The sequence below is a fragment of the Puntigrus tetrazona genome, chromosome 19, assembly GCF_018831695.1.
Source record: "Puntigrus tetrazona isolate hp1 chromosome 19, ASM1883169v1, whole genome shotgun sequence".
In the NCBI taxonomy this organism is placed as follows: domain Eukaryota; kingdom Metazoa; phylum Chordata; class Actinopteri; order Cypriniformes; family Cyprinidae; genus Puntigrus; species Puntigrus tetrazona.
Window position 1 is genome coordinate 2,289,621 of NC_056717.1, and position 60,948 is coordinate 2,350,568.

The 60,948-nt window shown below is 40.1% G+C and overlaps 3 protein-coding genes, 1 long non-coding RNA gene and 4 other non-coding genes across 10 annotated transcripts; 4 read left to right on the top strand and 4 right to left on the bottom strand.

The window, feature by feature from the left end:
- Nucleotides 1–21,649: 21,649 nt before the first annotated feature.
- ctps1a (CTP synthase 1a) lies at nt 21,650–28,413 on the top strand. The gene is given in 19 exon segments (XM_043218231.1): nt 21,650–21,805; nt 22,657–22,837; nt 23,132–23,302; nt 23,531–23,631; nt 23,718–23,793; nt 23,796–23,833; nt 23,931–24,014; nt 24,865–24,945; nt 25,167–25,318; nt 25,841–25,973; nt 26,318–26,406; nt 26,511–26,605; nt 26,687–26,749; nt 26,840–26,883; nt 26,986–27,082; nt 27,159–27,214; nt 27,691–27,787; nt 27,892–28,036; nt 28,222–28,413. Coding segments are annotated over 18 exon segments (1,773 nt in total). The 5' UTR covers nt 21,650–21,805; nt 22,657–22,671; the 3' UTR covers nt 28,307–28,413.
- A 123-nt stretch (nt 28,414–28,536) lies between these two features.
- Nucleotides 28,537–30,463, bottom strand: LOC122324052. 2 transcript variants are annotated; one of them, XR_006247097.1, is made up of 7 exons: nt 30,397–30,463; nt 29,871–29,924; nt 29,463–29,547; nt 29,238–29,283; nt 29,012–29,048; nt 28,809–28,845; nt 28,537–28,639 (listed from the first exon to the last, which is right to left on the bottom strand). It is a non-coding gene; the product is annotated as an uncharacterized LOC122324052 (long non-coding RNA). The 2 variants fall into 2 exon arrangements; XR_006247098.1 differs by having other exon boundaries at nt 30,335–30,417.
- Nucleotides 28,907–28,977, bottom strand: LOC122324257. Its single transcript, XR_006247127.1, has one exon. It is a non-coding gene; the product is annotated as a small nucleolar RNA SNORD99 (small nucleolar RNA).
- LOC122324258 lies at nt 29,352–29,428 on the bottom strand. Its single transcript, XR_006247128.1, has one exon. It is a non-coding gene; the product is annotated as a small nucleolar RNA SNORD103/SNORD85 (small nucleolar RNA).
- Nucleotides 29,616–29,753, bottom strand: LOC122324259. The gene has a single exon (XR_006247129.1). It is a non-coding gene; the product is annotated as a small nucleolar RNA SNORA16B/SNORA16A family (small nucleolar RNA).
- Nucleotides 30,464–32,780: 2,317 nt separating the features above from the next.
- On the top strand, nt 32,781–38,261 carry rab42a (RAB42, member RAS oncogene family a). Its single transcript, XM_043218444.1, has 2 exons — nt 32,781–33,309; nt 35,166–38,261. The coding sequence occupies exons 1-2, from the start codon at nt 33,095–33,097 to the stop codon at nt 35,590–35,592; spliced, it is 642 nt and encodes a 213-aa protein (XP_043074379.1). The 5' UTR covers nt 32,781–33,094; the 3' UTR covers nt 35,593–38,261.
- A 2,259-nt stretch (nt 38,262–40,520) lies between these two features.
- Nucleotides 40,521–40,656, top strand: LOC122324256. The gene has a single exon (XR_006247126.1). It is a non-coding gene; the product is annotated as a U11 spliceosomal RNA (small nuclear RNA).
- Nucleotides 40,657–42,112: 1,456 nt separating this feature from the next.
- gmeb1 (glucocorticoid modulatory element binding protein 1) lies at nt 42,113–51,503 on the top strand. 2 transcript variants are annotated; one of them, XM_043218125.1, is made up of 10 exons: nt 42,113–42,576; nt 44,620–44,818; nt 44,930–44,985; nt 45,197–45,318; nt 45,401–45,504; nt 45,987–46,135; nt 46,862–46,993; nt 47,095–47,232; nt 48,107–48,229; nt 49,610–51,503. In XM_043218125.1, the coding sequence occupies exons 2-10, from the start codon at nt 44,688–44,690 to the stop codon at nt 50,404–50,406; spliced, it is 1,752 nt and encodes a 583-aa protein (XP_043074060.1). In that variant the 5' UTR covers nt 42,113–42,576; nt 44,620–44,687; the 3' UTR covers nt 50,407–51,503. The 2 variants fall into 2 exon arrangements, with proteins under 2 accessions (XP_043074060.1, XP_043074058.1); XM_043218123.1 differs by having other exon boundaries at nt 44,667–44,818.
- The last annotated feature ends 9,445 nt before the right edge of the window (nt 51,504–60,948 follow it).

Sequence of the window (60,948 nt, forward strand, 5' to 3'; positions counted from 1 at the left end):
TATCATGTTGGTTCAGGCTCACATTACTGCGTTTTTATTACATTGCTTCAGGCAAGTATTGCAGCGGTTCAGAATTCAAATGTTCAGTGAGTGTTGCTAAAATGTTAAAGGTGCCTTAGAATGGAAAACTGTATTTTCCTTGGCATATTTAGAATCCTGTACATGGAAATGACATTCCCTGATCCTCAAACAACGTTGTTTCCTCCTTCTTATGTATATCTTGTGAAAAAAAACCCACTGAAAAATAAGTGAATCAGAACATGAAGTCGAGATCACTACATCCCCAATATTTGCATAACGTATACCCACCTGTGCTCCAGACCAGCTACCAGCCGAATCATCAGACGTATCATGAGGTATCATGAAGAAACAAGCAGGACAATAGCGAAAATGGCAGATCATATAAATAAAGTGTTGGATGTAAAGTGCAGGGATGGGTGGGTGAATGTATTGGAAAAGGATACTCTATCATGATGTTGGTAAATAACATTGACCTACACATCCACCGATGAAACCATCCTATTTTAACTTAGTTACAATACAGGTTTAAGCTGTTTTATTGAATTATATCTGGGATTCGTACTGGAACGCTTCACCTCACATGCAAAGTCGTACTGCATGAGCTACCGAGCAAACCCCATACATCCGAAAACACATGTGATGCTGCATGTGTGACACTAACATCCAAAAAGTATTCGTTTTTTAGGTCTCACAGCATGTTAAAATTGTTCTTTTCTTGACGGAAACCGTAGACCTGTATAACAAAATTGTCTAAAAAAGGCCTCTACTGAAGAATTCTACTGCCTCTAGTGTTCAGTTCAACCGGAATCAGAAGTGATTTGTACATATAGGTATGATTTTTGACTTTTGCAGAAATGTAGGTAGAGGCACATGGGTAGCAGAGTGGGTAATGAGCTGTTGCTGAGAGCACTTTGAATTGAACCATGCCTTCATTTTCCATAATGCAGCCCGGCTCCTCTGAGAGTCAGAGTGTAATTTTCATACGCTGGCAGAAGCTGTATTGTCCATGGGTCTTTCATGTAAATGAGCCATTTGATTTTATCTCTCTTTTCTGCTCCAGAGGTGTGTCACTCTGTTTGACTACACTGACTGTCTCTATTGTCTCTCTCCATCTTCTCTTTGTTTCCAAATCCACAAGGAAAGTTGGCTGTACACAATGTGGGCACTTCTCTTTTTCTCTCATAGGGGCTATTGTGTTTCTGTTTTTAGGAGGAGGAGACCAGAGAGGAAGGGAGGAGGTGCACAAACACACACACACACACACCGATCTACAAACATAATCACTGACAGTGGACACATTGCTAAAGTGTAGCGTCTCCCTCAGAGCCCCCAATGATCAAAACACTTCCTCATATTGTGGGCAACAGGAAGTAAGCAAAACCTAGGTTTCCAAACTTTATAACCAATTGACAAAAAAGACCAAAAAGAGATTACAATACAACTAATATGTGACGTTCATATAAGTTTAGTAAATTTACCACCTGAATGAATGGAATTGCGTGAATGGATTAATGACAAAGAGGAAGGAAGATATTTTGGATATTTTGAGAATCAGTGTTACAAATGATTCCAGCTACGTCAGCATTTAGAGATTAGAAACACGAAAACATGTTTTTTTGAGCTGAAGTGACCTCAGCTTCCCATCCCCCACTCAGAGTATTCACACGCGCAAAAACACACCTTGGAACGTCCTCAGAAATGCTACACTCACCTAAACACGTGCGCACAGCTACCAGCCCCGTCCATGAATCATTAACCATCTGCTGGTTAGAGAGAGAGAGACAGCTCTGTCCTTGGAGCGGGACGGCCCATAGGATCGTGACTCTAATTGAGGCAGCTGGGGGGCAGATTGTAAAGGACCCAAAAGGCTGTTCAGCTGGAGGAAACCACAGAGCAGCTGCAGAGAGAACGAGAGAACGAGAGTTAGCAAAGAGCACAGACAGCCAGAGACAGAGAACTATTATTCTTTTAATTGATTAATAGTTTCTCCGAGTGGATAAGTCTTTCTGAAACAGGGTGTTTCAATCTTTCTCAAATTTCATCATGAAGTGTATCCTTAGCCTTAAGCATAAAATCAATGATATTAAAAATGTGCACTGATATTGATTTATATCAATAATTTGTGTGTGTGCGTATATATATATATATATATATATATATATATATATATATATATATATATATATATATATATATATATATATAAAGTAAAAGTAAAAGTTTGGATTTTTGTTTTTTTTTTCAATAAAAGATCAAAAGGATTAACAAAAAAAGCCTTCTTTGATCATAGTTACCAAGGGTCCTGATATTTTTGGCCGTGACTGTATACATATATATATGACATGAACGTTTTTTTTCTCAAATACACATTGGACACAATTATTGATATTCTATGGTCAGATGAAACTTTTTAGCAGCAAACCCATATGTACAATTAAATATACTGCTGTATATTGGATTTTGTGAGTTCCCATCTTGTTTGAACACACGGCATCATGGATGCTATCAAATATCAACAGTTAAAAAACTAATAAGTGACTGACTCTGTTAGAAATCTTATAATATGCCATGTTTGGATCTTTCAAGTGTACAATAATCCAAACACAATCCTGAAATATTGGTTACTAAGCACAAACTTCTGGCCTTTCCAATTTCAATAGTCCACTTTAGACATTCTATTAAAAGTAAGTAACAAAATCGTAATGTAACGTAATTGTAAACTACAAAAACTGTTGTAGCTGTGCCCTGTTGACAGATGATGAGTGGTGAACTCATAAGAAACAATGCATTCAGATTTAAAAGTGTGTTTCTGGTCTAGTGTGTGACAGTCTCTTCACAACACTTGGTTTTTCTAATGTTAGAATGTTATTATTTCTGAATCTTAGCACACCAAATTAGTTAATGAGGTGGTGGACACAGGACTACAATCCCCAGCATGCATCACAGTAAGAATAAACAGGTTCAATTACCAATCTATCGTTCAATGTTCAAGGCTGACATCAACTCAAGGTTGGCCCAATTTCTTTTCTTGATGCATGTTGAAGGTCTTATTGTAAAATACTATTATGTGTATTTTATGTTTCTAAAAGACATTTTGACATCATATTTGTTCATTAATTATCATTAGTCATTGCAGGTAATCATAACTTAAACCTGTTCATGCAACCAGCAGCACACAGCAACAATGTGTCTTGTTCGCTGTCATTTTCAATTAAAAGCTGTTGACTTCCAGTGAAACTGACCAGTGGTGAAGGCATGTAGGCTTGTCTAGCAATGCAACATAAATGAAAAAAGGGTTAACTTTATTCAAATGAGCTGTGATTTTCAGGAGCAACCAAAGGGAATGAAATAAATAAAGGCCATGTGATCCACATCCTGTCATCTTCAGTAGCACGTTAACAAGACGATCAAGTTAATAACATCAGTCAGTGTATACAGTTGTTTAAACTAAGAGTTTTCATATTAAATCAAGACTATTCCCCTTAAATAAATAGCTCTATGTTTGTCTTCTCCTTTGTGAGCAAACAGAGCTCTCTTCAGCCAGAAGTACCTCTGGAAATCGACCTTATCCAACCCCAGCTCTCACACCAGCCAGCGGTCTTCACTATGTGGGCACCGAATGATTCTGTGAATCCAGATAGCCTGAGGCTTGTGCTCTGGCCACAACAAGGTACTGTTGCCACAGTAGCATAGAGCGTGCATTGTTTCCCTTTTTTATGCACTACTTTCATGTAAATACACTCTTTTTTTAAAGTAAACTGATTCAGTGTAATGACACCCATCAATGTCATTCATAACGTTGCTAGAGAACCAGTAGAACTCCCACCAGCGTCACCGAACAACTTCACTGGCAGTGAAAATGAGGCTTTATTTGCTCCTTGATGCATTTAACTTATGAGATTTAAGCTGATCGCTTTGAATACCTCCAATCCGGTATGCAATGATCTTTGTAGTTGGTAGTGTCTCAGAAAATCGTCTATGGGTAGACGGAAGAAAAAACAACAACATTTAAGTGCAAATAAAAAAAGCGAAACACCAAATGTTCTCTTTAGGTGAACGATCTGGACTGCAGGGAGGCCAATTCAGTCATGCTGTTTTAATAGGTCCAGTATGTGGTTTAGTTTTGTCCTGCTGAAATATACAAGACCTTCCATGAAATAGACGTCATCTGGAGGGGAGCATATGTTGCTCTAAAACCTTTATTTACCTTTCAGGATTCATAGTGCCTTTCAAAACATGAAGCTGTCCATACCGTACGCGCTCATGCTCCCCCATACCATCAGAGATACTGCTTTTGAACTGAATGCTGATAACATAATAGAAGATTTTCTCCTCTTTAGCTCGGAGGACACAACGTCCATTATTTCCAACAAGAATGTCGTCTTACCATAAAACGCTTTTTCACTACGAAACATTTTAAATTAGCCTTGGCCCACAATACACTTCTGGACCATATTCACATATAACTTCCTTTTGCATGATAAAGCTTTAGTTGGCATCTGCATACTGTGTTTTCCGACAGCGGTTTCTTTTCACACACTCTTTCACAGATCGAAGAGCCACTGACGGGAAATCTCTGCCTCTTTAAATCATCCCTTTTATAATTAATCACGTTACAGACCTAATGCCAGTTAGCTTAATTAGTTGCTAGATGTTCTCCCAGCTGAATATTTTCAAAGTTTCTTGCCTTTTCAGGCCTTTTTTTGCCCCCGTGCCAACTATTTTGAGACCTGTAGCAGGCATTTGTTATTGTCTCTATGTTCTTGGTGAATACTTTATTTGAAAGCCTTCATTATTCAAACGTAAAAAACGTTGCAAAAAGCATGTCATGCTTTTAATCACAATAAATAGGCAAGTAAACACCTTTGTCAATATTTCTGACAAAACTGCACAGATGTACACAGATTTCATGTATGAACTACGTGACATTTGGAAATTTTCCATCCATTCTGAGTGGTTGAACCCACCCCCACCAGTCACGAGGAACGTGTAAGCAAACCCAGTTGCAGCAGCATTGCTAATATCACACTTCAATGTTCAGTATAGCACAAAATAATCAGCCAAAACACTGCTTTTGCATTTGACATAAGCAGATTGGCCACAGTAACACTCCTACTGTGTGTGAGGTCATCAGCTGTGCTGTGCTTCGTGTGAACAATAGCAGTAAAAATAACCGCACTTCTTTGCAGATAATTAAAATTGCATGTAAATGAGAGTGATGTTTGCTTGCGTTATTCGTCTTATTGCAATTACGTCCTTAAGCTGATTATTGGAAATAATTGCATCATTGGTGCAGGGTATTTTGGCTTATTTTCTGTGCATGCTGTCCGTGCATTTAACCTGCAATCTTCTTAAATGTGCTACTGACCGTCTTCTTGTTTTCAGTTATTTTTCACAGTGTCTCTTTGTTTTTTGTCCTGTGGCATTGTGAGGAATGGGTCTATCAGATTAAAGCAGTGATGCAACAGAGATGTAACAGTAGACTGGGTGAAGAAGGAAAGAAAGGGTAAAACATTGTGCGTGTGTGTGTGTGTGTGTGTGTGTGTAATAGCATATAGAGTAAGGCCAGTGCAAGCTGTCACACTTTTGACTTGAAGAGGCAGCCTGCAGTCTGGAAACACAACACTCACTGGATAAAAGATCTATTGTGAGCTGCAGCAGTCTGTAGGAGACAAAGCAGCATTGTCTCTCTCTCTCTCTCTCTCTCAGTCACACACACGCACACACACTCAGTCTAAGATGTGGTCCATCATTACAATGCTAAAGAACCGAAGAACAACAGGAGGTGAGGTGTAGAGAGCTGCAGTGGAGTAAAGTGAAAGAATGAATCAGACGTTTAAACAGAGAATACAAGAGACTAACCTTCCGCATTTCTCTATTCATGCTCCATAGCCATTGGCTATTCTGAGTGTTCTCCCAGCACGCTCTCTGATGTAGCCCAAATTTCACAGCCAGGATTCCCAATGGCATTACACAAGAAAAGGCTGGAGCTCCAGAAGTAACCAGAGGCTCATTTCATCAGTTAGGAAACATGCATGTCCCTGGATAAATCTAATAATAAAATAAAGACAGGAGCTGGGTGGCATGACAGAGTATAAATGTTTGATAGGGATTCTGCTAGAGTGTTTAAACCACAGTAAACGCAGCTTATTTATGAGGTATAAGGCCTCACAGAAAATAACTAGCATTGCATCATCAGACATAGATAGCACACTCTGGCATATAAAGTATAAAGAATTGACTAAACTTAGATCGCAATATAGAAATGTTTTCATACTGACTGTGCCGGGATACCGGGATAAGATCAAAAATAACTGCATGGGTTACTTTGCTGAGTTCTGAGTTTGTTTGGATTTATTAAGCAATTGATAAATGATCCCCCAAAATGTAACATTTTTTGTATTAGGTATATACTATATAGGTTAGTTCTGTCGATCAATAAAAAAATAATAATAGTAATAATAATTAATTGCACACTTTTAGGAAATTAATCACAATTAATCCCATCTCTCAGTATTTAAATATACTTTTATATTGTAATAAGTTCACATTCGATATTTAAATTAATGTGCAAACAACATGTTTTTCATATTTTATATTTACATTACCAAGTAATAAAAGTAAATAAAAGTTACTGATAAAAGTTCCTCTTTTTTATTTTATTCTTGATAAACAGTTAGTTATTAGGTTGGTATTGGCTGCTATTTCTTAAAAAAACACATTTCAGAGTTTTTCCTAAAGTAACTCATACATATTACATGCATGCACATTTTTAAGGCAGCTTTAATTGCCTTTTTGGTTACTTCATGCCGTAACGGCATTGCATGAACATATAGTTGCTTTTACAATTTAATATGAAATGCCGTCTACATGATACAGCACGATACATGATAGTGGCTAACCCTAATTGCCGAGTTAACATGCCAATTTTGACAGCAATAATAAAGGTACAATGCATTGAGTGCACCATAATCGATGCAGGGCCGCAGATCCCCATCCCCTGTTGTAAGGCTTCTTGAACGTACTCCTCCAGCGTCTTTCTCCAGGTTTGACAGTGGGTAGATGTGTCCTTTGGGTGGTTTGGTCGCAGTCCCATGGCCGTTGACGTGGAAGGTGAGTGGCTGCGAGAAATAGAAGTGACATGCAGTGAGTCGGGGCTTTCCAGAGGGGTGGAGGTTGGTTCAGACAGAGATCGGGACAGGCATCCTGTTAGACGTTCTTGCAAACACTCCAAACTCCACTTGAGAATCTCCCAGTACTTACGGGTGATGGCTGGCTGATGTTTAGAGAGCCAGGGGCATCACAAGATAATGTCCACGACAGCTTTCTTCCAACACCAGAAGCGAGAGACGTTCGTTGTGGAAATACGACCTCTGGCATGTGTTGATGCACCAGCTTTCCCTGGACAGGGGTGATGTGGTAGGTAGTGTTGTTTTTGTAGCAGGGAATTTTGAAATCAGCAAGACAGTGGGAGGAGATGAAATTCCCAAGGATTTTGACTGAGGATGATCACTTTTAACAATACTGATTGTATCAAAGCACTGAACTAGAATCACTAGATATTAAGTGTCCCCAACTATGCAAGCCAGAGGCAACAGTGGCAAAGAACCAAAACCCCATTCGTGGCAGAATGGAATCCAGGATCATTTGGGGGCCAGCTCTTCTCTAGCCGAACGACCTGCACTCGTTTGTAAAAGCGCGTAATGTGAATGAATTTGTCAATAGCGCTGTCTAAAAATTCCAGTACCATTCCAAAAAGTTTGAAGCATCTTGAGACAGCAGAATGCAATTCTGTAACCACTGGGTGTACTTCTGCATGTTGATTGGGATCAACAAGTGGGTAGCTTGCTTTAGGGAGAGCCTCTGTTTAAGGATAATGCAACTTGAATGACTTGAATATGTTTTAGTCAGCAGGTAAGTACTTTTTTAGTAGTTCTAAACTCATTCAGAAATTACCATTCAGTTATTTATTTACCACAAAAAAATAATAACAACCACAAGTTTTACCATCACAGGTATGAGATGCTGACCGGATCGGTGAATCATTTGAGCGTGTAGTCATACAAGACAGTGACGGGAAAATATGAGTGTCCTAAATATGAGTGTTATTAACACTTGTGCTATTTACAGTTTCACACACAGTCTATCTTTCCACTCCCACGCACAAATGCATTTGCACACATATTCCCGGGATGCAACAGCAAGACCTGGCACGCTCAGGCTTCTGGGCTCAATCCACTTACGTAATATTCCTCCGTGCTGGAAAACAAGCGCCATCTGCACCTCAAGCGATTCTCCCGATTACTCTTTTGATGGCTTCTGAGTGTGCATGAATTTCCCTGAGATGGTCAAACACTAGTCACTCAAAAAAGAAAGCTTCGGTCCCTACTTAACCAATGCAAAAGATCTGCATCCCTCCCCTGTCCCAGCATGCATCATTAGCAGCTGATTGATTAGAGCTCTTATTGGCTGGGTTCTGCTCACCTGCTGTTCCAGCCTTAATGGGGTGATGATGGAGAATAACACACACACACACACACACACACACAGACACACACAGTCCTCTAACATAGAAAGTGGTGCTCAACGGAAGGCTCTACTAATAGTTCGAATTGTTAAAATATGTTAAGATATAACATTGAAAAACAATTATGCCATACATACTTCTGAAGAGAATAATTTCAGTTTAATTTCAGCTTAAAAATTACAAACCTTATGGCAAACTGTGCAATATTGAGATTTGCATGCAAATGTTTGGACATCGGTTTATTCCAGTGGTAATGAGGAAAATAGGAAATAAATCCTATAAACCTGGTAAAGAGTGCGTAAACCAATATGTTTGACATTCAATATCAATATCATATCAATATCAAGTTTTTGACATTCATTTGATAGTTATTTATTTATTATATTTGTATTTTTTTTTACCTCACCGTTCAATCTTTGCAGCATCAGTTGCCCACTGGGTCAGCCTTATTAAATTACACTATATCATTCGCAATTCTTCACAGTTCATTTATTCAGACGTGCTCCTTTAAATTACATAATGGAGTGAAGCCCAGGTGGAGACAACCCTTATTTGCCTACATTTGCTTGTGTTTAAATGGGTGTTGTGGAAGGATGTAGTCAGCCTTTTCCGACCAGGTCTGACTGAAGAACCTGCACGGAATTCCCTTTCCAGTGATAATTTGCCTGCCACCGTGCCACGCTCCTGGGTTTCCTCAAGAGATGAATGAAAATGTAGCCAAATGTTTTTTAGCGGAAGCCCAATCCGAAAAGACACCTGGGAAAATATTAAATATTAAAGATTCTGAGAGATGCGAAATCTGTTGATCGAGGTCCACTGTTCACTGCTCACTCCAAAACGGTTCAAACCAGCTCTCTGCGTGCGGCGGAGCGCGGGTTTGATTTCTGAGGGGGTCGTGACCCTGTCTGGCTGCGTTCTGGTGCTGCCACCGCAAGCTGCTGCATCTCCTGTGATGACAACAGAGCCGCTGTCTCTCCCAGCTGCTGCGCTCTCTATCAAAAGACGGAAACCAGAGGCGCTAAACGGCCTGCTTTTTAGATGATATTAAACCAAAATGAGAGAACTGTATTCTCAAGTATACAAGTATACGATTGTATCAGTGCCCCTTAAGGTCTGTGTGTTTTTATTTATGCATTTGTTCTGCGAAACAAAGGTTAAACGTGTTCAGAAATGAAAGATATCCAGAGATTTCGTGTTATTTAACAAAACTTTAATCTGTAAACTTGGGTTAAAATGTTCTCTCTGGTACCTCACCAGCGAGAAAACATCTACACCACTCTTGCCAACGTAGTCCGTAGTTACAATAACAATTTGTTTTGACTTCATCTCGTGGTTATTTTTAGAGTAGGAGGGCTATTTCCCCCATATTACACCATAATTCTGTCAGGACCGCGATCTGCAAAATGATAGATATTAGCATAAAGTTTGGTTAGGGCGGAACGGTTGTATTCTGTGCGAAATCTCCCTGCTGATCCACATTATTAACAGAACAGAACAAGCAGATGTACTTAATGATATTTAAGCGTATAATAATTCAAGATATAGGAGTCTGATTTAGCGAGGAATATCAGAAAGCCAAGTCTTGTGCGAAAGGAGGCGTTGGGGACGGAGGAGGCTAATTTGCTCCTGAGCAATAATTATGAATAATGAATAATAAAGAACTTGTGCTGCAACGGGTGTCGTATTCCTACAGGTAGCTGAGACTCACTTCAAGCTGCCAGAACTAATGCTAACGCTTCCTTTACTAAATGGTTAGTTCCAGTCCACAATTACGATTGGCTAACAGCTACACACAACAAAGCAGGGCTATGACCACTTCACCCAGGCACAAACGACCAATCAAAACTGTTCCATGCATTACGTCTTTGAGTAAAAGTGTACTTAATGAATGGCATATTTCAGCTTTCATTTCGTCATTCCGTCAAATAACTCTTCTCATCTGGGAGATATATTGATTTGAGTACGCGTCTGGGTGGAAGCCCACTCTGAGTGTTTATTATTCAGTTCAGGTGTCACAATGCGCCCATGAATCAGCCTGAAAGATGGACATTTTCTAATGCTGAGCAGAAAGGATATCTGAGAAAATTTATGCCAAAAATGAAAAGACAGCGAACGAAAATGCTTACTACTCTGTTGTTATTTGAGCGCCATTTTTGGCAACAGAATATTCTCTTGCCATTTACTCTCGTTACCACTTTTTTGCAGACGAATATGAATAACATTAGTACTTTTTTTTACACGTTGTATATTGGCTGCGAGCAACTCGAGCCCGCCCATGTAACTTTACTGATGTTATGACTTCAAAACAATATTAATACGCTGGGAGATCTGAAAACTGATGCTTTTTACGTTAACGTCACATATCCAGCTTCATATGGGTTTTCATAAATAGTTCATATCTGCGTAATAGGAAGTCGAAATGCCAAAAATGCCTCAACAAATGCGTTTTTATATCGGTTTTGCATTTGTTGACACTGTCGGTTAGGTTTAGGCTTGATTTGGTGCATATTTCCATCATGATAGAGTAAGCGTTAGTGACTGTGCACGGATATTTCAATTTCAATCTATTGCTTTATTGCATTTACATATTCAGTTCTTTTTGTGATTATTGTGGTAATGCTGTATACCAAGATTAAAGCTTCAGCGATTATCACAACATTAAAATTTGATCCAGCCAGATGCCTAGCAGTGACTTATTTAAAGCGCATCTCGAGTACCTTATTGCTTATTTGTGATGCTTGCCACCGAACACCCGCTTGTCTACTTTTAGCAAAACGCTCTTAAGCGCTTGACATATTCGCTCATCTCGAGTTTACATTTCTGTTGACGCCAGATCGCTTTCTTTAGCGACGTCAGAACAGTCACAATATTTACTGAGGAATGTGTCTTCAGGTGGAATAATTGGTTTCATGGGAGCTTTTCCTATTGAGCTTGATCTAGCTTGTCTCTTTCGACGAAATCAGCATTCGTCAGACATTCACACTCCGTCGCTTTCCAGGTTATTAAACATCAAAGCGTACTAAAATTACATGTAAATAACTGTAGTGTTTGTGGTTCACTGAGCTTCTTTATGTACCGGCCATAAAAGACATATCCCAGAGCAGCCGTTACTGTCGCTGCGTTATAGGACAACAGTACGAGAATGAATGAGGTATTTACTGATGGTTCAATGCATATCGCTTTACAACCTCAGAGCTGTACGATATGAGGCCGAGACAATTGCACATGACGGAGGCCTGTCTTTTACGAGGAAATTAATCACTTTTTGCGATCTGTTCATTTGCAAGTACCGTTCGATGAAATAATTAGCTAGAATGAATAACACTAGACATAAGTCCGTTTAAGAAAACAGAATTGCTAGAACACGTAAAGGTTTCCAAAACTACATATGTGAGAGAAGACCATTTATTACAAACCCGCTCCACGGCTTTTCCCTCAGTTAATTCCTAATTAGCGGTTTAATAGTAGTTTATCATGACGCTTTGCGATTGGTCATTGGTACAAGTGTCTGCACGCATCACTTAATTTATATGAAATAAAAAAAAATAGTGCTTATGGAGAAAAATACATATGCTCATTTTTGTTTTAAAAGCTTTACTGGGTAAATTATCACAGTATATATTTAGTTTGTTGACATACTGCACAAATATTTATAATATCACTTTACGCCAATTTTTCATACAGAGATAGTCCGTTCTACTTTTTCTAATTATGCTCCATATGTATGATTAAACTCGTTTATTTCATATTCTCGTCAAGTGTTCCTTCACGCTAAACCACACCGTGACACTATCGCTATGTTTCATTGTGTGGTGATGTGTATTGTTGTCCTTTCCACTTCCCATCGCTATCAGTCGGTAAATAATATTTTCTAAACAATATTCACTTTAGTCGAAGGTTTCAGGTGGTTTGGTCTGGTTTTGGTTCACCTGGTTTAAAATAGCGATTTGGTTGTTAACTGGACGCTAGTGATTATGATGCATGAAACACAAAAAGTCACGTGTAATCCAAGCAGCTTTCTGTTGGTCATTAAAGTTTGCTAATATTTCATATAGCTTGCTTTTTTTTCTGCAAATCTCACAGTTGTGGGGATGCTGCTGCGATTCTTGTGTTCACTGTAACAGCGACTTTGATGTTTTATTTCTACAAATCTATCTTACAGAGATTATTTTTACCATGGGAGCCATTGAGCTCTGTAGGCGTTTGATGAAGCTCATCAGTTAGATAAGAGGGAGACCAAATTAAAAGTGAATAAAACATGAATAAACGTATTTTCCTCAGGCTTTCGGCTGTGGCGACGAGAGAAGAGTGACAGTAACGTTCAGAGAGCAGGACAGATGATTATGTTTCCTGTTTTGTCAGTTCGACTCCGAACAGCTGTGTCTTCACTTTAATCATATTTCACCTGCAATCAGCGACGCGAAGAGAGAAAGAGAGAGAGCTGAAGAAAGAAGGAGGAGAGTTGCATTCACCAGGGATGAGCTCAATCAAGCTGCTAAGGATCAAACCCAATCATGCCACGTAATTAGCATAATGAACTGAAAAACAGCGCGAGGAGAGGAAAGTGTGATAAAAGAACCAAAATCTTCAGCGCCACATTAAAAAGTACACATTTCCATGATTTAACAGTAGTTTTAGTGTGAAATCAATGCAGGCTATAGGTTTCTTTCTATTGTACAACACCACTGTCATGCCATAAAAGAACCGTTTTTGATTCCTTGAAATAAAATGCATAGTAGTTCGCATAATGTACACCACGGCAATATTGCATAAATAAAACACTGTTGTTCAGAAAAATCCCTAAATTTCTCAAGAGAATCTGTGTTTTCAAGTCAAGAGTTCCCGTGAGAATTTTCAACGGGTTTGATGAGAAAAACCTTTTTGTGGTTAACATTACAAGGCTTTGTCCTACGACAGAAATTACACGGCACAGCCAGCTGATGACATAAATAACATAAAGGCTACAGTGATGGTTTAGACGCCGAGATATTGCCCTTGTACCGAAACAAAGAGCATGAGAACATGGGAAAACGCTGCAGTTTGAGAGCGTGCAAACAATGGGGAAACAAAAACACTTTACAATCAGGTTTCTTTTATTTTATTTTACATTTACATTAAAGTACTTAAGTGTGAAGAATATGTCCATGTATGCTTTATGTAGTAAGTATACCCATTTTAGTAAGTGTACTATTTCAATACTTCTTGGGACTAAATTGGTCGACTTTGTAGTATATAAAAGTGCACTTTTAAGTATACTTTAAGTAAAGACGTTGAGTGAACGACTGGTTTATATATATGCGTTTTGTTTAGCTTGTACTACACTAAAAGACCTTATACTGATAGCTTACTAATTACATTGAACAAAATTATGTATTTGTTCTTGCTCATATTTTTCATGAGCTGAACTCAGAGATCTAAGACTATTAAAAGGCCTATTTCTCTTAAACAAATCTGTCTAAATCTGTGTTAGTATGAATTTCTCCTTTGCCGAGATAATCCATCAACCGCACATTCAGCATCTTCACCTCACACAAATATACCTCAGATAAATGACTTTTTCTAAGTATAAGTCAAGCATTCTTAAATGTCACTTGAAGTATACTTCTGAAAAGTACATAAAAGTATATCTTACTATTTTTAGTTTCAAAAAAGGTATACTAATAGCACACTAGAACTGACGAATGGAGCTGAGCTAGCATGAAACTATAGCAATAGGCTACCGTAACATGCATTGTTCATTAGTGTTTGTGTATTAGCCTTACTGTTGAGTGCTAGCAGGTAATCCCTATGCTCACAACACGAGTTTTTTAGGCAAACTGTGTGTCTTTGTGGCCTCCGCACTGATAAAGCCTATTCTTCTGGCATCTCTCTGTTTTCTCTTGCCCTGCCAGAGAGGAATGTCACAGGAAACAGCATTCTCAACATTCCACCGCGCCTGATTGGTGGATGCGCGCGGCGCCCACAGAAACGGCCTCAGTTCATTGGCTGTGGCTAATCTTAAACGCGTGCATCACACAAGAGGATCACTGGACGCTCCTGCTGTGGCATATGCTAAACACACTCCCATGTGGACCGCAGAGACTGTTTAGTTCCTGTTTTCGACTTTCGGCAGTTTAAGAACGCCTTTAAATGTGCACGAAGTAATATTTTCCACACTTTAAAAATGTGCTCTTTCAGGGAGGCTGCTGTGATGTCTGGCTGTGTCACTGAAAGACAAATTTATCTCAGATCCCCACGTTTTCCAGACAACACATTTTTGCAATTCATTTGTTAAAATAAGATTTTTTCTTTTCACTACGTTCAATCCGCTTCAGTTAATAATTTTGTGTTGGGACTACATGAATACATTTTGTTGGATTAAAAGGGGCAAATGTTGATATTATCAACCTAGGCTCATTGGAAAACATGCATGTACCTACATTTCTCCAAAAACACTAAAACTAGGCTACCTAAACATACATTATCCTCATTCCAAATAATCAGAAAAGAGCAAAACAACAACAAAACAGAAAAAAGTACTAAATTATTACTATATGCATGCAAACAGTAGCCTACTTTTTGATTCTGTCACCATTTGGCAAAGGTTCAAAACTATGTAAACAAAACAAAAACCGAGGCCGAAATACACATAAAAACAGTATAATACGTTATTTGCAAAATAATAATACAAAAATACATTTTAGAATACAAATTTAATACAAAACACTTAAATAAATCAAATATAATGCCTTTAAATATGAAGTGCCTGTATGTGTTTTAATAATTGTCAATCATTTGCAGGGCTTGTTTTATTTGTTTTATGGAGAGCTGGTATAAACCGGCCAGTAAGAAGCTATTAACTGCTGCTCATTTTTTAATTACACGGAAGTGTCATTAAAACCGTCCAATCACATTTCCCCTCGTTCTCCCACTTTGCTTCCTATCTCCTCTACACTGTCCCGTAATAAAAAAGGCAAATAAAATGGCAAAAATAAAACAAAAAAACATAAACTTGCATGATTTTCTATTTGAACTGTGGCAAAAAGTTCAGTAAAGTACATAAAAAAAGAGTTTATCTAATGAGGTACATATTTTTATGTAGACCAGGTTGGTTAAAAATGGAATGTTATATGTATTATAAGCATATATATATATATATATATATATATATATATATATATATATATATATATATATATATATATATATATATATATATAAGAATGCTAACCTAAAATTACCAACGTGTAAAATCTCGAATTCTTCACTAAAGGAGACAAAATCAATGTTTTTCTTGTCCTCACAGTCGATACTCACTTGGCACAACACATTTATGCATAAAACACCAGTAAGACACTCATAATAGGAGTATTTAACCTGCAAGAGAAAGGAGAGGGAGAGACTGATTCATGTTTTTAGTGTCTAAGCTCCAGGAAAAGCACCAGCTGCTCCTAAATCGCTGTGAAGAGAGACACAGAGAAAAAGAGAGAGAGAGAGAGAGAGAGAGAGAGAGAGAGAGAGCGCAAATGCAATTAGCTGATGTCTGAGTGGAGGAGAGGACTCTGTGCCCAGCGAGACGCCCAGATAACATGAAGATAGCTCACAGTGTAGAACGCCTGCTCAAATGTCATCTGTTCTACATAATGAGATACATGACAGCGATGGAGTGCAGGCAAGAGAGCAATAAAAGCACTAAAGACAAACAGTGTACAAAGCGCAATCATGCATTTGAGCTAATGAAATCCTCTAGAGTGCACACGCGGTTTAGACAACACTGGAAATTACAGAACCGTTGCCTCGTTTCAGCTAACAAAAAAGGAAGAAAAAAGGATTTGATATTTTGCCTGATTTTTTTGTTATTATTTTCATAAGCTGCATTGATGATTCAGAGTCATCTTCCAGTTCAGCTCTCTTTCAACAGCATCAGTCAATCGGTTAAGAACCTCCAACTAAGCAAGTCCAAAGGAACCAACACTCCAATGAAAGAAAAAAAAATCATGGGAGAAACCAGCCCGTCGAGGGCCAGAAGGTTATAATTCTCTTAATGCCTTAATGCCTAAACCTAAACTTCAGCCATGTGACAGCGAAGTATTTTTATTTATTTTTTTTAGAGAAGCCAAGTTTACATTTTTGCGGAGTCTGGAAGAACAGATGTGCTTCACTAAACTGGATTTCCCACGAGTACCTGTCGGCAGCGACCCGCGTGACTCTGCTAGCAGTTCTTCTCACAGATTTAATGGCGTGAGCATAGAAAATATGACAAAAATGTGTTTTGTGGATTGACTTACCAAAAAATGATATTCTACCGGCATAGCGATTAACTTTATTTTCCATTTTAGCCGCAAAGCCATGGTAACACTAGGCTTCGAGCTATGATATGATGTTCAACACAGAATATCTACTCCTGCAATGTTGGCATTTTAACCTAATGTTCTTTAAGTTCTGCTATGAAGTCACGCTGTGGCATATCAATCTTTTATTGGTCACATGATATGATTTTCTCAGAGTTCACCTGAACTTTCGGGTTATGGTTAGGGTCAGCAGAATAAGTTGACATGTTGCGAAGCTAGTCAGTGGAAGATCCGTTGTCCATTTAAAAAAATTCAACCAATATTAAACAAACATGTTGATTTGACGTAACTGGCTGCACATTCTGTTGCAGTAAACTTGCTCCGTAGCGCATCCGGTACAGCGTTTCACTTATGACGTGCAAAACACAAGTCATGACACGTGATCAAAGAGCTCAGACACTTAATAAATAGCAAGGTCGCTTCTTCAAATGCAAGTGTAAATGCAAATGTATAGTGTAGATGCCACTTTATTTTCCAATGCAATACAGCATTCACATATTATGGGTTATGAAGGTTGATATTTTGGTTTTTTCATTTGATCGTGCCTGTAACGGCCGATAAAGCAGTGTTTGTGAGCTCAGAGCTGAGAGTTACAGGGGAAACATATTTTCACCTAATGTTTTTTTTTCTAAAAAGCAGCACCTGGTGGCAAAGAATGAATTTTGCGTTTTGAATTTCTCTAAACTCGTCTTTTTTCGCAGCGAGGGTTTATCTGCGAAAGCCTTAGAAGATGCAGTGCGCCGTATCCCAAAAGAAGGCCTCGTTGTGTTCATGGGTGTTTTGGAATAACCTTTGCGCAAAGAGCACGCCTGCGATGCCTTAAAATGCCGTTAATGTCGGCAGCTGGCTTACGAGCGTGCGCGTGATTGATCCAGTGTGGCAGATCTGTCTGACTGTACCTCTCCGAAAACGGTTCCCCCGGTCGAGTTTTAATTAGAAGAAATGACTAGAGAGCTGCTGGTGGAGAGGCTTGAACCACACGGGGGGAGGGGAGAGTTAATTAAATCAGCTTTGTTGTCAGAGATGAACTAAAAGAGTCTTATCGCTTACTCTGAACGTGTTGGGTGACCATTTTCCGCGCATGCAGTTAACAGGCCGACCCCAGGCTGAGATCAAGTGCTCATGAACTGTCTGCTGTCGCTCCGCTCCTGTATTTCTGACTTCCACCTCCGCCAGAGCTTCAGCAGGAGATCACAGCCTGTATAAATGAGTGAACCGTCTGATGAGGGTTAAAGAGGACAACGTGTCCTCTGGGCTACTGAGAAAATGAGCTCTGTAATAGCAGGTTGAGTTCAGTTACACAAGATGATCTGTCCTCCGGTGATCTCACTCTCCGCTGCGGGAACTATATATACGTGTTTGTGCAAAGATGGGTCGAATCGGTTTATATTCAAGAGAGCTTTCTAATTAATGCATATTTATCTTCTTATTATGAACTTGTCTGAAATTTGCGTGTTTAGAACCGTTTTACACTACGGAAGTCGATGGGAATCAAACTCGAACACTTCCCTTACCATGGCTCGATTACTTTTGGCTTTAGTTGTTGTGAATGGAACGGTTGCTCGCAGGAAGGTAAAGTGAAGATGAGTTCAGGCGGTCGAGGTAAGTCGTATTAGCTGGGTTTGAGTGAAGTTAACTTAGATGAGTATGACAAATGGGCAGGAGGCACGTCTCAAGGTCAGTGGCGTAGATAGAGAAGTTGTGTTATAATGTGGTGAACACTGCCACCTGCCTATACACAACATCACATCTTTACAGGAAATACAGTTCTCATTATTTTATATATATATATATATATATATATATATATATATATATATATATATATATATATAAAAAAAATACAGAATTCTAGAAATGACTTAAGTCCAGCATTCAGAGGCATTAAAAGGAAAATTAATTTTAACTTATGTTTTGAGGTTTAGTCGACCTCTGCTGGTTAAAACAGAAACTGCACACTCTTAGATTTGGATTATGCGAAATATTAATGTTCGGATTAAGTTAAGCAGTCATCGCGGTGATAAAAACCAAATTCGCTATTTCATACGTAAAATGAATTAAGCGAATTAAGAAAAGCACTGAACTGACGAAAAAGGAGCTTTAGAAGGAAATACTTTAATTTAACACACGAAAGATGCAAATATATCGTGAAATATGAAATTATTACAGCCAGTGATAATTCTGAAAGACAACACGTGCAACTTTCTTGACATCTGACTGAACGAACCATGCTTATATTTCAGCGTTGCATATAAAGTTATTTTAGTAAATAGTTTCTCTGTAAATTCTGTTCAACGGCATTCATTTAAAGAGGGTAAACTGAGCCTAAACTTTATCATTCGACTGAATCTAGACATGCATTTTAAGTGTTCGTGCTCATGAGTTTTCTTAAACCGCTCACGTGTGTCTATGACCCTGCAGGGCTGCTAAAATGACATTTTAGTTAGTAAGTAAATTGGTTGTTAAAATGTGTTGTTTAACACGCGTTACTATGATTGTAACGAGTGTAATATTACCAAAACTGTATTAGTAATGCATTACATTACTACGTTACAGCAAAAACTAGTATATTACCGTAATTGAGTTACATTTGTAATGCATTCCCCTCCAACACTGTGAATCAGTTTAATCTAGGTGCAGTCATTCTAATGAAACCTTACTAGTTAGATTTATTTAGCTGAATTAGTTTCAGTGCTACATTGTTCGGCTCTATCGAAATTAAATACAACGGGACAGACCGTGACTGACAATATTTACTGCTCCATAGCAAAAATGATCAAGTGTTTCAGAAAAACGCAGCCTTCCACATCCTCCCCGTTATAGTTCCCAACATTGTTCCCCCCAGTATCTCTGTTCCAGCCATTCTGAGAATCTCTTCTGAGAAAGAACAGCCACACACCCTGCCCTTCATGATTCCCGAAAGGTGGTCATCAGCGCATTTACACCCCGAGCCAAAGTGGGTGCAGTGTGTAAGCGTGAGGCCAAGTGCCGATCCATTCAATCATTCTTTCTGAGAATCGCGCACTCAACAAAGCCGATCTAGCTTGTATTAATATCGCGCGCATGTGTGAAGCCAGGTGCCAATCCGTTATGGTCGGCTGGCAAACAACCATATCTAGCAGCATTTATTGCTCCGTGGCAAATAAGCGCAGTCACGTCAGGCCCTTTCGCATTCTGAGAAATCACCCTGTCCAGTCTCAGCCCGGTTCCTGGGGAGTCTCCAGCACTACAAAGGTGAAAGGACTCCTATTTATTGAGTGTGTGAGCAAACACGAGTGAAAGCTTATTGCAGAGAAACGTGCATCCCCTGAACTCAATGTGGTACCCAAAGGTGGTCATCAAATTGGGTACAGTGTGTTCGTGTAATGCCAAGTGCCAATCATTCCTCTATTCCTTCTGAGAATCTCATTTTGACGGTAATTATTGCTCCGTGACACTACAGAGTGCAGACTCGTCAAGTCCTTCTGCATTCAGAGAATCACCACATACAGAGTTCCCATGGTCACTCCTGCTCCTACACCCAATACAGAGGTGCATGGACGATGTCTAATGTCAGTCAGTCAGTAATATATTTGACCATTTCCCGCTCCACAGCATTTTGGTCATGATATTCTATTACCAGAGTATGCAACTTCTGGTAATTGATTGTTAGCTATTTAACTTCGCTTAGGGTGCTTAAAAGGTTGTTCACAACCATTTTTAGTTTCACAGAGAACCATTCAGTCGAAGGTTCTATAAAGAACCATCTCTTTCTTACCTTTTTATAATATCAAGAACCTTCTTTCACCACGAAGAAGCTGAAAGTGGAGCAGAAAGGTTCTTCAGATGTTAAAGGTTCTGTATTGAACCATTTAGACAAAAAAAACGTTCTTCTATGGTAGACTATAAATTGCAAAATACTAAATTGCAAAATAAACTTTCAAGCCCAGCCCAGATTTAAAAAGTAGTTTTACACATTACTTTCTGTAAAAAGTATCTAAGTAACATAATTCGATACTTTTTTTTTTTTTTTACTTTTTTGCCAAAATATTTTCAAACCCAGGACTGGACAAATGGAAGAGTGTCTGTTATAGATGGGTTCAAATATTATTTTTATCTGTTAGGAGCCTAAGGACACCCATACTGCAGAAAAATCTAAGGCATTGATTTACCAGCATTAAAATTCTCTGACTGCTAGCAGTCCATTGACTGTTTTGGAGGACTTGGAGCAAAACATCACCCAGTTCCTTTGCAGGTTTCTAGCCTTAACAAATAGCCTAAGGCTGGGTACACACTAAAGATTTTTTTTTTAAATCTTATAAGATATTCATAATGTCCACAAACATGAGGGGGGAAACCCCCCAGATTTAACTGTCCTGCTCCTATAGTGTGTGTGGTGTCCTTGGGCTTACAATTCTATACAAATTTATGGTGAAAAACCGGCAGCTGTGGTTCCCGGAATTCTACAGTATAAAAAAAAAAAAAAAAAAATACAGTAACAATATTTTAGGTTTTATGGTTTACAGTTGAGACTGTTTTGTAGTGAGTAACGAATGTGCTTCGGAGTAAACGCAAACGCTTGCATTAGAAAATGTAGTGAAGTAAAAGTTGGCTGAAATACTTAAGTAAATCTCAATTGAAAACGAAGGTAAAGTACAGAAAACTTAAGTACTGTAACGAAGTAATTGCTGGTTATGCACATTGTGTTAAACGTCAATTAATAAAAAAAAATCGTCTTTATTTCGGTACTTGTCTCGCGCCCAAAGAAAGTCTTCGAATTACGAAACGCGCGTGCCCTCTGGCCTCCGGCTCGCCGTATGTGTTCCGCTACTCTGAGGTCGAGCAGCACGTGTGATGTGAACACGTTTGTTATCGCTTTAACAACGGGTTTCGCGCTTTCGAGATATCGTGGTAGGTCTGTCGCACCAGGACGGTCCGGTATTTTACAGTAAGTATGCAAAAATCCGATGTTCAAACCACCCGGTGAATTGAGCTTTCTTACGACAAGCGTGTTTGAGAAGTATGCGGATATTAGAGACGGCACAGAACACTATATAGTACTGTAACGTTAGTACTTGTTCTTCATACTTTGGGATTGTAGTCGCTATAGATGTGTAAAAAAAACAAAAAAAAAACTTCTGTACCTGTTGGTAAAACACAGTACAGGTCGCGAGCGTGAATATAAAAATAAACTCTAAAAAAAATCTAAACTCTTGCCGGGCAGTTTGACATTCGAAGGGGGTTTATACATATTGTCAACCAACAATACATAATTAAAATGTTTAAGAAGTACATATAGTAAACAAGGACAGTTTCGTGGAAATTTTGGTTGCCATTATAACGTGAATTAATATGTTCGTTAAGGATGGCATCACATTTCCTCACGCATATGATCTGCTGTAAATGTGATTTATGGATTGAAATTTTTAAGATATACTTCTGTTAGTTCATCTCTGGTGTGATTTGCTGTAACGGTCTGACTGTGTGTGGTGTTTGGTGATTTATGAAAGCGGTTAAAGGAGGATAAAGTGTTCTCTCAGAACAAATAAACCTGTGGGTCGTGGTCTGCAGCTTTCACGGATCTGTTTGCTTCTTCGGGGAATTGGTATTTTCTCATCGCTGAGTCAAGTGTTTGCTCATGACATGGAGTTTGGCCAAGTGAGATTGCGCTTAGGAATTGATCTTTATTGAATCGTGGTGAAACTTGCTGTTTAACAAAGAAATGGTCAAATGTGTGTGCGACCTTAAACCGTGTAAGCAGGTTTTAAATGAATGAACCCGGTCGTCTCCGTTGTCCAGGGTGTGATTGGCAGCATGAAGTATATTCTGGTGACGGGCGGTGTGATCTCAGGCATCGGGAAAGGCATTATAGCCAGCAGTGTGGGAACCATCCTCAAGTCCTGCGGCCTGCATGTCACAGCCATCAAGATCGACCCGTACATCAACATCGATGCGGGAACCTTCTCGCCGTATGAGCATGGTAATCTCACACCAGTCCTCATAGAAGCACGTTTACGCTTCTAATACTGCTTATTATGGTTACAGCACATCGAAATCAAACGATCTGCTTGCTAAATGCAAGCATCACCATGCATTATTTGAACAAAACCCTGACTATATATGTATAAGTGTTCTACTAGTCTCATGGTCCTAAAATATATATTTTCTTTAATATATGTGCATGTATGTATGTGTATAACACTAAAAGTTTTAAAATGTCTTTTATACTTTTCTGCTGATATTTGAGTTCTGTGACGTATTTGGTCTTGTGTAGGTGAGGTGTTTGTTTTGGACGACGGTGGAGAGGTGGATTTAGATCTGGGCAACTATGAGCGTTTTCTGGACATCAGGCTCACTAAAGACAACAACCTGACCACCGGAAAAATCTACCAGTCGGTCATCAACAAAGAGCGCAGGGGAGATTACCTGGGCAAAACCGTACAGGGTAAGAAAGAGGTCTCATATTCATTTGTCTGCTTTCAAAACGTTTTAGGATAAATTCACACTTGATTGAAGTATTTTTTTGGACTGTACCAAAAAGAAAATGAGATGTTTAGTCTGGTTGTTATTCAGATCTTGAATAAAAGGCATAAGGACATGGTCACAGTCATATGGGACAGCTCTTATGGCATATATTTTGCACAGAACTAACTGTGATAATGACTTGTTGCAGTGGTGCCACACATAACTGATGCTATTCAGGAGTGGGTGATGCGTCAAGCTAAAGTTCCTGTAGACGATGACGATGTTGAGCCCCAGGTCTGCGTCATTGAGGTGAGCGTTGGCGCTGGACACTTCATTTGATGAGATGCACGTCTTTACAGGTTTCTAGTGATTGAGGTTCGGATGTGTTGTTGCAGTTGGGCGGTACGGTCGGGGACATCGAGAGCATGCCTTTCATCGAGGCCTTCAGACAGTTCCAGTTTAAAGTGAAGAGAGAAATTTCTGCAACATTCACGTCAGTCTGGTACCACAGGTCAGGAGCCGTGTTGAGTGCGTTAGAGCGTAGGTCACAGACCGTATCATAATCATGCCATGCAAAAGTGACGTACCTTCTCGTCTGTGATGTCCAGCCCAGTGCTACAGGAGAGCAGAAGACCAAACCCACACAGAACAGTGCGAGGGAGCTCAGAGGACTGGGACTGTCACCCGACCTGGTGAGTCAAGCTGCATAGAGCACTTCTCCATGCACTTTCTGTGTTTGTTGCGTTATCCACAGTCGATAAATTTAGAGGCGGTTTCTCAGAGTGGGCTTTTTTTGTCTGTTTTAGTAACCGTCAGCATTACTAACACCATGTCATTTTTTTGACTTCTGAAAAATAATATTCACAGATATTCTGGAAACATGCTAAGTTCACACAGCCAATCAAATACCAAATCTGGATACTCTAATTTTGTGACTGTCTGTTTCTGTGTGACTCCTCCCATAGATAGTTCACCCATTGGTTCCTAAAAAGCCTCAGCATCCATCCAAAAAACACTTGACTAGAGCAATTTTAAAGGGGTTGTGACATGGAGTTTTAACAATTATTGTAATATGTTTCCTGAGGTTTACTTGTAAAAAATGTTGCCCTCTGACCCTTTGTCTAGAACCATCCTGTTTTATGGGGCCGGTCCTATAAGGCTAAAGGGTTACTCCACCCCAAAATTAAAATTTTGTCATTAATCACTTGTCGTTCCAATCCTGTAAAAGCTCAGATTGTCTTCAGAACACAACTGAAGACATTGTGGATATAAACCGGGAGGCTTGTGACTGTCCCATTGATAATTGCCAAACAATTATCACCGTCAAGGTCCAGAAAAGTATGAAAAGACGTCATAATAGTCCATCTGTCATCAGTGGTTCAGTGTTTAGCCTATTTAAATGTCAAGATATTGTCTAAACTAAACAAGCCATATTCGACTGTTAAGGTTTAAACGATGGATGCTTAAAAAATATCCAAATGAAGAAAAAGTATGTTGGTATTTTTTTGTTGGTCACACAAAGTTGTTTTCTTGCTCTTGCAGATAATGTGTCGTTGCTCCACTCCACTTGATACCTCGGTGAAGGAGAAGATATCCATGTTCTGTCATGTGGAGCCTGAACAGGTTGGTCTGGTTCCCGAAGAACTAAAAACAAGCCAACAGAACTATCATAAATGTTGAGTTCGTGAACAGCTGGTCTCATAAGTTGAACATGCAGCTAAAGGACAGTGGTTCGCATGCACTGATGCCGGATGCTTGATACTGATTAAAACTTTCACTTTTAGCATGAAAGGTGCCTTATGTGTATGCTCAATCATTAATTGAAAAGTTTGTCTTCTCTACAGGTGATCTGTGTACACGATGTGTCGTCCATCTACAGAGTGCCGCTGCTCTTAGAAGACCAGGGCGTTGTGGGATATTTCTGTCGCAGACTGAACCTTCCCATTGAAGCCAGACCCAGGAAAATGCTCGCAAAGTGGAAAGAGATGTCAGACAGGCTAGTACAAACTCAAAACCGATTCAGCATCAGTTTGTGGTTAATGATCAAAAAAGGTCCGTCGTTTTAGAGCGAAGGAGCATTTTCAGATTTGGATTAAACGTTACGAATGCAAACTCATTTTTTTTGTGGATTGACTTGCACAGAGGATTGTTCACCACAAAAATAGCAACGTGAGCTAAATAATTAAATTTAGACGGATGAGTAAAAAAAAAAATTTCACCCCCTAACAATTGTCATGAAGAGCAAAATTAGCTGTATAGACCAAAGCCACTTTTTGTACCAGGCTGTAAACATGTTTTAACATGGGGTGTATGGCACTGACTCTCTTTTGGAGTCAGTCTCTAGTGGTCAGCCTGTGAATTGCAGTTTTACTTCAGCGTTGGTTTTCACGAGGAAGACCAGGAGGTTTCCACTTGGAGCTAACAAGATGAATCCAGGTCTTTTGAGTTTTGTTTCACGTTGTGATACAGACAAAGAAGGGTCTTTTTTAATGGTATCTGCACTGTGTTTGTATGGTAGGTCGGACAGGCTGTTGGAGCAATGCTCCATTGCTCTGGTAGGGAAATACACCAAGTTTTCAGACTCCTATGCCTCTGTTATCAAAGCCCTGGAACACTCCGCTCTCGCCATCAGCCACAAACTAGAGGTTAAGGTGAGTGAAACACGGCCAGCTGATGCAACTGATTCTACCTCTAAAGAATACTTTTTGGATTTGGATTAGTGCTAATACTATATTTAATACATTTAATGTCAGCCGTGTATGGTGCTTGTAGTGCATGCTCTTCAATTGAACAGACAAATATACCACGCACTAGCCTTAGATCATTTCATATAAAATTGCAAACGAAACCGTGAGCATGCCGATCAGATCTTCGTCAGCGCTTAAAAGTAATAGCAGCCAAATAACAACAAAACGGCTATGATGTCTGTTTATCAAAGACCAAAAGACAACAATTTGAATCAATGAAGCTTGATCTCTAATTCTTCTTTCTCTAGTACGTTGACTCTGCAGATTTGGAGGCCAGCACGTTACAGGAGGAACCTGTGAAGTACCACGAGGCCTGGCAGAAGCTCTGCAGCGCAGAGTGAGTAATTCTTGTTCATTATGGAGAATGCAGGTGCAATCAGTGTTCGGTTTTCGCCCGCTACGCTGATTCAGTTTTCTAATATTGCTCTCTCGTGCCGTCAGTGGTATTTTAGTACCTGGAGGTTTTGGGATTCGAGGGACGGAGGGCAAGATTCAAGCCATCAGCTGGGCCAGGAAGCAGAAGAAGCCTTTCCTCGGTGGGACCTCACTAAATGCACTAACACCGAATGTCCCGCAGCGCCTGTGAACGTAACCTGTCTGTGACGCTCGTCTTTCAGGTGTGTGTTTGGGGATGCAGCTCGCTGTGTGTGAATTTGCTAGGAACATGTTGGATTGGAAAGGTACATTTTTCCTACACCTACAAAAAAAATTTTTTTACTGAATGTTTAACAAGCTGTTTTGAAGAAAGCGTGTCTCTTGGTTTTCCCTAGGTGCCAACTCCACAGAATTCGACCCGGAAAGTAAACATCCCGTGGTGAGTAGATTCCGTTAAAATGTGGATTTCTCGTCGGTTTCGCATCTGAAGCAAATGGAGCGGATGTAATGATTTCCCCGTGTTCGATTGGGCGCCTCTCAGGTGATAGACATGCCAGAGCACAATCCAGGGCAGATGGGAGGAACTATGCGACTGGGGAAAAGGAAAACCATTTTCAAAACCAAAAACAGCATACTTAGTAAGTGCATTTCACAAACTGAAACGCTGTACTAGTAAAACAACAGACAGCTTTAAACGTATTCTCTCTCAAACAGGAAAACTTTATGGAGATGTAGATTATGTTGAGGAAAGACACAGACATCGCTTTGAGGTACATCATCTTATTTTTTAAGAATAATTCATATGACAGTATGTGTGTAATGTGACGGTAAAAGATTTGTTACATTATCTCTCAAACGTGTTCTGTTTGTGTATTTTGTTTGCTATATTTTCTTAATTTATTTGTGAACCGCTATGCCTTCATGTAAGTGCTTAATTATAGTTTGGTTGTTGACACATAGGCCTTTCACCTTTATTCAGACACCAAAGTTGAATGCGTAAATGCTTTGATCAGACTACTCATCAGTTGAATTGTTAAATGCTGCGCATGTTAGCACACAATTTTCATTATGATTGAGCCTATGGTTTTTCTACGTTGAGACAGCCGTCGAATGAGTACTGTTTGCTGAAAAATCGATGTTTAGACACATCAAGGTGAAAATGTCAATTATGCTCACTTAAGATTTGTCCGGATTACTTGTGTAGCTTTGTTAGTATTTATTCTTCTCATTTCTTTTGTTTGCACAGGTGAACCCAGAGCTGAAGCAGCATTTTGAGGAGAAGGGCTTTCATTTCGTGGGTCAGGACGTGGAGGGCGAGAGAATGGAGGTCATAGAGCTGGACGGTAGGTCCGAGCAAATCCACAAAGATCAGCTGAAATGCATATTTGCCACTCTTCAACACATTTATAAAATATTAAAAATGACAAGTCAATATTGATTTCTGCAGATCACCCGTATTTTGTTGGTGTCCAGTATCACCCAGAATTCACATCCAGACCCATTAAACCATCTCCACCATACTTGGGCCTGCTGCTGGCTGCTGCTGGGAGACTCCCAGGTTATCTTCAGAAAGGCTGTCGGCTTTCACCACGGTATGCACTGACGTTCCCAGAGTGGCCCAATTCCTCTCACCCAGTGCCATCCTCAGATTTATAATAAACACGTTCTGCTGTTTCTTGAACATTGACCTCTGGAAAAGTATTGTGCATTATGGCAACAGCCATGCGAACTTCACTAGGTTTTTGGGGGTGTAACGCAATTGGTTTTCTGTTGACAGAGAAACGTACAGTGACCGAAGCGGCAGCAGTTCCCCAGACATGGAGATCATGGAGTTCAAACTACGTTCACTCGCTCAGGAATGAATCTGTTCATGGTATGTTGCAGCCAGGTCTGGTCTCTGGGAGGTAGTTTCAAGGATCCAAGAAATAAGAACTGTCACACGATCAATTAAACTCAAATTTATAAACTTGCTCTGGCCCAGTGTTTTTGTTCTAGTATTAAATGTTCAAAGTCGTGAATGTTTAGTTGATCTTTATGATTTGCAGTTTTAACTAGAAAGGCTCGTTTTTACAAAAAAGACAAAAACAACTTCTCAGCCAAAGGGTCTTTTATTTATAGACTTGATAAATCATACAAGTAGAGTTAAACAACCACACAGATGAACTTCCAGATTTGTTCCACTTGCTGGGTAGGAGCTGAAAACCAAAAAAAAAAATTTAAATAAAGTCAGGCAAGTACAGACAACGCCATCTAAGCAAAAACTGATCTCAGTCCCATTTCCGAAGGCTTCATCCAGCAGTCACCCTTAAAGTCATTATAATCATCGATCAGGAATTGATACATTTATTAAGATGACAAACATACCAGCACTAGCTCGACCAGTCCTACAAGCCATCAGCACCTGTGGGGAAAACAAATTATATAAGTGCAAGTCCTAATAGACAAACAAAACGTCTAAAAAGCACTGATCTCAGTCCCATATCCGCAGGTTTCATCCAGCAGTCACCAATAAAGTAAATCATCATTGATCAGGAATCAACACGCCATAAAAGCTGACAGAAACACACCTGCACTAGCTCGACCCGTCCTACAGGCCATCAGCAGCTGAGGAGAGAGGAAATAAAAATCAAATCTCCGCCAGAGCATGTATTGGACAGTCGAGTGACCGACGCAGACACCGGTAGACAGGCCAGTCAAAGTCTGCCCGTTGATTTAGCACGTTGTTGAAGAACAGAGCACACGGACAGCACAGGCTCTCAGAAACGTGCAAAAACACTACAGACATCGACTTACATGGGCTCACACGACAGAGGTCTCCTCACAGGCAGCACTGCAACATCTGAGGGAAAAAAAAAAACATTTAAAACCAAAGCCAAAAGTTAAACTGAAGTAACTTAAGGCCTCAAGTTTGGCTCAGGAGCGTTTATTTTGGGTCTCATAATAGAGTCGTTCTCAGAGAGGGCAAGTTTGTCATCACGGCCAACATTAAAAACAAGATTGATTAAAAAAGACGCCAACCTCTTGGAGAAGTCTCGCTGGGACCATCTCTAGTAGGATTGATGGGACTCCTTTATAAAGGGCAGCTCATTCTGCATCATCCAACCTGCGTGAAAGAAACGGCCAGCGTTAGGTAGGGCTACTTAAACACTGGCATCCAAGTCGTCAAGTTCCGGTTGTCCTTTACCCTTAAATGTTGCTGGGACAGAAAAAAAAGGAACTGTACAGCGACCGTCGGTAAAGTGTTTCTTTAGGCTCCTGTTTGACCCGCTGCCGTTACAGAGAAACGGAACGGCTTCGATCAGGGCCGCGACTTCAGCCTCGCCATTATTAACCAAGCTTAACTCGCAGGTTTTATTCATGTCGTCCGGTTTTAAGTGGGCACGTTTACTACAGGTTAACGTTACATTGTTAAAGTTGACTCGATACCTCTGCAGAAGGGACTGCGGTGGAACCACGAGGCGATGCGGGACCGACGGACACCTGAAAAACAGGAGATACGGAGGAAGTGAGGGGACAAACGGACGCAAAACAGAAATAACGTTGTAGGTAGAAGCTTAACATGAACGGCGATGAACAAGTGACTACGTTATGTAACCAAGGTTACAGGCTTTGCTTTAATGCCTAGACTGTTTCCAACGTTAAGTAAAACGTAAACAAAACAGCTTTTAGAAAAACGCATGTCTTAAGTTGCATTTATTTACAAAACCTTATATTGCTTTCCCTAACGTTAAGAGCGCAAGTAATTTTTATTAAAAAAAAGAAACAAGGAAGGAATGTTTCGAGGCCAGAAATTACTTCATCGCGACTACTACTAAACCCCAGAAATCCTGCGCTGAACACCTATAATTCACAAATGAGCTATTGGTGTAACAACAAAACAAACTACTTACAAAAAATACACGCTAAAACGCATCGCACGGTCTTCGATGTTTTAGGATTGCGTTAAACTCACCTCCATTCTCCGAGAAAGCGGGTGGAAAGAGGAAGGATGAGAACGCGACACGTGCTTTTATACAGCGAAACGTGACGCTGATTGGTTGAATGAGATGTTGCGTCGCAACGCTGGGATATGTAGTTCTGATTTGTAGAATGTAGTTCCGTCACATACGCTTGTAATAAAAATGAACGTACGTTGAAACATGCTGTTGTGTTAAACCGACTTGCTTTTAGTAGGGGTTTAGATACAAAAAAAGGCGGCCAATAAGAGCCGGAAGGCAGTAGTGACAGCCGAATATTTTAGTTGTTATCTGACTGACATGTTGCACGTTGCTCTGCAAGGGGGCTACCATTAACTAACAAACACTATATGTGAAACGAATGTAGTTTGACAGGAATTACAAAAGACACGTGTAACACGAACCATATCTTTTTGTGTGTTAACCTTTCAGGAGATTGTTTGATATCCATTAACTTACTATAACAATTGACCAAACCGTTCTTTTAAGAACTACACTTCTCTGCCTTCTCCCTTCTTTCCATTATTTCTGTCTTCGCCTTGTGTTTACCTGGCTATCGGTTATTTCAGGTAAGAAGTCATCACATTTCCAAAATTCTACTAACGTTAACTAATTAGATCAGAACGTGCATGTCACATCTCTGGACTTTTGTTATTGTTTTTTTTTGTCTCGAGCCACGTGCTGTCTGTGCCCTGCCTTCCCTTGGTGTTTAATTGTTTAATTGTCTTCAGCCTTGTCTCGTTAATTTAGTTAATTTCCTTGTGTATTTAAGCCTTGTGTTTTGTGTTCACCTTGTCGGATCATCAACGTTACAATGTTTCATAGTCAACGTCCAGAAGTGATTTTTTTTTTGTTCCTGAGGTCTTTTTCGTGGTTTTTGTTCTGCCTGCCTTTTTTGTATTTATTTTTTGCCAGTTTTTGGATTAAATCTGTTTAAGTTTATTTCGAGTCTCGAGCGCTCCTTTTTCTCTCCCGAGAAACCACGGGAAACGTGACAGTGCAAAAACGTATCCACAGAAAAATGTTATTCAACTTCTCAATGATCTATGTCTCAATGTCTTGTTTTTCAGCATGATATGACCCATATCAGGAGGTGCTGTGTGAATCTGATCTTAGGTACATGTGGGTATGTGAATAAAATCCATTTTACATAAGCAAACAAACAGTTTATTGCCAAACAATACTTGTTTATTTATTTTTACATTTTCCTCTGCCGTCAGCCACATCAGAAGCATTTGAAGAGACACAGAAGGAGAGAGAAGTACATTGGTAACGCATTAAATATGACTCAAAGCCTTTATTCTCACTATAATAGCAGCTTTATGGCAAATGCCTAATAAATCTTAAATGTTTAGAAAGTACGTAGTAGGAAAGGTGTCGTTTGCTCTTCTTGAAATCCTTTGTTTCTGTAGACACCTTCTTATTCCATAACGTTACAGTTTGTGTGGTGTTTTATGTATGTTGATCATTATAATATACACTAATGATATTTGTACGCTGGCAGCCTCCACCCACATCCGGGTTTTAGCGACACCTGACGTCCGGTTTTTAGTGGCAGCCACTTCCTGCTGACAGCTGCCGATTTTTCGCCTAACCCCCTCTCCCTGCTTTTACACATTGGCCCATAAAAAAACAAAACAAAAAAAAAAAAAAACCCGATTATGTAATGGCTAATTCCATCTGTCCACAGATTATGCCATAGGCTACATAAACTCATACTCGGGAGAATAGTGTGATCAGGATTAGCGGGATACCGGTCAGCTGATTAAGATAACCCCATTAAGCGCTTTATTTCTTTTTTAACATTACACGGTATTTACAAGCATTTTCCGGATCTTGTAAAGGACGCGCGGAAGCCCCCGCAGTGTGTTTCAGCACCACGGACAGAGACAGAGCACTCCGCCGGGACTGAGCCTAGATCAACTCCGAAATAAACACAAAAAATAATAACATTTTCTGACGTAACCTTTTATATATAATTAACAAAACCAAAAAATTAATGTATTTTCAAGATTGTAACCCTTAGATGATCAGTTTGTTTTCATAATATAATGCCACTTTATATAATATAATGCCACAGGATATTAATAATAATAAAAAGGCTTAATAATGTTTAATTAAAAAAATATATATATATATATATATATTTTTTTTTTTTTTTTTAAGGCCACAAAAGATTGGATGATGAACTGTTGACTCCGATTATAAACACGCATGTTTGATCTTTAACACTGCAGTTTTATGCGCGCAATAAATCAAGACACCTTGCTCTGCAGGGACTTTACCCCGTCGCCCCGCTCCACGCGCTGTTTACTAGCATCCACTAAAACCCTCGCGCTTCACCCGCTTCTCGTGTCCCGTCGCTTTATAAATATGTATAAACGTTACATAAACGCGCTAAACGAACGCCTGTGCATACACACGCCGTACAACGGGAAGAGCGTTACGTAACGCTTATTCTGCGAAACGGGTTTCGCTTCCTTCCCCCGCACATCTCCGACGAAAGTCATCGACTCCGTTCGCTGTAGTTACACGTTAGTTAGCAGAAGCGATCCGAGAAGGAGCGTCACATGACTGCAGCAGCGCGTCCGCCGCGCCCCCACCTTCTCCATCCTCCGCTCCGCTCCACACACGCTCAATGTAAACACCGCTTTGTCTCGGAGCCTGTGGCCGGAGCTCTGCACTCGCCATGCCATGGATATTTTATGGCAATACCAGTTCAGGATCATTTTACTGGGGGACTCGACGGTGGGCAAGTCATCTTTGCTCAAGAGGTTCACGGATGGCGTATACAGCGATGTAGCGGACCCCACGGTGGGGGTGGATTTCTACGCCCGTTCACTAGACATCGAGCCCGGCGTTAAAATCAAGCTGCAGCTATGGGACACAGCCGGACAGGAGAGGTTCAGGTTAGCCTTGCTGTTATGTTAAGCAATATTCGCATGGTATATGATTTTAGCACATTTTGCGATGCCATTGGTTTGCCATACTTTTATATCAGTGTTTATCCCTTTTATATACCGAGTTCAGGCAGGCCTAGGACTGTTTGTGAATGAGTTAAACGGGCTCATCTCATTGATTTGTTCCAGCATCACATGCCTCACCTGTTTGGACCCTGTGATGATGAGCATGTGGTTTATTATTGTCACTGGGCTCAGATCCCGCCGTCTCTTGATCTGTTTGGCCTACATTTCGAAGCACTGCCTGCCTTCAGGGAAACACAAACAGCCATCCCCGCTGCTTTAAAGAGCCCTTCAACCAGCGGAAAAGCCTTTATGGTTTTATAATCTGAAGGATCAGACGCACACCGTCTAATTTCCACACATGATAGCTGTACGCACAGATAAATTAGACATGCATATATTTAGCTTAACATCCCCCTCCCACAGATATGTGATATGTTTAATTGTATAATTAAAATTCATTTCAGTTATGAACTAGGCCATTGCCTGAGGCCAGTGCTTCTGACTGTCCATCTGACAAAACGCACTCCACGGCAGATGCAAAATTTATATAGCATAGACATTGCTTGAACGAGGGCCGGAGCTGTCGTCGCACAGCGGCATAAACAAAGAAATAAGGAACGTATTGGTTCTAGCTGCTAGAATGCTCTTTTGTAGGTTTAATACTGTCCTCCTGATACATTGCTGTGTCTTTTATTATGCATTTTTCCAAGGTTGTCTTTTAAATGCATAACGCAACTTGATTTTTCATACTGGAAATGTAATTTTTTGGTCTTGCAGAAGAAGAGATATCGGTTTAATTATACTGAAATATCCATATGATATACAGAGCTTTTATGTGTTATGCAAAAAATAGAACTGGTGGCTCAGTGGTTTCTGGTTTTAAGTGTATCATCAGCTGTTTCGTGTTACATGAGTAGTAACAAAATGGACTTTTCTGGCTTCAATGGTAACTGTAGTAGTAGTAATAATAATTTAAACTTTGCAGCTGGGACAATACAGCACTTTGACAATTTATTGCTATCTTGCCTTTGTGTCAGATTCGTAGAAGTTTCTACAATCTCAATCATACATCTGTACAAATTCACCACCTTGTATATTTTCACTTGAGATCCTCTTCTATACTCTCCAAAAATTGGTCTAATTTCCTTTTATCGCAGCTTGTAACCTGCTGCTTTTTAAAAAAAAAAAAAAAAAAAAGTTGAAGTAATTGAAACATTATGCCACAAAACAATGTCAAACTAGTATAAAGGCTGTTTATTTCTGGATAATTTTTGGAAAGTTCCAGAAATGTTCTAGCCCCCTGTAACTTTATATGGAAACCAAAATATTCCATTCTTTGGTTAAAATTCCTCAATAGTGGTGTAAAACAACCCTTTTTACATCGTCAGAAACGGCTCCGTTCACTGCGATCCGTTCCAGTGCATGTCCCTTTAAATGCTAATGAGTCTCTGAGAGACTTCATCCGCATTCGTCATAAAACTGCTAACTAGAAAATCCTTAGGAAAGGGAAATATTAATTTTTGCTCCTGCATCCAAACAATGATGAACCGTTTCTAGCTCACTTAGGACGGGTCTGTGCTAAAACACCAGTATCGATCAACAATTGTGGGAGGGGCTTAAAGACCAAGACCAATTCCTATCTAAATGAATGGGTGAATCTTAAAAACTGTGCCTTATGAATGTTGTTTCATATGAGTTTAAAAAGCTTATGTTTCAGGCTAGACAAGTCGATGACCCCTTTAGGATCTCTAGCCATCATTTGATGCATTAAATATATGTCATCTTCTTCATCCCGTCAGGTCCATCACTACTTCCTACTATCGCAACTCTGTGGGCGGCCTCTTGGTCTTCGACCTGACGAACAGGAAGACCTTCGATCACGTGCGGGAATGGCACCGAGAGGTCAGCGAGCACATCCTCCCTCATCACATGGTCTACATCCTAATCGGCCACAAGAGCGACCTGGGCCGCGACCGCAAGGTGACTCGCGACGAGGCCGAGCAGCTGGCGGCCGAACTCGGCGTTCGTTACGTGGAGACCTCGGCCAAGTGCAACAGCAACGTGGAGCGTGCTTTCGAGCTGCTCACGCGGGACATCTACGAGCTGATGAAGATGGGCGAGATCTCCACGCGCGACGGCTGGGACGGGGTCAAGAGCGGCCTCACCGCTAAAGTCCTGTATCCTGCCGAGGAGGAGGCGGAGCGGGAAAAGAGCTGCAACTGCTGACTCCCGCAAGCCACCTGCAGTCACTCACCTGTGTATCAGTCGGTCTTCGCTTTCACCAACGTGTCGCATCGTGGTCACCGCCTCGGGCCTGGACCGCTGCACTTACCTTGTTGTCGCTGTCTGAGGTCGACGGTGCAAGCCTCTCGAAGGTGTAGTATATTTGGGCTTCAACGGACAGGCCCTGCTTCATATTATTGGAGATCACGTTCTGAAGTTTTCAGCAATCTTGCGGATTTTAGAGTCTCGTCGTACTCTACATCCTCTGGAGCTTTCTCCGTTCCCTTTAACCGTTATTACTATGATACAGTTAACATTTAGAGAGAACATATCGTAACTGCAATCTTATACACACTAATACTTCAAAGACCCCATAAAATAGCTTAACTACATGGTTTTCTCTTCTGTGTTGGCATCCCTTGTCGAAACATTAAGTCGGAGACAGACAAATGGCTTGCCCTCAAAAGAAATATACCCAATAGCCGTTGGTTTATGTCAGTGCCATGAGCCATGCTACCTATCGCTAGTCTCCTGGTATTAGGAGAAGGGCATTTGAGAGCATAATATTTTCCCAGTAGCAAAATGTGTTTTTAATAGTTTTTAGCACTAAACATAGCACATAAATTGCATCAGTGTTCAAAATAGTCATGAAACGAAAGCCGCAAAAACCTTTTTAAATAAGATGTAAAAGTGAAAACTGGCTGGTAGACATAATCGATAGGGTCAAAGGCAGGGGCCTTTCGCACAGAACGCATTTTTATCATTCCAGCGCGCTGCTTTTCTGTTGTGTTTCTGTGTTAAACACGTTCTAGATGGATCTAGAACGCGCTCGCTTCTTTTATAGTGTATCGTTAAAGACTCCTTGTCAGGATTTCAATTTTGACACACAGCGCAGTTCATCGACACCAGTTCCAAAACGGGGGACCAATCAGAAGACCCCGGAGGCGGAGCAAGCGATTTCTTATCAAAATCTATTCTTCTGTTTGGCTTTTTTCTTCTATTTGCGTTTTTTTTCTTTTTTTAATATTTTTAAAGTGTGCTTTTAAAGTCCAAGATGCGTTCTGCGTGAATGTGTTAAAGGTGGTATTTACACAACGGTATCGAGTGATAATGGAAAACCTTTTATGCATTTTAGCCATTGAATTTGGCCTTGAAACGCATCTGAAAAAGTTGAGATTTTGGAGACAATGCCATTGCTGTCTCCATTTAAACCAGGACTGCTGACTGCCCTGCAAAGTTTAGCTCCAGCTCTAATCGAACACACCTGAAGCGACTAATTAAGGTCTAAGATCGCTTGAAAATGAAAAGCAGGTGTATTCGATTAGGGTTGGAGGGTAAACTAAACCTTTAAATCATGAATGCAACCTATTGGTAAAAGCCACCTTGCCCATGGATGAAAGACATTTTATAATATCTTTAAACATAGTATCCATTCTCTAAAGCAGTTCTGTGTAATCAAGCCTTTTAAAATCTAGTAATCCGTAGACCTTGACGACGTTCCTGACGCAAAGCCTGTTCCAAAAGATAGTCAGCAGCAACACTGCACCTCCATTGAAACGCCATATTTCGGCTGCAGCACATGTATATAACTACATCTTATTCAATACTGGAAAATATCAATTGAAAGAAATTGACTATTTTGCCCAGTATTAGCGGTGCTATGTATTGTCTGTGCTTATTAGAGTATCAGTGCATGCAAACAAGTCTATAACAAATTTTCACCTGCGCGTATACCATTGAAGTCGAATCGCTCATGAAGTTAGATTGATTCATATGTCACCGTACGCCTGAAGTGTCGACCGTTTCGATGTGAAAACCCTGGATTATTGCCACTTGAGCACTGGAGATTGTCCCTGTACGCATACTCTAGTGTACACTTAAAAGCCGAAGTATGCTTTGAGCTGACTATAGATTGGAACAGAGCTGTAGAGAAAGACAAAACATGCTTTAGCGAGATTGATCACGCACCGGCTGGAAGTTCACACCGAGAACAATATCTATATCTACACACCAGAGACTTACAAGTGGGCATAGCCAAAGCTCACATTGCAGCTGCCCACAAGCACCACTAAACATCACGTTTCTTGGAGGCTGAACTCACTGACACCAGAATCCTGTCTCATGCACCGACCCTGACCACGTGCTGCTTCAGATTAAGGCAGAAGATATAAGAGATATAAGGGCACTCTTCGTCTCACCAGCACGTCAGTACCAGACTTCAGTCATGCTTGCTGTACAGAGGTTTCAGGCAGCATTGCTAACAGTCTTCCATCATGTGCCATCGGTGCGTTTGCACGTACATTTCTCTACGGCTAAATGCACTGTAAATAGCAGCGGGGCACAGCGTACTCACATGTCAGGTGGAACCTAAAGGTTCGCGTGGCTTGCCTTGCGGGTCAGCATGCTCTAATTCAGAGCTAGTACGAAAATAGAGCATGAGAAAGCATTCGTGCCAGAGGAACATCGGAACTGTGCAAGTTCGGTTACGCATTTTTTTCATTTTACAGACCAAGTGGGAAAACCTCCCAAGTGATCTTCTGTAGTGCGTGACCATGGACCACAAAACCAGTTAACCAGAGTCCATCCATAATCTGAAAGCTGAACTTTCCATTGATTTGTTGTTTTTAAATTGCAAAAAAAATCGAAATACTAGAAAATCGCCTTTAAAGCTGTCCAAAACGAAGTTCTTATCAATGCATATTACTAATCAAAAATGAAGTTTTGATATATTCCCGGTAGGAAATTTACTAAATATATTAAAGGAACATGATCTTTAATTAATATACCAATGATTTTTGGCATAAAAGTAGAATCAATACTTTTGACCTTCTTGGTTATTGCTATAAACATACCTGTGCTACGTAATACTGGTTTTGTGCTCCAGGATCCCATGTATTGGGTAAACTTCTAAAAAAAAAACACAGATTCTGTTGCTTTTGATCCACGTGCTTTAGGACAATCAGGTTATCTTGCTCGTTTTCACTGCTTTATCGCGCAGATGAAAAACATCGGAGAAATGTGAGCTCTGTATAAACATTAAGAATGAAATGAGTGAACGAGCCCAACTTTTCATCCAACACCAGAACTCACAAGGGCAGCGTTCATTTGTATGGATGTACGATTACTAAAGGGAAATCAAACACTTTTGTGGACAAAACACCGACCTAAATGCGCTAACAAGTTAAAGCTGTGGATACAAAGTTTACAGGGACGAGAAACGGATACGAATGAAAGAAAGTCGTGCTGGAATGAGGCTAAATTTACAAATGCAGTTCACACGTGCAAAAATAGTCAAAAGCTGTGTGAAAAGCCTATTTTCTGAATCTCTGACGGGTCGATTCAATTAGATTATTTCACCTTGAGTGTGTTTACATGTATAAATATTCAAATAAAGATCTGAAGGACTGAAATATGTGACTGCACTGCTGTTGTGTTGCGGTCACTGAACGGTTTTGCACAATTTGACTAGTTTCTATGGTAACTGCATTCATTAAGTACTTACTCGTGGCGTATTTAACTGCACATAATGTTTCTCAAGTACTAGTTCGCGTATGAATGCATTATTATGACAATGATAAAATCATTCTCGGTGGTGCCAAATACGTTGTACACGACCCCTAGCGGTCAACAGCTCTATGACCCCGTTTTAATAAAATTGGTTGCAGGGAAATAAATCAAATAGCTAGCGTAGGTTTATTGTGTATTATAGATAGAGGATAGGACACTTCAGTATAACAGCAGGGCTTTCATTAGTCACCCACTGTCCATTCTAGCCACATCTGTACAGGCCTTCATAGGGGCTCGTCGCTAATGTGGATGAGCAGAGTGAAATGTATTGCACATTTTAAATGTTAAATCAACTGTAATAATTGCTAATGATGTACATCAAGCTCTGGGCATTGTAAAGTGTCAATATATTTGCATTGTGATTTGGTAAATGTCATATAAGATTCATTATGTTTAAATAAAATTAGAATTGAGATTGTGTTCTCAGTCGTTTGCAGTATGTTGTGTGTGTGTGTGCGTGTGTAAATGATAAGAAGTTCAGTATGATTTCACCAATGTGTGTTTGGTTTATTTCAGTTAGCCTGACTTATTGCCAGTTAATAATGAGTCAGGCTAACCGCAATAAGCCTGGCTTGTTTGGTAAGCTTGTTTTGTGAAACAGGCCCCCGGTTAGTTGATAATTGCGCCAGTTGCCAATAAAACACAGAATTTGAAAAAAACCCTATTGTGTCAGGGCTGACAAACTTTTAACAAATTAGTCAGCTTATACATATCTGCAATTATTTATTATCTTTTTTTTTTTAATGTTGTAGTAAAGGTGATTCTTCACTGATGATTTGGAATATCCGTAGAAAGAAACTTTTCCTTCACAACAAGGACGCTGGTAGAATAATGTAATAAATAATGCTTCTTAATAGTTTTACTTAGTACCATGTTCAGAGCTTTTTAAATCCCTTAGTCCATAGACGAATAAAATATGAAAGACACTAACAGCAGATTAAATGAGTAATAATAAAAAATATTTTATCTGTAACACGTATTAAGTAGTTGTTTATCTTTTGCATCTTATTGTTTTCTCCTTCAAACATTGTTTCCAGTCACCAGCCATTCAGACGTCGCAGGCAAAGCATCAGAGCTACATGATTGGCCGAAGCGCTAATCAATCATGACTGGAACGCCCCTATCCCATGATGCTTCACTCTAAAATATCTCCCTGCTTATCTTTTTAAAGATAATTTAGCATATTAAACAGCAAGCACATATATAATATTGTACAAATTATCATAAAGTATGAAATCATCTGACAGACAGTGTAGCGCACTAAATCTGATCGTTGTTTTGCTGAGAACGTGAATGAATGTGTTACCCTCGCCGAGACACGCGACTTCTCCAATGAGAGCTTCAGTCGTTGACCACACAAGTTTAAAAAGGGCATCTGCTGTGAATGGCATAGCTGTGGAAGGGATTCTCTGACACAGTTACGGAATCGCTATCAAGAGATTTCGGATGCACAATTTTTAAGACTCGAGGCTGCTAATGATCGCTGATCTTGGCGCCTCTAAATTTGTCAACAAAATAAGAGTTAGTACTGTAACATGTTAGTAAGTCCTCGTTACATAAAATACGTGGATACAGCAATGTTAAATTTCCAGGTCAGTAGTTGTGTATGAGTCTCGAAAATATGGTTACTTCACGTCAGAGTATGAGACAAAAAATGAAAACGTGTTGTTTTAATGTATATAGCGTTGCAAAACAAATATAGTTGCATATAAGAACTTACCCAGGACCTGTTTCAAAGAACCTAAAGTCACAACGTTTATAATTACACCGTTTACAGGTCATGACGCACAGATTGCGCACGCATTTTATTTATTTTATTTTTTTGTGGATCAGTGCAAAAATGCTAATCCTTATCTATGTTTATCCTCACAGCCGTCCACGATGAACTAATTTAATTCGAGTCATGAAAACATATTAAACTGATATCTTATCCGATACTCATTTATCTATGGGTACCCATTTACCCATAAATAAAATATGCTCCTAATTATTCATAATAATAATAATAATCAGTGGAGAGGACTGGTGAAAGTACGCAGCTTTAACAGCGTATGTTATTGGCTCATAAATCCATACGCTACTGTTTTAAACCAATCAGAGCAAACATGGGGCAGCCCCGCCCCGATCTGCACGCAGGGTCGTTGTTTTTTTTTTTTTTGATAGCTGAATAAATACGCTTTTCGCTGATGTACAAAAGCTAAATGTAAATGTGTGCATTTTAGGATATGTCAATATTTGGCTGATATACAATTTGACATTAAGGAATGTGACGTACAAACAAATTAAATAGATAAGTAAAAAGAGAAAAATCATTAATTTTGAGCCACGCGATGTGGCTATCGCTTCTAATAGGCTCCCGCTACTTTTGCCTGTGCTCCAGGGTCACATATTATTAAGGATTGCTCTTTTATCTATGCGTTTCAATTGCTTTTCCATAACTTATACCGGCACTCTTGAATACTGCCATTTTTCTGATTATCCTTAAGTTATAATAATAATATTCCACAGGTTCAGTAAACCCATAGCAATTCTGATGATGATTATCTTTATGGATTTGTTGCAACCGATTGCCATTAGCAGGTTAAATGCTTAATAGGTTCGAATAAGCAATTCTATGCAAAATGTAGTGAGCCATGTGACTATTTCATTTACTTTATTAATGTAACTGATTATATCCGAATACTTTTTGAGTTTAATCATTTTGTAACATTTGAAGCAGGCAGCGTTAGCATTACCGATAAAACAAATGCCATGACATGTTTTAAGATCACTCAGTGCAAGTTTCTTTCAGTCGAGACATCTCAGATTTACATTTTAGTCTAAGACTAGGCTTAAACCTTGGCTGTGAAACCAGGGGTAAGATTTATACTCATATAATTTAAGTCAAACCCGTATACGCATATATATAATGTATATGCGAACGACACCTTGAAATAAAGTGAGTTTATTTTGTAATTACATATTTCCTTTACATGTAACGAGCTGCCCAAACACTGAATATTAATATACAAATTAAGAGTTCATTTGCAGAAACAGATAACTCAAAAATCATGTTGCAAACTACATTCGAATTGTTTTATTTAAACAAGGCCTCAACAAAACAGAAAAAACACGGTGACGCTAAGAAACGACGTGTTTTGAAGTTGCGCTACACATATAAACAGACGAGAAAGCGCAGCACGAACCGCGAAAGAGCAGATACACAGCGAAAACGCTAACCTTCCACCCATTTTAAACCGATACTAACCAAAACCTTTCTCTAAACCTCGCGTGTTTCGGCGTACTGCGGTGGAACACAGTCTCTCATGGCTCTGTCCGTAACAGGGACGAGCTTGAGCAGGAAGTGTAGCTCAAACAAACTGCGCATGTTCACGCAAAGCCTCTCGCTATGTAAGGATGACACCGAGCGCGATCTAAACGGTAAGGCCAGTCCCAGCACACTACTCTTCTCAAACCTAACTTAGCGGATAAACGCCTCGAGCGCGGCGGAGGATTCGGCGGCTCGTCGACGAGAAGCGTTCGCGGAAGCCCCGTCGAATGGCGGAGGAGCGTCGCGTCGTTTGTGTGTGTGCGTCCCGCCGCACGGGAGACGTCATGAGAACAGAGCACCGCGGCGCGACGCCAGCGCGTCATTTAGATACAGTCCGCGCCGTACGGCTCGCGAACGCTGCGTGAATTAGCTGCGCTCGAGGTGTTTGTGAATGTGCCGTTTGTTTGTAAACACACGTCCGCTCCCAAGAAGAACAGAGAAACGGACAGCAAAATGAAGCTCTGGGTTAGCATAGCGCGTTAGCATCTCCACCAGCAGAGGAGTGAGAATGAAATGGCGCAACATGAAGGGCTAACATGCTAACCGAATTAGCCACCGGAGAGCAGAACGCTCGTAAAAAGTGCAGTCGCTTAGAAACATTCACCATGGCAACCGACAGTTTCCGCCAAAATAACACATATTGTTACATCTGTTAAATCATAATACATGCACACCAAATCTCATTCAAACACTGCAGCGGTGTTTTAGTTTGGCAAATGAATGATAGCTAATATGTTATTTTAGTAGAATCTATTGTTGCCATGCTATAATGTAAATGGTAACGATGTAACGGCACAGTGACGATGTTACACAGTTATTATATAATGTTTGATGCCCAGGTTCATGAACCGTGGTATTTATTTACCCCAGTGTTATTCAAAGTATGGTATTGCCACGGTATCGTGTCTATAAATCATGCTATATCCACGGTGCATGTAGATGGACAGATGAGCAAAAAAACTGTCCAGAAATATGTATTTATTTATTTAGTCTGCGTGTAATATAAAGTGTCTGACAACTGACAGTAAGGGAGTAGGACTTTTTAAATATCTTTTTCAGTTGAGGATATACAACTAGTAGGTTACGCTAATATAAACCATATGCTATTGTAATAACAGATTTTTTTTTATTGTTTATTTTATTTATTTAAATAGTAATAGTTTTTCAGGCCGTTTTAATCAGGAATGAGAGACTGGTTTAGCTTTGGGTAACACTTATTATTATTATTATTATTGTTATTATATTAATGCACATTTCCATATATGTGTAGATCATTCCATTTTCACGGTCCATACAGTCTGGTGTTTAGTGCTGTCTGTGATCCAGCGTCTCTGAGATACTCTGACACTTAGTGGCTCTCTCAGGCAGGGCCTGTCAAGATTAAAAAGGGCATCTGGAAACGTAAAGCCTTAAAGCACTGAAGTATACAGTGGCGTTATAAACTGAAACTCTGCATGTCAACTCATGTTATTAAACTGTATAGTTTTAGGCCGGTCATTCTCAATTCCAGTCCTCACATAAGCACATTTAGCGTTTCACATTTCTCCAGTTAACACAACTGATTATGACTTTCACTTCGGACTGGAATGACGGCGGAATATCATGATGTCCACTTCGCAGGGCACTTGCATTCAGAAAAGAAGAAAAGTTTCGAGAACCGCTGAGCTAGGCCTATGAGTTTATGTTGATCAAGAGGTGGAGCGTGTTACAAAATGTATATATGATTCATTTTAAAAAGGTTTTTGGAATTACACGAACAAATAAATTGTGCCCAGTAAGACCAGAATTGTGTATTAAGATTTTTTTTTTTAAACATTTAAAAAGAAATAAAATTTTTAGTTGAAAAATAACAATTTATAATCTACTAATCACTACTTTAATGGAATAAAATAAAAACAATTTGAATATCTATTCTTCTTCTTCTTCTTAATATTATTATAATTTTATTATTATTATTACGTAGACCACTGGCCAAAAGTTTTAAATATTTTATTTATATAAGTTATATAAAATACTGTACAATTATTTTATTATTTTAAAATAATAATACAATTCAAAAAAGAAGTTTTCCATTATAATATATATATATATTCTCTGTCGCGTGATCTTTTATAAATCGTTAAATTCTTAACGTCTGAACTTTTAATCCAAAGCTTGACTGTAAATCCCAAACATAAACCAGGCCTGTGATGCTCCTCAGTGTTGAAGGAGCGCGAGGGCTATGGCAGAGACAGAAGTCACTGTGTCCGTGGAGGACATGGTGGTGGTGAAGAGCGCCGAGGAAGAGGATGCGGATCCAGACAGCCAAAGCAAGAATCAGATGATCCTGCAGCTGCAGCCCATCACGGCTGGGTGACCGCAACGCAAACATAATAACAATGCAGCACATCTGTAATATCAAACCACTGTTCTGGGAGCAAACGGGTGCAGGGGATGTTATAGATGATGTTTTGTGCTTGGTAGGCTCGGGGAGGAGAGCAGCGAGACAGATGCTGCAGTAGTTGCCGTGGAGACACAAGGTAACCGCGTCCTAAAACCCAACAAACGCAGCCGTGTCTTTAATTTACATGATAATTATTAGCGGTAATCATCCTGTAGCTTCCGGTAAATGCTGTCTGCTCAAATTTATCGGCTCTCTCCAAGCAGCGGATTACACTGTCACTAAATACACCTTATGCAGTTTTGCCACAATAAACTCTTGTTGACGTGTGTGTGTGTGTGTGTGCTCAGATGAGGTGTCTGCCGAAGTAGAGGATTTGGAGCTCGGTTATCCCATTACATGCGGCGAGAGTAAAGCCATCCTTCTATTCAAGAAGTTTGTCTGCCCAGGAATCAATGTCAAATGTGTGAAGGTTGGTGTGAAGGCAGAGCTCAACGCTGCAGATAACCGCCGGTAATGTGTTTAATCTCGGCTTTCTCCGTTTCTCTCCGCAGTATGAGGATCAGTTGATTAGTCCGAAGCAGTTTGTGCACTTGTCGGGTAAAGCCACCTTGAAGGACTGGAAGCGAGCGATCCGGATGGGAGGGGTTATGCTCAGGTCTGCTCAGCCTTTACTCGTATTGCTGTTTTTTTTATTTTTCGTGCACTTCAAAGCTAGCCATTTTGTCGCTAAATTCAGTGTTCCTCAAAAACTCACAAGCCGTGTTAGATTCCAAGTCCTTCTGAAGCCATACGATATGCGGAGAAGAGAGTAAAACGCAAGGTTTTAATCTGAAAATGATCCTGCTATATAAGCATGCTCACACCTCATTCACACTATAATATATAAATATATAAACGACTGTAATTCTACTTGATACTCTACAGTGCTTTGATGCAACCCGTGTCGTTAAAAGCGCTATATAAATTAAAATGATTGATTGACTGGCTTCAAAAACATTATTTAGCGGGTGATAATAGCGTTCTAATAATTTTGACCACCACTGTGTATATATATATAGCCCCACTTTGACCTCTTTTGGATATTCAAAACCTCATAAGCTCTGACAGTGTGTGTGTGTGTGTGTGTGTGTCATGAAGGAAGATGATGGACTCGGGTCAGCTGGATTTCTATCAGCACAGCACGCTCTGCACAAACACCTGCCGCAGCACCAAGTTTGACCTGCTGATCAACAACACGCGCTTCCCACCGGACGGCAGTGGGCTCAGCACTCCCACCACAGCTCAGGGTCAGAACACACACACACACACACACACACACACACACACACACACACACACACACACACACACACACACACACATACATACGGGGTAATGAGTCACCTTCTCCTTGTTATACCCATGTCGTTATACAAATTTGTGGCCTCATGTCCCAAAAAAATCCACACACACTCACATGTTTGTTTATGTGAATTGTGGGGACTTTCCATAGACTTCTTTTACATTTATACTGGCTAAACAATATTTCTTTCCCTTAACCAGTTTGCATTGTTACGCTTCAAGATAAGCTTCAATATTTTGTTCACTGTTCTACATTGATTTTATACATTTCGGTTTAAACTGACACAAAATATCTCATTTACCCTAGTAAAAAAGTAATATATACATTTATTTAAAATCTATTAACATATTTACTGACACGTAACCCGAGACTTACTGAAACATTTCATTTAAACTTTACTTTGCGTGCTACTTGTGCGCAATGCACTTTTCTTGATGTTACGTTTAAAACGCGTTTTGGTGTCACTTTTGATGAGGATTGAATAATACTTTAAATGCAAAATGTGCATAAAGCGCACCCGAATTATAGCTCCACTTTAGCACGATCAAATATACTGAGAATATCTGTGCAAATTACTCAATTGCGAAACACAGGCCGGCGCACGAAATATATGCGCGCCATAATTGTATATGCATTTATTTTATACGCTGTGTGTATGCGTGTCGTTCAGGGCACGTTTCTGTGGGTAACGGAGGTCAGACAGCCACAGCGGAGGAGAAGAAAGAAGACATGCTCGGCACGGTGGAGTGGAGCACAGCCACTTTAGAAACCACGGAGAAAAGAGACTGGCCTGAGATCTCAGGTAAACATTCTGAGCTCTCCCAGGGCTCTCGGTCATTAATGAAGACGGCATCCCAGACGTGACGAGCTCTGTACTGTGTGTGTGTGTGTGTGTGATCTCAGACGAGACGCTGAGCTTCTGGAGGGGAATCGCTGAGGTGGGGCTGATGGGGGAGGTGGTGTCTAATATCCGCTCGGAGCTGCTGAGTCTGCTGAGAGGAGTTCAGCTCCGCACGGATCAGAGTTCTCTACAGGACGCAGGTCAGTGCCCCGTCCCGTGAAGCCCATCCAAAACATGCCAGATACAGAGTCGCAAGACGCCGGATAGGGATTCACACTTGGCAACAGATATACCTTCGAACTTGAGACTTTGTTGAAAGAACAAGCCAACAAGAAAACCTTCGCATTGTAGCTAGGACTTCACTGAATTATACCGTCACAGTTGAGCTGCCAGGCACTCTTTGCAGATACCAGAAAAATGATCAAAAATGATTACACACACACACACACACACACATATATATATAAACACATTTTAGGTTTTAGGATATCTTTGATGAAAGGTTTTGATGTACTTCAAATGTTGACTAGTGTGTATGTTTATTAAATAGTCAAACAATTAATCACAATTAATAATAATAAAATACAATTTTTGTTATGTGTATATTGTGTACATTTATCATGTATATACACACACACACATGCATGTCATTTTTGTATATTAAAAAAATTATACATAATGCAAAATAAAATAATATAATATAGAAATGTATATACATGTAAACAAAAGCTTTTATTTTGGATGTGATTAATCGCACTGGATTGTTTGACAGCACTAATATTAAACTATGTAACTTTTACGCTATCTCTGCCAATCGTTTAAAAATGTTGAATCAAGTTTTTTAGCATTTTAAGACTTTAAGATGAGATTCACCTGCATGTGCATTTAGTTTTTGGAGCATCTTGTAGCCTAAAGTTCAAGTAGAGTGTTGGAGATCCATGCAAAAAAGTCATTTAGTGACATTTTGTGGTTAGTTTATGTTCAGCTGTAGTTGTGGTAGCGGACTGTTGAGTTTAATGTTAGCGTTTAGTGTGAGTGCATGAGATACGATCATTTTATCTGTGAATCATGCAGAGATTGCTGTTCTGAGTAACCTGGCGCAAGTCTTTGACCTGCTGGACTCCATCAAACAGATTCTGAATGTTCGACGGCAAATGACGGACCCGGATCAGACGCAGGTCCTCAGAGTACTGACAAGTAAGTGAAGACATTACAGATGGTTTCAGGCTAGGCATGCGATGATCTGATACTGATACGATTCAATGTGATACCTGCACAATATATTTAAGGCATTAACATGTACTCAATTAGCACTAATAAATGGCTAATGTTCTAGTAACATGCATGCTAATAAACAGCTAATTAATATATGAATAAGTGTTACCAAACAATATAGTATATAATAAAAGACGCTACTTTTAATAGCTCAGTAATTAAGGCAGCAACATATGATAAACAGGACAGAACAAGAAAGACTCTTAGTAATATTTCATCGTGCAAAAGTATAAAAGACAGAGTGGCACTAAGCACTAATATGCACATCCCATGCAGAGAAGGATGCCTTTGAAGCAACACAAAGTCGCAGCGCTCCGCGTATGTGCAATGTCACTTATACTCAACAGAATGTGTTAAAGGGACCATCGAAATAAAGTGAAAGCGAGCTGCATGTAGACACTCTGACAGCTTACTTTAAACCGCGTAGTAACTAAAGCAACCTTGCAATTACATGTCAATTAGCAGTCATTAGAGTATTAGTAGACTGCTTTGTTAATATCGGCTAACACTTTATTTCAATGCTCCCCAACAGACGTTCTTCTAACTTAAGCCCTATCTGGAGCGGAATTTTAATCCTGTATGAATCTGCCAAATGAATGTGGCAATGTTTTTTTTAATGATGGTTGTTGTTTGTTTCGTGGCAGTTATTTGGAAATGAAAAGTTTAACGCTCGATAACGTACCTCCGAACCCTACTCTAAATCAAACTAGTGTTGACACGGGACGAAAACGTGTTTGTTGAAGCAGCCGTGCCTCTTTTTTTTTATTGAGTGTCGTGACTTGTGTTCTGACAGGATTTGTACCTAGGTGCTCAATAAGTGTGAAGCTGTTCCAGCTGAGCTGCTGATCAAGTTTAGCGTGTTAGAAATATTAGATCCAGCTCCAGACGCCAGAAAATATCTGCTTTGTGTGGAAAGCAGAACATTTAAAGACATGCACTTGCCTATCATTGCTCTTTTCTTGATTCAGATGGCTTCCGTTGTCCTTGTTTGTAAGTCGCTTTGGATAAAACTCGATCTCGAGTGGTAGTTCCAATCCTGTATGGATTTCTTTTGTTCTGTTGAACAAAAAGGAAGATATTTTGAAGAAACTTTGTAACCGGGTCATTGTTAACTTCCGCAGTAGGAAAAAAAAATACTACAGGAGTCAATGGTGACCCAAAACAGCCTGGTTACAAAGACAGGTTTGGAGCTACTACTCGAGAGTAAATGATGACAGAATAAACATTTTTGGGTGACCTTCTTCTTTAACACCGAGAAATGGTCAGTCTCATAGATTGCCATCTCTTTGTGCTTGTGTTTAGCGTTGGAGCAGCAGGTGGAGGAGCAGAAGCGGCAGCAGTCTCTCAGCTGGCTGTCTCAATCCCAGGCCCTCAGCAGTCTGGTTCTCCCCTCCACGCCTCCATCCAAACGCGCTCCCAAACGCCCCCGCCTCCAGCGGCCCGCCTCCACCACCGTGCTGGGCACGTCTGTCGCCCAGCCGCTCACCCTCCAGCCCCAGCAGTTCACCGTGCTCTCCCCCATCACCCTCTCCTCCATCGGCCAGTCGTTCGCGGTGGCCGGCCTCAACCAGGCCTCCAACACGGTCACCCTTCACGCCCTCCCCGCCGGCTCGCAGCTCTTCACCAGAATCGCCGCGGGCTCGGACGGGAAAACCGAAGCCATCGCGCTCCACCCGGCCTCCGGGCTCACGCTGCTGGGCGCCACAGCCGTGCCGGACCACGGGCAGCTCGTGAGCCCCGTCGAGCTCGTCCAGTTCGCGCAGAAGACCGCCTCCGGCATGGCCCAGGAGGGTCAGGTGGTGGCAGGCACGGTGGTGATGCAAGAGAGCGTGGTCAGCGTCGTGCAGGAGGACGAGAACCAGGAGAGCGCCACCCTGATCGAGATAGACCCGGCCGCAGCCGAGCACAGCGTGAGCGTCATGGAGCTGCAGCTGGAGGGCGAGGAAGCCGAGAGCGGAGCGACTGTGGTGGAAGGAGGCGAGGAGGTGGTGCAAGGCGAGACGGAGGAGGAGATACAGCTGGATGCCAACGCTCAGTTTCACAATTTGCCCGTTGTAGTGGTGGAGGAAGAGACGCAAGGCACCGGCAAAGCCAAATGACACACCGACACGCTCACACAAACCGCCCTCAGAGACTGACGGAGCGAATCAGACAGGGACGGGGATTGTGTCGCCCCAGGTGGAGTTTGTGTTTGCCCTTCCAGCTGTCTCTTTCTTTCCTTTTTTTTTTTTTTTAGTACTCTCTTCCTGCACAGCCAAGCTCGGCTCTTCAAGCCTGACGTATCACGTATTTGTAAACGCAGTATTCCTTTGTTTCATTTTTTTTTTTTTTTTTTACCTGCGAGAAGCAACAGTTCGTGGTGTTTCGTTGGAACACATTCAGTATTTTGCTTTTGTTTTTTTTCCAGTGTGGAAGTTTAGACCAGGCACTTACTTTTCAGTTTCCCTTTGTTTCGGTGCCAAAATGTCATGTTGTAGTCGGACCGTCTGCTCCGATCTGAAGTTGAAGACTCAAGTGATAACTAAGACACTCCTGTAATGAGAATTGACTCTGTCTGTGGTCTCTTTGTACTTTGACATCAGGGTATAAATGGCACTAATGTCGGCGATGTTTCAGCACAGTGGTTTTTAACTCCAGACCTGGAGACCCGCAGCACTTCAGTTCGATGCAGCGCTCCTCTAGTGATATTACGTGTACATAAAGGAGGTAAAAGTGCTTGGGATATCCGGATCAGAGTTGCGATCCACACCGTTAGCACACGTAACGAAAGATGTGTTATGAATGTTTGTGAATGGATCCTGTGCGTCCTTCACTGAAAATAAAATGGATCTTCCTCCCCCTCCTCCTCGAGTTATATATTGTAAATGATGGTAGATCGCGGGATTGTGCATTGCAAAGTCTGTTACAGTTACAGTTTTCGTTTCGGAAAGAAATTGCTAATCGATACTTGATCTGGAGGTTTATAAATACGCTGTTGTTAATTTCGCGAAACAAGTTAATTTATTCCGTTTGAGAAATCGTTCATGCGACATTTATAATTCTGTAACGATTTACTCACCCTCGTGTCGTTCTGAACTCACGGACCTGCTGTGGACCACGAATGGAGATGTTTGGCAGAATGTTCACACGAACACAGTTCACTCAAAACATTATTTTGCTGCTTGTCTGAATGAATTAAAATGAGCTAATGCATTAAGTCTTGAACATTTCTTCCTAATACACATTTATGACGTGCAAATTTGTAAGACAGAAGCTGTTTCTGTTTTGTTTAAAATTAAACTTTAGTTCCCAGAATGCTTTGCATGGGACTAGATGAAGAGAGTGAAAATAAGTTGAAAATATCGTTATGGTTTTGGAGGTGAGAGAGTGGATTAATGAACTGAATCAAAATTCCAGCTTGCTTTTTATCGGTCTTTTAAAAGGGTGCTTTTTTCGTTTCGTTTTTTTTTATGATCAAGAATGATTTCGCGGTCATTGTCACGAAAGATTTGTTTGAATAAATGCTGTTCTTTTGAACTTTCCATTCATAAAAAGACTCCTGAAATGAACAACGATGATAATCAGAAACATTTGTTGAGCAGCCAATCAGCATGTCGATGGGTTTCTGAACGATCATGTGACACTGAAGAAAAAAGAAAAAACACATTAAAATCGATCAAATAAATACAGAGCATCTTAACGATCCCAGCACATGCTTTTATGGATGGAATTTATGGATAATTGATACTCAGTAGTCAATTTCTTTTTTAATTTTTTTCTTGATTTAGCTTTGACTATATTCACGTACAGAATGGCCATGTGCTGTCATGCAAAAAAAATTGGAAATAAAGTTGAGATTAATACCATTATGGTACATTTGATATTACGTTTAAAACGAGTTAATGAATAAAAAATAGTAATAGAGAGTAATGTAAAAAGTAGACAGAATGCATGACCTAAACCAAAAACTAGTTTTCTTCATCTACCCAATCCCCCATAATTTTGTAACCTATATTATTTATGTTATATTATAATTCGCATGCAGTTCTTGTGTTTCTGAGCAGAGGCGTCTTCAGAAAGTCTGCAGTTCATCCAGGTGCGGACCGGAAAGCCTCTAGGACTCAGTCTGAGGGGTTTGTTGATTCTCAGTGGATCATTGCCAGGCAAAATGTTTATTGCCAGAACGCTCAACACTGCAACGTATAATTTAACAAATTATACGGCATAGCTCTCAAAACTCCCTGGTTACAGCATGTGTTATCGAGTGAGGTTCAGCGTCAGCGGCAAACCTGCTGTGAAACGTGGAGGAGAGTTTCAACTTAAACTAGCTCTCGCTCCTCAGTCGCGTCATTTCTGAGAAATCTCACCGACAACTCGTGGCACTTTTACGCCGACTCTGTTTCTGGCGTGTTTCGACGTGGTCACGTATGAACACGCCAGCGGCGCGAATCAGCGAATTAGCGGCTCTGTTATAGAAACACTTTCTGGTTGGGTGGTTGATTGACAGGTCATTCAGCCAATCACAGGGCTAACTGAACAGCTGTTCTCTCGTAAGTACAGTAATTAAGTAAATTGATCATGAAAGTAGTCTGAGGCGATGGCACTAAATCATTGTTAAACAAACTATCCCAACACCTTACGTACATAAAAAGCGACTAATACACACACACACACACACACATTAAAATACATTAAAACCTACTGGACCTATTGATTTAATGAATCAGGTGTTTAATCAGAGAAATGCTCACGCTGTTTATGATCTCAAGCTATCAGACCTCCAGCATGCCTTCAGTGAAACAAACACATCGGTCACTAGGGGGCACTTGAGCTCCACTGGGACCGCTGAGAGAGACGCTCAGTGAACATGCAGTTATCCTGCACGTAAGTGGCTATGGTCTCTCTGTGAGCGTGATTATGAAAATCTGCACTATGTGTGGGTGTATCTGCTTTAATAAAGAGCAGAAATAAGTCAAGTAGACTGCTGTAATCGGCATGTCGCCGTCTCTCTCTCTCTGTGATACGGCTGTTAAATCAGGGCTGTCAGCTCTCGTATCTCTGATGGGCGGCTGCTGTTTGAGATCGAAACGCCTCCAGACAGCTGAAGCTCGCGACTCCAAGACACCAGTGTCTTTCTCTACTTAGTTGTTTCTTTGTGAAGCGTTTAGGCAGAGTCGGGTCGGACTGATGGTATTTATGAGACCGGCGCACGTGAACGCCGCAGAAAAGTTGCAATCACCGACAGGAACCTCGTGACTTTCTTCAAACCTGTTGCGGAACGAGGCTGATGAAAAGCATCGATTACTCACCTAATGCATGTCTTTTGCTTTTCGTGTTCGCGGCAGCTCTAAAAGGCTCCCTGTCTTTGTCGGGGAACGAAAAAGAGAGAAAGAAGCACGAAATTGGCCAATGTATTCAGACCAAACGCACATCACACAATTACCATTTCTAAGCTCGCAAATAGACGCTTCCCAAGAGGACTACAAGGCTGCGTTACTCGCACGGCATGATAATAACTACACTTTTTTTGTTTTGTTTTTGCTTGTTTTGTGTGGTCATGGCAACCAGACAGGGCCCTATTGTAATCGATGAGTAAACAGGATGTTTTCTGAAAGTAGCACGCGCCCTTTACCTCACGTTTCAAACACTTTTACGTTTTCTCCACAAAAGCAGGTATCTTTATTTACGCCGACTCTTGTGAATGCGACATTCTGGATAACTTTATGTCACATTTTTAAAGTAACTGATAAAGTAATGCATCGCTTTTTCATTTAGAAGAAAACATCCGGGTTAGCTTTTCAGTTAAGTGTAGTTACTTTCTTTGCCCATGTACCGACGGCATCCGTGTTGCCAGGTTGAGAAAAATCGGGAGTAAGTGCAGAAGCGAAGAAAATGAAAAATGAAAAATGAAAGCAAAGAAGCAAAAATGACTTGATAAACACAACCTGTGTGTGTGTGTGTGTGTGTGTGTGTGTGTGTGTGTGTGTGGTTTGTTCGAGCTGCGTCCTCTATTGTAAAGACATTAATTCACATCTCATTCGGCCTGAGGCTTATCGATTTCACTTTTTGGTGTGAAAGGGGCTTTTACGTTTACCAAAAACACAACTTTTTGTATTAAAAACAAACGAGGAAGACCAGAGCAAGCAAAAGTAACACATTACTTCCCATAAAAGGTAACTGATGCAATATTGTAATGCAAATCTTACTTTCCCCAACACATATAGCTTGTTAAGTTGGAGATGAGGGAAATAATTTGTGCTGGTCGAGTGGCAACTGTTAAGTGAACTTTTTTATTTTGAGGATAGAAAACTTTTTTTAAGGATAGGACAATATGTGGCTTGATTTGAGGGTTCCAAAAAATGCCCAAAAGTCATTCTTAGCTATGCAAAAAATGACTTTTTGATATATTTACGGTAAGAAATGGACCTCCTGTCCTGAGTCTGATCTGATTAAACGTGGCTGAACTTTATATCACTTCTCTCATTAAAGTTGCAAGAAAAAAGCAAATTGCATACAGCTGAGTTTTTGCTTAGAAACCGTAAGAACAGGTGCTCGATTTGCCAGAGTTTTTGAAGTTCATGGCATTGTGTCCTAATAACAGAGCTCGACAAGAACCTCCAGTGTATTAAACAAATTGAAAAGTGTATTTATAGTTTTCAGATGATGTATCAATCTCAATAAAAAAAAATAGCCTTGGTTTTGTGGTCTAGGGTCATAAATGTTCATCTTGTTTCTTTGGTGTTTCCTGCAGAACAGGCTCTCCGTTATTTTAAACGAGCTAAACTCCAAAATACTTTACGCGCAACACTTCATTTGATTTATAGAGCAAATTGCAAATTGTAGCTGAACGTGGAAAGTAAATTTCATGTGAGTTTGTTGTCACTGCATATCATTCCACGCATAAATCACTTCAAACCTGTCTGCGACTTCTGACGCATGAAATGTTTTGTATGGACTAAGCTTAACCAGCTGTGAAAGTAAAGCCATTATCAGACGTCAGCATTGTGTTGTAACAGACTGTACATCATTTGTACACTAAGAATTTGACGTAATTATGATTTATATTACCTGACATTGGAAAACCGGGGCGGGGGGCGAGTTTTTAGGTTGGTTTATTCAGCAGCCATTTTGGTACTTCAAGATGAATAACTCGAAAAGTGTTTGATGTTTAATGTCAAATCTGACTGTTCTTGAGCTTAAAACGTGCTAAAATATTTTAGTCTGTCTAAGCTAATGCTCAGCGATTAAATAGATAACGGCATAAACAAAAGTCGATCTCAAACCACTTATAAATTTGTCGCCACCTGCTAGAACACAGGCAGTATAAATTTTGCTGAATTTTAATTTGTCAAAATATACAAGTTCGGCAACAGAAAGGCGAGCAATGTTAAATATAAAAAAACGTTTTTATTTCAGCAAAAATCGGCATATTAGATTAAATATATATATTAAAAATCGAAATGAGGTGTTTTAAACTGTAATAAAATAATGGTGTTTTTACTATTTTTAGCAAAAAAATGCATCCTTGGTGAACATTATGAAATCTGACCAGCTTCAGACCTTTGAATAATAGTGTATACTGACACCTAGTGGTGTGGATGTATGCTTCCGGTACAAGTACCATTGTAGAAATTGACGTCAAAAGTGAAAATGTCAGACATTTTGGTAGTTGCTGAAATGATATGAATGAGGTCGCTCCCCATAAAGTAGCCTTCTACGTATTTTCTCTCGTGTTATGTTACTGCACATCAGGTTTTTTAGAAGTCCTTACTTTTGAGTGAAACAGGTGCGCAATGCAGATCGCACTTTATTAAAGAAGTTATGTGATTAATAGCAATATTAACTAGCCCGTCCAGATTGTAACGTATGGTTCGGCTCCTTGAGTGACAAGTTATATATCGCACTCCATACTCCCTCATAAATTCGATCTTGCTGTAGAATGTCTCACAGCAATTTAAACCGTGAATTCATTATATGTCTCGCTGCAGTGAGACGGCAGGGACAGCAGCGCGAGCCTTTGTTCTGAAGGTCTCTGGAAGGTCTTTGGCACGCTAGAGATGAAGGCTTGAAAAGAGACCGTTGGATCAGTGCTCCACAAATACATGAGCCGGAGCCCAGAGTCAGCGTGACATTACAGCTGATGCGCTGTCACAACGGCGACGCAGTTACTGTGGGCCGCTTTCAATGGGCTCCGACAGCAGGTGTGACTTCACATTCTCTGCTCTAGGAGGATGAAAAGAGAGAATGAGAAAAATGGGGGGGGGAAGAAAAAGATGGACAAAGGTGTGAACCCCGTCACTCAGGTGTGAAGACAGGAGTTCGCTTTAAAGAACCGCAGCGGCGCGGGAGAACAGAGAGAGGAATAAGCGGAGGGAGGGACGGAGATCGTCACCTTGTCTGTGAAAGGCCTTATCTTGGCCGCTCACGACAGGACGTGCTGTGTGAGCGCGCTCAGAGCTGCCTCCTAATCGTCATTACTTCATTAATCTCCCTCTCTCTCTCTTGCTCAAGTTTGTCATGACATGAGGTGGGAGTGTTTAGATACGTTCCCAATAGTCATTTTTAGAAGCGCCTCTCGTGCTTTAACCACCTCCGTAAAACAGGCGTAATCCACACAGAATTACCAACACTGACTGGAAGAAACCGAGAGCGGCGTTGCTTCACAATGCCATCGAAGAACCTTTTTTTTCGGGTAAATGGTTTGCTAAAGAACTTTTAACATCTGACGAACCCTTTTGTTTCTTTACGGTGAAAGACGTTTCTTCAGGTTATAAAAAGGTAAGGAAGAGATGGCTCTTTAAACGAACCTTTGAACGGTTCTTTGCGGAGCCAAAAATGGTTCTTCTATGGCATCGCTGTGAACAACAAAGAGTGTAGTTTCTAAGACGAGAACTCTATATGACGCAGTCTGAAAGGTCTAACTCAATCTGACCTAATGAGATCATTATGACATGGCACAGCTGATTGGTTCTGTCCTGTATCGGTTGCCAATGAGCTTTCTGTTCAACATTCAAATATATATGATACGTGCTTGCTGTACCCTCCACCTTCCCCAGCTCCACCTGTATAGATCTGTTACGTGGTGATTCATCTATGCTCTAGGGGTTTTTTTGGTGTATGTTATATGTGCAGCAGCAATATTTCTTACATGCTCAAAGCAGCATGTTGTGGATGTGCTGGCAGTATTGCATGACAGTGACATGCATTTATGAATCATGTAACCATGCATATATCTTATATGCATGTTTACGCATGTATTCTGTTAGAATGCTGGCTTTTGGCTTTGGAAATATGGTAACACTGGAAAATAAATAGTGTGACTGCAACACTTTCTGGGGAACTGGCTTAAAGTATCAATAATTAAAATTATAATTGCTGCAACCAGTGAAGACCGTGTCTCATATTTTCTACATAATAAATCATTTGTGCCAGATGAAATGCAATAACATTTTATTATGTTATCTTGCGTTTGAATGCCAGATGTTCAGGAATGCAATCATGTGAGACAGTTATGAGAGTTATGATTAAACTAAATCGCTTTGATGAAGATCTTTGACTCACTTATTTCAAAAAGATTAAAACGTTCAAGATGGTGTGCGATGAGATCGGTGCACAGGTCAGCGCGGTTTTCCAATCGCATGGCCTGTTTAGACTACATTCATTTTTAGACTTTGAGTCACGCTCACGCTAGACTTCAAGCGTGATATGATGTCTCACTGTGCAGCATCTTTTTAAAAACCTAAATTCAACCCATAACAAATTATAACGCATCTAAAATTTATTAAATTTCCTCCTGTGAATGTATGTTCTTAGAAAGTCATGCTGTGGCGTATCATGTATGTATCGTGTGACGCAAACGTGCAGGCCAGAGCTCACCAAGCTTGGAAGTCGGTGGAATGAAAAATGCAGTGGGAGAACCCTATTTTGGTATTTCCATCTAAATAAAATCACATGCTATGCCCAGCTGCATGGAAACAGCAAGATAATAAGACAAAGCGAGTATCTTGTTACCTTACTGAGTAACTCTGTTCTGTAATTTGTTGAATGTACAGGTGCAGTAAGCGATTCCCGCAGCTGATAGTTAAAACTGTCAAAACAAACATGCCATTATCCAAAAGGGTCTCACCCCACTCTTGATATAGCTCCTCTCCAAATTCAAACATGCTGAATCTGTGAAAAAAAGCAACTCCAAGCGGAAAAGTGTTGCCATTCACGTTTTTTTAAATTGTCAGTATTTTCAAAATTCCGTTGTGGTAATGAAAGTTTACCATCTCTTACAAAGTCTGGAGACGGCAGTGATGGAGTCTGGGTTAACCAGAGCGGTGTGTTTTTAAGATTCTTGCTAATATGGCAGTTTTTTAAATAGATTTTAGAGCAAATGCGCTATGCTCCTTCTACTAGACTGATAGGACATCTGATTTGTTGGTTGCCAAATAGAGAATGTGATGCACCTCACATTTTGAGACCTGAAAAACATGTTCTAGTATTTTCAAAAAACATTTCATTTTCAACCACCTTGGTGGGTGGGGCTAAAGAGGCAGTGATGTAGAATTGGTGGGTGGGGCTAAAGAGGTAGTGATGTAGAAGGAGGCGTTGGTAATCTGTGGAGGTGGTGCTTATATAGACACATATTCATACGCAATTGCGAGTTATGAAGTCCAATTTTGAGCAGAAAAAAGATATGTCCTCAGAACTGTTCGTTCGTATCTCACTATTCTGACTTCATAACTCACAACTCTGACTATATTAACGCACAATTCTGACTTTATAACTCGCAATTGCGAGTTTATATCTCACAATCTCAGAATTGCGAGATAAAAAGTCGCAATAACCTTTTTTTTTAGTATCATTATCATAATTTAGGTTTTTGGAGTATGGAGGAGTAAGTTGTACTGGGGTATGGGGGTCCAAAAAAACCCCAGAAAGAACCATCTCTTTCTTACCTTTTCATAATCTGAACCTTCTTTCACCACAAATAACCTTTTGTGAAAGAGAAAGGTTCTTCGGATGTTAAAGGTTCTTTATAGACCATTTAGACCGGGTGACCATATGCGCCATTCTTCCCGCATGCATCCTGGCAAGGATTTCTATATCGTTTCGTTTCAAAGTACCCCAAGAATCAGAAATCATACAAGATAAATCATACAGTAGAAATTGCATTCTGAAGAGCCTTTTAGACTAAGCCCTCTGCAACACTCCTCTATTTATTTGAGTTCAAAAATTGTGCTCGTGTTAAAAAATCTGCATGTAAAATGGATAATATTACATTCGTTTGACTACATCTTTGCAATTTTAAGACTTTTCTCTTGCAGGGTTTCACACAGCCCATTTTATGGTTTCTGCTCCTGGAGGGCATCCATCCTGCAGTGTTTAGCTCCAAACACATCTGAAAAATCTGATTTAAATTATATTTTAGTACGTAAATTACATAATATTGTTTAGGGATGCCACTGAACCACGTACACATTTAATTCAATTATCTTACTAGTATAACTGTGGGATGAATCTAACAGCATAAAAAGGATCGTAAAGGAAACCAATGATCTACGTATAGCATAGTTATGTAAGATATTTACATGTATTGTGTGACCGTGCAGAAAAAAAAAGGCTGATGATACACAGGACTTTTTGAACAATGTTCCAGTCAACGGACAACCAAGTGAGACTCAGGGCCCACAAATTAATTACAGTCTACTGGACTGATCTGAAATATCCATATTGTTACCCATCTACAATGGAAAGGTGCCCAAGCAAAAAAAGTTTGTTGCCCCGTGTATCATCAGCCCAAAACATGTAAAAAATTACAGAAATAAGGAAAAATAAGAAGAACAAATGACCAAACAATAGGGAAAATACAATCTGATCCAAAGAATGTTGAATCGATCTGTGTGCTGGACATATTCATAACACACCGGTGAATTAAAATGTGAGCTATTAATCAGTCATATACCGTGTGACTCAGCTTTTTTTTTTTTCAACTAGAAGGACTTTGAAATCTTTGTTCTCTTTTTAATGGCTCCTCTATTCTGCTCTCACCAGCGTGTGTCTGGCAGCTCACCGTCTGCAGGGGGGTGGAAATATTCCCTTTATATTCTCTCATGCGCCATAAAAGTTGTACTGCACAGTTTCCATTGTAAGAAAGGATTCGATCATTCAAATCAATTTAATCGTTCAAAAAATAAGGTTCTTAATCATTCGAATGTGTAACTCTAAGCTTAAATAATTACCGCTTCTTAAACAAATCTTAAACATATATACCACCAGTTAAATGTTTTCGAACAGGAAGATTTTCAATGTTTTTTAAAGAAGTCTCTTCTGCTCACCAAACCTGTTTTACATTTATTTCTGAATATTTATAGCTGAATATTTAGCATTGTTTCTCCAGTCACTTGATCCTTCAGAAATAATTCATTATTAAAACATTAATAACATTCATTATTGCATTGAAAACAACTGAGCGGATTTAGTTCTTCATGTTTCTTTGATTTATAGCTCAGAAGAATAGCATTTTAAAAAATCATGTGATGTGCATGCGTCCTGAAAGTGGAAGCAAAATGGAGCACACGTTTATATTGACCAATATTGATTAGTATAGTCTAATCTATAAATCTAATAGTTCTTAATTAAAAAAGGGCTTTGCTCGTTGCTTCAAAGAAAACACA

What these genes read in the sequence shown, in the direction of transcription:
- gmeb1 (XM_043218125.1), top strand. Translation starts at nt 44,688, where the DNA reads ATGGCAGAGACAGAAGTCACTGTGTCCGTGGAGGACATGGTGGTGGTG. An exon ending in GAGTTCTCTACAGGACGCAG is followed by an intron (nt 47,233 to 48,106) that starts GTCAGTGCCCCG and finishes TGAATCATGCAG; the next exon opens with AGATTGCTGTTCTGAGTAAC. An exon ending in GGTCCTCAGAGTACTGACAA is followed by an intron (nt 48,230 to 49,609) that starts GTAAGTGAAGAC and finishes GCTTGTGTTTAG; the next exon opens with CGTTGGAGCAGCAGGTGGAG.
- rab42a (XM_043218444.1), top strand. Translation starts at nt 33,095, where the DNA reads ATGGATATTTTATGGCAATACCAGTTCAGGATCATTTTACTGGGGGAC. An exon ending in GCCGGACAGGAGAGGTTCAG is followed by an intron (nt 33,310 to 35,165) that starts GTTAGCCTTGCT and finishes TCATCCCGTCAG; the next exon opens with GTCCATCACTACTTCCTACT.